Source organism: Parasteatoda tepidariorum, chromosome 6 (genome assembly GCF_043381705.1).
Source record: "Parasteatoda tepidariorum isolate YZ-2023 chromosome 6, CAS_Ptep_4.0, whole genome shotgun sequence".
NCBI classification, from domain to species: Eukaryota; Metazoa; Arthropoda; class Arachnida; order Araneae; family Theridiidae; genus Parasteatoda; species Parasteatoda tepidariorum.
Window position 1 is genome coordinate 8,939,660 of NC_092209.1, and position 61,510 is coordinate 9,001,169.

Consider the following 61,510-nt stretch of genomic DNA (forward strand, 5'->3'; position numbering starts at 1 on the left):
CTGGTCTGTTTGGTCTAACTGGGCTCCTGAGGCCAATAATGGTCCTTTTCCCATTCATCCTGTAATGAGAACTTAAGCAGAAACAATAGACTGATTACATGAAATGCAACAAATGATGGCACATGTTAAGGTAGAGAAAAAAGAATGGCATTTTTCCATGGTAATAAGTAACAAATAAGTGATTGTATAGAAAAGTTCAAGGCATATTTACAAGTGGGGAATCGAAAATTACAAGAAGGAAAAATATTTAAGAAATATGGAAAGAATTAACAAATATTCATAATGAATAACGTTAAGATCATAAAAAACTTTATTAGCCCGACCGTCCTGGTTATAACCACTCGTGACGGGTTACTCTCTACACTATAAATTACTCGAATTAATCTCGTCCTCTTGCTCTTTCACAGGGCTTCGTGTGTTTTTACTCAGTGCATGTTTTTAAGCGTGAGAATAACACAAGAACTCAAAACGTGAGACAATTTCTTTTCAGCATTTGATCCAAGTGTAACTATATAACTTTTTTTTAATTTTGAACTAAGTAGTGACTTAAATAAATCATACTTTCATAACCCAGTCTACAAATAAACAAGTTAGGAAGGTTACAAGTTTAATCTTTTTGCAAAAGGGTTAAGGTGAGGTTAAGAAATTACTTTAAAAATATGATGCCGAACAGAGGTGATGGCAATTGCTTATATAATATTTTTTTAAAAATTTGAAACTTTAGAATATAAGAACTGGAGAATAGAAGAAATAGCTCAAATCTCAGTGTGCTAACGCGAAGCGCCATTAACTGATTCGTTGGATTTTTGAGACATATAATGGAGGAATGTATGAAGTGGGAGTAGATAAGGGGGATAAGGGGTTGCCTAGCATCAAATATGAAAGTCATGAGTGGGAAACATATGATGAAATTAATTGCAAATTAAACGTAATTGAGGTTAAACTAGATTAGAATATAACAATATGTACAGGGGTTGGAATAATATTAACATTTACGCTGTTATAGTAAAATAGAAAATAATAGTGAAAATATTTACAGCAATTTACATATTTATTCGGGATGAAAGAAAAAAAATGTCAACGACAAAGAAAAGGTTACAAAATCAAACCATCTTGATGTTGGTATAGATGTACTTAGACTTAATCAAAGATTCTGGTAGATATGAATACTATAAAATACATTTCTATATATTAGTGTTACTACTATCACTCTGTAAATATTTCCGGACGAGAATCATTAGTTTGTTGGGGCTAAAAAAAATCCCCGATTATTAAAATAAAAATGCTCGTCCCACGATGCTGAAGACATTTATTCGGATGAGCCCTCACTCACGATTTATATCCGAGGATTGCAGGGGCGTCGAATATCGTGACGTCTCCCTCCACTCACCTTTGGACATTAGAGTGAGTCATTTGGTCTGCCCACAGGGAATAGCGCCCCCTCACGCACACCAAATAATCGCCTGGACAGAGTGACGCGTGGGAAATTTTTGGGAAAACATGCACGGACATGTATTTACCAATGGGCGATTCCGTAGTTACAAATTATTACATAATAACAAAGATGCTAACTTTCTCCGCTTTGAAAAATAATATTTTCTAGTGGCAATGAAATTTAACCCTCTCGAAGGCCGTGGGAAGTATACTTACCACCACTTTTAAATTAGGTTTCCATTTGTTAATAACTTCAGCTTTCTTGAAGTGCATTTGAATAAAATTGGAAACCATTTGTTAGTTTAAAAAAACTTATAAAATACATAATTTCTGTTGAAGTTTGTAGCATTTATAAAATTTATTTTATAAATATAGAAAAATAAAAGTCAATAAGCGCCTAATAGGTCTTGTTAAATATTTTTACAACCAAAAAAATGGCATTTTTATAAACTAAATGAGTTTTCTTTTCTTTTACCAATTACTATTCTTAAAACAATTTCAATTCCAAAAATGCTTTAATTTACCTTTACTAAAAATAAATGGCCCATAAAAGGGTTAAAGCAGTTTCTTCCTTAGATATTATTGAGTTGTCTTATTGCCCCTTCAAAAAATAATTTTGTGTTAATATCTGTTTCGATTCTTAGCATTTACCAATTTTTTTAATAAAAGGATAATGCTGGAAATAATGTTTCCTGTTATTTGATGTTATGATGAGCAGATTCGAAAAGTATAAAGAATTTTATTTAATAAACAAGTTGGTATTTAAATAATTAAAAAGTAGCGCTTTACACACCATATATCTGTGTGTGTGTGTTTTACCTATACGTTCTTTACATTTATCTCGTGGATATTCTTTTAAATAGTAAGCGTAATTGTCCTCATTCAACAAGTTTTCATGTTTATACCGCTGCCAAATTATTGAAACTTTTTCAGAAAGGGGAGCAGTTGCTATTTGTGCATATTTAAAAGTACGACAATGTTATGCATTTTGCGTAAAATTTCATTTTTATACTTAAAGTGGTAGTAAAATGTATGCTTTTTTTTGTTTATAAATTTATTATAAATTATTATTCATAGATTTAATGTAAAATATTTTAATCATCATTTTATATAAATAAATATCAAAGCCTATTCTACGATGGTGCGTTTAAGATCTTGAAAGCTAAAAATATATGTCTACATTCAATATTGCTACCACTTATGGGGAATTTCATACCCGAAAAGATTAAATGCTGGCAGGTATGGATTAACATTTTTACATAAAAAAAACCCTGCAAGATTCTGTAAAAAATGTACTTAAAAGTATTAAATCAAGCAATAATGCAGTTATTACGGACTTTAGAATATCAACCGTATTTATTATGAATGAAAACATTCGTTAAATAACTATAACAAGATTAAATAATAATAATTTCTATTTGTCGTTACAGACGAATAGAACTTATACATTTTTCTTTAGGTACTTCTACATTCAAGCGTATTGCTTATAAGAAACAATGCATATTTTACATTGTACAATTGAAATTCAGAAATATTGCATCAAATAACTGGTGCAATAAATGAAAAAAAAAAATAGTTAACACATTGAATGGCACGGTAATTTTACATGGCTTACCCGTCTGGGCTCAACGGTAAATAACTACAAACTAAATTTGTAAATATTTGACAGATTTTGCTAGTTTTTTTTTAAATGGTTTAGCATGACGTAACAGCTTGCTTTCTTTATTTAGAAAAACTGGGCATGTGGGCAGCGCAGCGGCCTCTATCCCTTACATCATGAAAATAAATACATCTAAGTAAGAACATTTTTAACTTAGCAACATTGGGGTAACTATGACGTAACGTAAACAAGTTATGAATTATACAAACCTACTAATTATTTAGAAATAGTGGTAGATAAAAATCTACTAAATTGAATTTATTAAACCAAGAATCACAATTGATAAACTACCACTTGAAAATATTTATTCACTGTCCGGAGCAAATTGGCATCTCTGTGTATATAAATAAAACTATTTATGTGTGTTCCATATTGCACTAATTTCTTCAAACCATTATGTTAATGATAATAATACAGTCAAACCCCGCTATAGTGAGCACGGCTTATAGTGAACTCTCCCGGATGAACGAAATGCTCGGTCCCGTGCCTTGCTATGCACGTATAATGTTATTTTTAGTGGATATAGTGAACCAAAAAAGGGAGGAAGTTGGATATAATGAACTTTTTTCTGTCTTCGACTGATTTCACCCCCCCCCATTTTCTTTGTATTAATTTTGAAATTTCTACTTCAAAATAAATACACATACCGATTTTTAAAACCATCTAAATACGGTTCACTATAGAAACTACTTTTATGTGCTCGAATGGCAGATCAGACATGTTTAAAAAGCGGAATAACAGAAATTCAGGAAAAATTATCTGAGAGTCGGGAAGTGTTTCCATATCTGATGTTGAGGATTGCTCATCAGCTAAAGATTACTAATTTTTATTTGTACGCAAGACGAAGAGTGATGAAAAATAACACGTTTTTTGCTACTACATAATATTTTTCAGTCATTTATATGAATATGTTGTTACATATGGCTTTATTGGAAATATTAATCCATATACAGTGTTCAACTTTAAGTGGACTCAAACAAGGAGTAAAAAGGAACAAAATTACAATAACAAACACAGAAAACACATGACAAACACATATTAATACAAAAAGAACACATAGAAAAAAATTAAAGTAAGAAAAAAAAATATATAAATATAAACAGTGAAGAATGAGGAGTAGTCTTTACAGAGAGTTCATGTGATCTCTGGCATCCCAGTAAAGTTTACACAGATCACCCCGCTCTTGGGATTGTTTGTCCAGTAAAGGGCATACAAGCAAGTGGTCTGAGTTCATGGTTCCCGAATTGCAGATTTGGCACTCGCTAGATGGAAGGATACCTATTCTGTTGAGGTGCTCTGCCAAGCAGTCATGGCCTGTTGAGAGTCTGAAGTTTGCCACAGCCTTCTTACGAGGACTGTGACAAAATTTCTTCCAACTGTTTTGGATGTTAGCCCAGGGTTTTCCAGTGGATTTTACTGCTTGGTTGAGCTTTAGGTTGGTCTTAAGTTTCTCGGAAAATTGGTTTTTGAGGGAGTCTGGTGGACATTTATATGAATATAATGTAATAAAAGGGAGGAGTTTGGAAACCATTAGTGAAGTTGTCTGCGTAACGGATATAGTGAACTGCTGGTTATAGTGAACCGAAATTTCGGTCCCTTGAAGGCTCACTATATAAGTTTGACTGTATAAGAAATTTACTCGAATTATGTGTTTCTAATAATCTTGGCTTCACCGGTCACCGGTGACCCCCATGGCATTCAACGTGTTAGCTTTTTCCTGTCACCGACTTGCATCAGGAAAAACTAAGTATTAAACTACTAATTTTAGTAAAATTATATGGATATGTGTTCCTTCTTAACCCTTTGCTTACGGCGCTAAGTCCCATTCTGCTCCACATGGTACATCAGCCGTAAACAAATGATTAATGAGACTCGGAGAAATAAATTTATTTTTTGTTTTCAATGTTCGTCATCAAAAAGCATCGGTCCCCCGGTAAAAAGTCCTGTTCTTAGGATATAGGAAAAATCTGAATTTTTTCTTTAAAAAAATGCTAAATCGGAATTTTTCTGCAGGATGCTATTTTTCGTGAAATATTTCGATGATATTGAGAAATTGTAATAAAAATAGTGATAGATGATGAAAATATTTTGCGTGGGTTCCATTTTTAAGCGAAAATATTTCGTGAGGGTTCCATTTTTAAGCGAAAATATTTGGTGGGTTCCATTTTTAGCAAAAATATTTGGCGAGGGTTCCATTTTAAGGCGAAAATATTTGGTAAGGTTTCAGGTACTTTTAAGCGAAATTGTATTGTGAAAGGTTCCTTCTTTCAATAAGATATTTTTTAAAGAGCCCGCTCAAGTAATAATATATTAGTTGAAAAATCCATAGACGCAACCAACTTTCATCTGAAATTCTCCCCAAATAAGCATAATTTTCGACCATAATTCAAGTTCAATTTTCTTTTGTATTTCTATCAACAACCCTTAATGTCAATAACAGTGAATTTTTTTTTCTCATTCTCTTTGTTGTTGTTGTTTCCAATACTTCACAATATAGCCTCAGCTGTATCAAATTCATGAACAGGGACCGATCAAGACAAATTCAGGCCCAAGGCCCACCAAATTTTCTGAGCCCCTTCCAAAATGTTCTGAAATTAAATTATTGAAGAGTAGTCTTAATAATAAAAAAAAAGAATCCTTTGAACTGCATAATTCAAGAGAAACATTCTAAGAAATTTTGAAAGCAGACAATTGAAGATTATTTTTCTAAGATAAAGTTTACGTACCTATAAATTAAAACAAAATACAAAACAACAAAACAATGTTATGTCAAACAAAACAAAAATAGTTTGGTGATCACAAACAATTGAAACCAGAGATTTTTGCTAAAAGTCACTGATTAGCTGAATTATTTTTTATTGTAAGCTGGAATTATTTATTACTTTAACCAACACATAGCTAGCCCAACTTTCATTAGACTTTTTACTAATTTTGAGACCCCTCAGAAATTGTGGGCCCTAGGCCCATGCCTATTGGGCCTAGGCTATAATCAGGCCCTGTTCGTGAGCCCTAACTCTCGGCAAAGTCACACACCAAAATTGATTGCAAGAGAATGAAAACTCCAGACTATCGAAGATGTGTCTGGGGAAAGCTGGTTTCAAATGGAAATTTTAAGGGATTTAATGACTGAACTTGGGCCTTTTGACATCTACATACATAAGTTGACCACTTGTGGTGCATTCTTTTAGTGGTCAACAAGACAAGTGGGCAACTTATAGAGGGGGTGGGTCATTGTTTACTTTTTCTTTTCCTTTATCATGTTGCTACAAATTAAAAAATTTTTTTTACTTGACTTAAAAATTTTATTTAGCAAATAGCCAAATGAATATCTTAAGAAATGTGTTTAAACCTGAATGAACTTCAATTTGCTACATATAATTCTAATATTTAACAAACTTTTTTTAAAAAAAATTATTTCGTTAGTTATGCATGTGACTATGCAACTGGAAGAGCAACTTTTCAACTAACACACATGTTTTCAATGAATGAATGAAAGACATAATCAAAAGCTGACCCCCTTACAGTTTCCCCAGATGGTCAACTCACAAAAGAGTTTAGATAAGCTTTTTACACTATTTCACCAAACAAGCGAAATTTTAATATACATTGCAAAATCACAGAAAATTTTCCGATTTTTTTTTCTGGTCAACTCATAAGGGTTTTAGAATAGAATTTCATAGAATAGAATACTCCAAGACAAAATTGACTTATTTCAGTGGTCAACATACAAGATAGACAGGTGGTCAAGTTACATAGGTTTTGCTTCGTTATATTATATAGGAAAAATTCAGTTCTAGATAATTGAGGTCAACTTATGCAGGTGTCCAACTTACAAGGGTGGTCAACTTGGCAGGTTTCACTGTACTTTGATTTAGTAACATATTTTGTTTGAAAGAAGTTTTCTTCAATAGGGAGATTTCGCTAATTTATGTTAGCTTCCGTTACGTTAGCTCCGGTGTGTAAGATTTCAAGTAATTGCGCATGCGCAATTCTAGTGCGCATACGTCAGTTCTGGTGAAATACACTTTCACCCGTGAAAAATTATCAAACTTACATAAGTGAAAATAAAAGATTTTGCAAAAATCCTTAAGTTAAAAACGCTAACTTAGTGGAATAGCATTCTAACTTGGACCACAAAATCAAAACAAACATTTATAATGGATGTAGACTATTTTTTTAAAGCTGTGGCATACGATTCAAAATGCTTTACTCTGTACATAAAACTGCAGATCTGTGAGTGAGCAAAAAAATTTGGTATTTTATAGATTTTGATAAATTTCGCTAAAAAGAATGCAGCTTATTATTATTATTATTAAAAAAAATATTATTGAACTTCTATTAATTATTTAACATTTAAATTATTTAACCTTAGGGCCATTTATTTCCATGTAAAGGAAAGTATTTTTGGAATTGAAATTGTTACAAGAATAGTAATTGATATAAGAAGAAAAAAAAACACTCATTTAGTTTATAAAAATGCCATTTTATACACGACCTATTAGGAACTTATTGACTTTTATTTTTCTTCATTTATAGATTAAATTTTATACATGCTACAGTCTTCCAAAGAAATTATGCATTTTATAACTTTTATACGTTTTCTTAAACTAACAAATGGTTATTCAAATGCACTTGAAGAAAGCTGAAGTTATTAACAAATTGAAAACTAAATTAAAAGTGGTAAAAAAGTTCATCATAGGCTTTAGAAAGGGTTAACTTCTTTTAACTAAATTGTATAGTTAAAATAAATATAATTTTGAAATAGGGAAAATATATCCAGTTTCTTCTGGAACTAGAGCAATTTGATAACCATAAATCAAGCTAACATATCGTAAAGATATCGCGATCTAAATGTAAATGCGATCTAAATGTAAAGATCTAAATTTAAAAAAAACATCTAAAATAAATACGAGCATGCGCAGTTGCTGCAATCTTACTTGCGAGAGTGTGCGGAAACTAACACATAAGTTTCAAATCTCCCTATTATTTCTCCATTATTTTTATTTCCAATTTCGCTCGGATATGGCCATCAAGTACCTAAATAAATGTAAAATTTTATATATTAAATAACTACCACTTTTAATTTAAAATATTTGCTTATATGTAATTCAACCACCACATTATCATATCTCTTGAATCTATCACTTGAATCTATTTAAAGAAATGTAGCAGCCAGTAATAGTGGTTGCTACTATGTGTTCCAATTTAAGTTATTGATTAATGTGATTTTCGCTTATATAATTGAAGTTAAACACATCCTGGAATATTATTTTCAGTGAAAGCTCTAATATGATAAATATTTTTTATACAAGTACATCTTCATATGAAAGTTTCAAATAACTAAGTTTGTTTTCATATTAATCATTTCGGAAAAAAACACACATTATAAAATAGTTAATCACTCATCGCAATCTGACAGCGATTCCAAATACTTCTTCTGGTTCAAAGGTAGGAAAGTTAGCAGGTGTGAACTTATATATAAGTTAAAAGTTCAACTTACAACACTTTAATATACGGCAACAAAAATCCTTACCTACCAATATTTGATATTTTTGTGACATATTTTTCAAACATTTCTCAGAATATAGCCGTTTGTTCATTTGACCCATAAGAAAAAGCAATCAAACATTAACAATTATCTATTATATATAAATTCATGTAATTTTTTATTGTTATTTTTCACTTAAATTATGAGATAAGTTTATTGTTATTTTTTCCCTTTTTTACAGTTTGGGAACAATCGTTTTTTGGTACATTTATTGAAGTACTTGATCTAACATATTTCGGAGGTGGGGATTCAAAATCTGAAATGATATTTTTATTCCGAAAGCTACAAATTTTGTCTCTAAAATAATATCTTTAGTTTATTTTGATTTGAATGTGCAAGTTAATAAAAAAAAACGTAGAGGTTTATATACATACAAGTGTTGGACAAAGTCAGTGAAATACTTCTACACGAACTCTTTAGAAATTCTCTTTTTCTTAACAGCAAATTTTCTGGAAGATTTCCCATGGAAAAACTGTAGTCACAATTAAAAGATCGTATTTAAAGATTTTTGAAATGATATCGTTTTTACCCTTTCAAAATTTGCTCCGAATTAAAGAAACACTACAGACAGGCCTGCGAAAGCTCTTAACTTTAAGAAATAAAACTACAAACAAATTTAAAAACATAAACTTGTCTTTCATTAAAACTTTAAACTCCAAATACCGCAGTGATGTCAAAATATTATGTTGTTGTTTCTAATGCCACTTTTTATATTTTATAACCGTCGTTGAACAGCCGACCGAATTCTTGACTTCTAATTTTCACCTCCGTAACCTTATAGTTTTGAACCCAATCCAGAAGACAAGGGAACTCTTGGATCAAGTATTGGGCGAAATTTATTTAGTGGAGGACTTTTCGACGGAATTAACCCGCATTTGCGTTACATGGAGAGGAAGACCACGATAACCTTCCACGGTTAGCCTGACAACAAAGGGACTCTAACCCATGATCCATCTATCATTGAAAATATTTCACTTTAGCACTGTGGTCGGTGCAAGCCGGATGCGGATTCGTATCGACCAGCCATCGCCGGAATTCGAACCCAGTTCACCTCATTGGAAGGCGAACACTCTATCCCCTGAGCCATCGCGGCTCCTCTTTTATTGCCGCTTGTCATTACTTGGTCGATGAAATGCAGCGAATTTTAGGCAGAGGGTGCGTTTCTTGTTTTCGAGTGGAGCCATCTATGACCAAGAATATGCCTTCAGCCACACACACGTCACTGCCTATTTCTAGGGCAGACCCATTCTTACATTCATCCACAGATCTTAATTTTTGACCTGAACCAAAGAACGATCAATTTCCGATTCAGTATCCTCAGAGGTATGATTAAAATATGATAAATAAAAAACATGATTCTAAAATATGATAAATAAAAAAAATATGGCTCTAAAATATGATAAATAAAAAAATATGATTCTAAAGTATGATAAAAGTGGTTGCTAATAAAAAGAAAATATCCATTAAAAGAGAGACTTAGCAAAACTTTCAAAAAATTTTATAAGGTTAATTACACTCGGGAACAAATTGTTATGTTGTATTTATACAAGTACTTGATCTTATCTATGTCGGGTGCGGGAATTTCAAAGCTGAAATTAGTTTCATTTTGAAAGATGCAGAAATAATATCTTTAGTTTATTCTTGTTTGAATCTACAAGTTTATAAAGAACGTAAAGGCACATATACATACCTGCCAACTCTTCCGGATTTTCCGGAAGATTTTATTTTCATATTTAAAGTGGTAGTAAGTATATACAATTTTTCCTTTTATAAGCTTAATTTTTGGATGATTTTGATCACCACTATTCTTACAAAAATTAAACACTTATATAAATATGCGTTACTATCATGGTTGTCAACTTAAGTTTTCTCAAATGCAACGTATTTGTTTGCTTCAAATTGAAGTTTTAATTCCATTTTAATACCACTGGGAAAAATGATAATGGAAGGGATTAAAAGTTGGCAGGTATGCATATATGTTACCCTGAAAGACTGAAATCAAGAGAATGTCGATATTTGTTATATCCGATTTGATATTAATTTATTAGTTGATATTATTATATTCATTTGATCTTTTAATATCTGCTGGGGATATATTAGGAAAAACATCAGTGTAGTGTATACCGTATCAGTGCAGGGGCACTGAACCTTAAAACACTGATGTAGGGCATACCGGGCAAATGTATACCGGGAAGTGGCATTTAACAAGATCCAGTAAATATTTCGAACATTTACCAAAGCGACTATCTGATTGTCAACATTCGATTGTTATCAAAGTCATGAAACAGTTCTACACGAAGTCTATGCAAATTCTCTTTCTTTTAGCAGCGAATGTTCTGGAAGATTTTTTGCGAAAAAACTATTGGCACATTTTAAACGTTCGTACTTGAAGATTTTATAAATAATATCTTTTTTTCCCATCCAAAATTTGGCCCGATCAAAATTTGAAAACCTAAGTTTATGTTTCTCAAAAACTTTCAATTCAAAACGCCATCGCTGTGATGCCACAATATATGATTAAAGTGGTTGCTAATAAAAAGAAAAATCTAATAAAAGTGACACTTAGCAACACTTTCAAGCGTTTTTTTTTTTTCAATTAATTTCACTGGGATACCAGTTTTGTTTCTTTTATACAAGTACTTAATCTTAACTTATTCGGACATTGGGATTTCAAATCTGGAAATAGTTTTACCTCCTTAATGGTTTTTTTTTTTAAATATTATCTTTAGTTTAGTTTGTTTTCTGTCCCAATGCACAAGTTTATAAAGAACGTATAAGTTTATGTACATTAGATACAGGGGTTGGACAAAATCATGGAACTCTATCTACGCCATCTTTCTTTCAACAGCAAAGATTTCGGAAGATTTTTAATGGCGAAACAGTCGGTAAAATTTTAAAGATCGTACTTGAAGCTTTCAAAATGGGTGTTATTTTTGCCCTTTCAAATTTTACTTCCATTAAAATAAAGACCGAAAGTTAATAAATTTTTTCTAGCTTTAAAACCAGTAATTCTGAAATCATTCTCTAGGATTAAAATATTTATAAAAGAATGCTTTCAGAATTAGAGTGGTATTGAAAAAGGAGAAAAGCTTTAAACTTATCCTACTCTCATTTTGGGTGATACAAATTTTGCATAGGTAGAAAGGACACTGTTTTTAAAAGCATCAAGCATCATCTCTCAAATTGTGCCAACAGTTTTGCCAAGTAAAATCTCCCAAAACATTTGCTGTTAATGTTTACTTAGAGTTACTATAGAAGGGTTTCTATTATTTTGTGCAAAACCTGAATACCGAGCCGAGTTGGCTCGGGGGATAGAACGCTCGCCTCCCAATGAGGAGAGCCGGGTTCGAATTCCGCACCCGACTAGCACCGACCACAGTGTTGACGTAAAATATCATCAGTAGTAGACGGATCATGGGTTAGAGTACCCTTGCCGCCAGGCTAACCGAGGGAGGTTCTTCGTGGTTTTCTTCTCCATGTAACGCAAATGCGGTTAGTTCCATCAAAAAGTCCACCACGAAGGCAGATTTCTCCCGATACTTGATCCAAGAGTTCCCGTGTCTTCTGGATTGGATTCAAATTTTCAATGGTGCGTAGTTGAACATTTGCAGCCGTAAACTGAAAATTTGGTCTGCTCAACGATGGTTATAAAATAAAATAAAATAAAGAACACTGAAAACAGAGTCATGCTGGCTCAGGAGATAAAGCGCTCACCCCCCAATGAGGTGAACCAGATTCGAATCCCAGCGATGTCAGGTCGATACAAACTCTACACCCAGCTCGCACCGACCGCACTGCTGACGTAAAATACCCTCAGTGGTAGATGGATCATGGGTACCCCTTGCCGCCAGGTTAACAGAGGGAGGTTTTTGTGGTTTTCTTCTCAATGTAACGCAAATGAGGGTTAGTTCCATCATAAAAATCCTCCACAAAGGCAAATTTCGTCCAATATTTGATCCAGGAGTTCCCTTGTCTTCTGGATTGGGTTCAAAATTTCAAGGGTGCAGAATCGAGCATTGGTAGTCGTAAATTCATAATTGGGTTCACTGTTCAACGATAGTTATAAAATAAAATAAAATTTTACGACATGAAGAATGTGAAAATTTTAAGTAAGTACTAAACTTAAACTCACTTTGACAAACTGCCAAATAAGAAAAATGAACGTTTACATAATAACAAAATGTGTCGTAACGTTTTATTATTTTTTATTTTTTTATATTGTTTTATCTTCATATTATTTATCTATTTTCAGATATTATTTATCAAATATCAGATATTATTTTAGTATTTATCTATTTTCAGATATGTTTTGTAAAAACATATGTTTATAATAAAATATTTATAATAACTTACAAAAATGTCAAAATTTCTTAAAATTATTTGGCTACTCCAACTGGGGTCACGACCCACAGTTTAAGAAACTCTGCTACAGGTAATTAAACTCGAAAGAATATCGGTGTAATAAAGAAATGGGAATAACTCTCACGCAACGATTCAATTAATTGTGATAAAAAAAAGTGCAAAAATAGGCTATTCCTGTTTTCCTTACTTTTTTTTTTAACGCTTTTAAAAGTATCATTACTTAGAAGCGACTAAAAACATCGAATCATTAAATCATGACAACAAGTTATAAAAATAATATCGACTTCGCAAAAGCCGAAATAGTAATTTATGAGTTGTTCTTATGAGAAGACAGTTAAATTCTAAAGGTGGTCTTTTTCTTTATACCCCCAAGGCTTCTTTCTCTTTGAAACAAGCAGTAATAAAGAAAGTATGACTCATCGTTTTCAGTCCTAAAAGTATATTTAACTTTTCCCCCCATCCCAATTGTTCTTTGGGGGAAGTCTCTTCCCCCTTTTTTTACGCTATCCGATTTTAAAAAATATTTTTATTGAAAGTTATTGCGCATTGTTTTATGTGCAATAAGGAGAAAAAAATTTTAATAATTTTTTCCCTTGTTCTTTCTAGATTTTTAAAAAAATAATAATTAACATTCAGGATTTAGTAAAAACAAACTCAGGACAGTTGCCCTGACTAAACTATAGTTACCATTTTTACCAGATTGCACCTGCCTCCTATATTTTGGGGATCAGACATCCGAATGCATTGAAAAAAAAGATATGTTTATTCAGAGAAAGCGGTTTTATGGGTCTGATTTCGTAACTTAAAACATCATCTGCACTAATTAATTAGCATATTTGAGGTCATTCCTTCGAACCATTAAGATTGAGTCCTAGAACGTGAAGATCCGATCATTAGATCAAAAGTTATTCAAGAGTTCGCTTATTTTTTTGACTACTGTACTTTTTGCATTAGGAATGCAATTTCTGCATTTCTTTCTTCTTTTTATTTTTTTTTTAAAGTTACAAACAACGTAATCGAAATCGTGTATTTCGATATTTATTGATTTTGATTTGGTATTAGCTAAACAGATTTCGGGACCATCACCGAAAAAATTTGGTACCAAATCAAAATCAATAAATATCGAAATACACAATTTCGATTAGGTTGTTTGTAACTTTAAAAAAAAAAAAAAAAAAAAAAAAAAAAAAAAAAAAATTCTTATTCTCTGGTAGTTTTGCGTTGCTATCAGAGCGTCATATTTTTTTTCTTCTTCTCAGGATCTGTTTCGGGAGGACGTACTCCCAGAAATTAATTCTTATAATTATTGCAATAAAAAAAAAGCAGATTATTAAAAACTTAAGAAATATCTTAAACGTATCTCCACGTATTTTAATTTTCTCTCTGCACTAAAAACTCGCAAGCGTCGCCACCGTAAAAACGTATATGGAGTAAGGATTGAATAAAATACTTAACACTCGATAATTATTAAAAAGAGAATACAAAAGACTCGAATGAAAATATAAAATTGGAAACGATTTTATACGGAGAAATAAGAACATTTAGAATTAAACTCCTATGTGAGATAAGATTATAGTTATGTATATAGTTAACAATTAATATTACATCTCATTATTACGCACATTCCGTTTTCCTAAGTTTTGTTCTTTTGCAAGTACATCTGATTATTTCTCAAATCCAAATAATAATTTATTTTGTCATGTATCAACAAAGTGTTTTTACTAATCAAGCGCTTTGTTACGATAAACATATCTCTGTTACGATAACAACAAAATATTTTTACTAATCATTGGCCTTGTCACGATTAACATATCAACAAAGTGTTTTTACTGATCGTTCATTTTGTTACGATTAACATATCAACAAAGTGTTCTTTATTACTCGTTCATTTAGTCACGATTAACATATCAACAAAGTGTTCTTTATAACTCTTTCATTTAGTCACGATTAACATATCAACAAAGTATTCTTACTTATCGTTCATTTTGTTACGATTAATATATCAACAAAGAGTACTTACTTATCGTTCATTTTGTTACGATTAACATATCAACAAAGTGTTCTTTATTACTCTTTCATTTAGTCACGATAAACCTATCAACAAAGTGTTCTTACTTATCGTTCATTTTATTACGATTAACATATCAACAAAGTGTTCTTTATTACTATTTCATTTAGTCACGATTAACATATCAACAAAGTGTTCTTACTTATCGTTCATTTTGTTACGATTAACATATCAACAAAGTGTTCTTACTAATGGTTCATTTTGTTACGATTAATATATCAACAAAGTGTTCTTTATTACTCTTTCATTTAGTCACGATTAACATATCAACAAAGTGTTCTTACTTATCGTTCGTTTTGTTACGATTAACATATCAATAAAGTGTTCTTACTAATCGATCAATTTGTTTCGATCAACATATCAACAAAGTGTTCTTATACTAAACATTCATTTTGTTACGATTAAACTATCAACAAAGTGTTCTTACATAAACTAAGAATTATATATTTTATGAACGAAAATAAAAAACCTTTGAAGGAAAAAAAAATTATGAATGAGAAGCAACCACGTGAAGTAATAAGGGCTGGTGAGTGGAGCGAGCAGAAAGTGGAATTTCCCTGTTTATAGCTCTCTGAAAAGTATTTGAATATATTCTAACCTGTAATCTGCATTTCATCCTATTTTAAGAGCCTTTTCGCAAAGATAATGCGATTCAGAATAATATTATATAAGCAACTTTCTGTTAAAAGGAAAATAAATAAATAAACAAAAGCAAGAAAAACGAAACGAACTTAAAAATGGCGAAGCCTTTCAAAATAGATTTCGAAATATTCCAAAACACTTCAACAGTGCTTATTCACAAAACAAATATAAAATAGGATAATTCTCATCAAACAAAAGCACTCTAAATTACTTTTCTCACTTTAAAGTGCAAAATTTTATGTTATTCTGATTTACATTATTATATTTAGAACACAAATTTTCTCGAGACTGTCTCATTAGAATACAAAAGCACAAAATATTTTGAAAATATGCAGCGGTGCATCCGAATGGAACATTCAATCGTACCTAATTTTAAAACCAGACATTTTCACGAGAGATAGAAACAGGGTAATTGCAGGTTGTAATATGAAGAGAAAATATAAGCAGAAATCAGAACTGTGAAAAGTTATGGGAAGGGAACGACATCAGAGTAGAGAAATTTTGTCATTTAATAAGTTATTTTTTGTTATTCTTGTCAGAAATATCTGCTTCTTAATATAGCCTAAAGTTTTCCACAGTCGAAATATATATTGGATAAATGCTCGCTGATGAGTTTGCTTCGCCTTTTTAAAGATTTTTTGGCACAAGACAATATCGATTTACTTCATAAGAAAACTCCATTCGCTTCAAATATATACAAATTGAATGTAACAGTCGACATTTTTCAAGCGCTCAAAAACAGGCTTCCATTTTCAAGACTTGCCAGACGGGAATGTGAAGAAGCTAAGTTATTTGAATTGTGAAATGTAACGTTGCCAACTAAAAATAAAAGGTGAGAAACAAAACTAGAAAAACCTCAGTAGGCGAGAAAAAATAAAAAGATAAAAAAAAATTAAAAAAAACCACTGAGGCTGAGAGGGGAAAACCAGGGTAAAATGCATGTTCATACGCTACGGGCTTATCCTGATTCGTCCCTCTCGGCCACAGTGGTTTTCCATGTTCTGTTTTTTCCTCCCTTTCTCTACTATGGTTTTTCTAGTTTCGTTTCACGCCTTTATTTTCAATTTTTCGTTGGCAATTTTACGTTCTTTGTTTAAAATATCTTTTGTTTCTTCTCATTCACGTCTCGCAAGTTTTGAAAATGGGAGCCTGTTTTTGAGAGCTTGAAACATGTCGACTGTCAAATCTAATTTGTTGATTTGTATATTTTGAAGCGAATGAAGTTTTTAATCAAAGTAATTAGTACATCTCTTTGTAAGAGTGATCAAAAAGCCCTTTTTATTTTGTAAGGTCTCTCAACGAAATCTCATTGAAAAGCATAGCATGTTCTGCTATTAAATACGTTTATTAGAAATGACAGAATTGGTAACATATTTATCGAAATTTAACTGAAAATGTTCATATTTACACTACTGGTCATTAGAATTGCTACACCAGGAAGGGATGCAAATAACAGAATAATATTTATTGGGCAATTTCATTATATTTTGAAGAACAAGTGGTTAGATTTTCAGGATATTTGGATATATAGATTCTGAGGGGAATCAGTACTCAGAGCAGCCTCCCCTAGTAGCAATAACAGCAGTTATCCTCCTGGGCATCGAGTATAACAGAGATTGAATGGCATGGAAGAGTACAACAGTATGCCACAATTCATCAACCGTAGTGATTGACGAGTGGTGGCGTGACAGTCGTTCGGTAACCGTTGACCACACGTTTTCAATTGGTGAGAGATCAGGAGCACGTGCTGGCGAGAGCAGCAGGTGAACATGTTGTGTGTCAAGGAAGGCACAGTGCGGGCAACAATTGTCCTGCTGAAACGTAGCGTTCTGGAGGTCTCTAAGATAAGGCAGAGCAACTGGTCCTAACACATCAGAAATGTAACGGCTGCTGTTCAATGTGAACAAAAGGTGATCGACACGTGTAGCCATAACCCCAGGTGATGGGCCAGTATGACGATGTCGAATGCAAGCTGCCAATGGGCGTTCTCCATGATGTCATCAAGCACGGATGCGGCCATCGCGATGCTGTAATACAGAACCTGGATTCATCTGAAAAAGCGACGTCATGCCATTCCTGCGTCCAGGTTCGTCGTTGATCACACCATTGGAGGCGCCCCTGCCTGTGATGCGGCGTCAAGGGTAGCCGAAGCCATGGTAACCGCGCTGACATGCAGCTGCAAACGTCGTCGAACTGTTCGAGCAGACACTTGTTGTCTTGCTAATGACCCCATTTGTTGACTCAGGGTTCGCGACGTAGCTGTACGATCCCTTAAGTGCACGTGGATAACAATGTCTGTCTTCTCGGCTGTTAGTGATGGCGTACCATATGACCGTCATGAACCCATTGATTCCATATTCTGCTAACAGTTATGGGATCTCGACCAACGTGAGCGTCCGGTATGATAAACCGCAATCCCTGTAGGTCACAACTTAACCTTCCATACAACGCAGCATTAGAGTAATTTTTTAAATATTAAAAAATCAAACCACAAACCCTTTTCTTTTTCTTAAAACTATAGTTTTTCTCCATATTGACCCATTTTTAGAATTAGAAAAGCGACACTGGATAAACTACTTGACCAAACAGCTATAAGTAACTTACAACTTCACGATAACAGCATATTAACAGCTAAAAAGTATCGTTTCATGCGACAACAGAAGCTTCGAAAAACAACCTTAAGTGATTTGTCCGGTGAAAAGTCCAGAAATTTTTTGACAAGTTGGCATACATAGTTCAAAATTAATGCTGCCTAAAGTATAAAACGCATAAGAGGACGCTATAGCTCGGGAAAAATGCTTCGCGGCAATTCTCTTTCACTTACACAAGTAGCATAAAATGTTAGAAAAAGTGAATAAAGGAAAGCTTAAGAATGAACCATGAAGTTTCAAATGCCGAAATTTTTTCCCCATGATGTTAATAAATTATGGCAGTAGTAGTTATTACTTATAGTAGTAGTTTATACTTTATTTACGTCGAATGGATGAGTTGCACAATGGGCTATCCGCGACAATCTGGGAAACATCCCTGAGGGAAATCTGAAGACATGCCATCACAATTTTGATCCACTGCAAAAAGGATAGCTTCCCCGCTTTGGTAGCCCAACGATATGTGCTCAAGTCGAGCACTCTACGGTAGAACAGTTTAACGAGGACCGATACCGCACACCCTTGGTCCCTCCGCAGACTAATAAAAATAGTAATCCTCCCACACACTGATTGCTTGACTTCAGTGATCACTGGGAAACGAGTCTTAACAATCGGTCCACTGCGGGACCAAAATTACTTTGTGGGAAGCTATCTTGTAATAATTTGTTTGCTTTTTGACATTTTGAGAGAAAAATTTCAGCATTTGAACTCCGTGAGTTACTTTAAGCTTACCAGAACTTTATTTTTCCTGAACTTCCCAATAGAGGAGAAACAGAATTCGCCACGAAATGTTTCTCCAACGATAGCGCGAATTTCCCTTGCGAAGAAATTCGAAAAAAATGTTAAACAAAATATTTGAAACTTAATAAATCAAAAATATATTGCTATTTACAAATCCACACCACAAGCCTTATTTATGTGAGCTTAACTAACCTTAATCATATCACTTATTCAGCTAACTCAGTGTTCAAATCATTACGTATGAAAATTGTTCGTTTTATTATCTATTAGCCAGTCTATTTCTTGTACTTTCTTTTCTGTAGATGAACTTGCGTTAGTCAACTACTCGTTCTTTTTTCATATTAATATCACCTTCTACTAACCCTCCTTCAACAATTACAAATAATACAGCATATTCTCGATATCTCAAAGTTGACGCTAAAAAAATTTCAAGATAGTGAGTTTTCCAGATAGCAAGTTCAGAACTAAATATGTTCTAAAAAATAGAGAAATATACGCTAAAAAGTAGTCATGTGATAGTTTACTATAAGTCTAACTGCTACAATGATAATTTATTTTTAAAAATGAGAAAAAAATAATTATGCATTAAATAGAAAACAATTGCTTACAATCAAGTTACATTGGGATTTTTTCGCAAAAAATTAATTTTCTACTTCGAAAAAAAAATTATTTATAGAACAAGGTTTTGAGAAGAAAGCTTTCAACATAGGAATTCAAATTAACATTAGGTGGATATATAATGCCATGGGGAAAAATATTTTTTTTGACAGAACAAGGTTTTCGAGATATCGAGAGTATACTATATCTAAGAAGAAAGAATCAGAAAAGTTTGTGAAGACCAGAGAATGGTATGCAGTGTTTTATGATTCTTTCATTTGTTTAAATATCTTTCAGAATCCAAATATGAAATTTAAAAGATTTTGTGTTGTAATTGTAGATTATTTGCGACCAAGAAATAAAAATATACCACAAGAGTTAAAAAAAAAAGGAATTGTATTTCAGAACATATAAGCTTACAGAAATTTTGTAAATAATATTTTCTTTTTGCAATGACAAAAAAGCTGCCATTAAATAATATATCATACATTATAACAGAATATATATATATATTTTTTCATGTCATGTGAATTATGTACAACATTTACAACCTGCACATACAGGCACAAAAATGTCATGTTTAAGAACAAAATCAATACATAAAAGGGACCATCACTCATATCTTACATATTTGTAACATAAAGCCACTAATTCAAGTAACTAAAAAAAATAAAGAAAATTTGAAGGGTGTCGTGGAGCAATATTTTTTATGACTTCAAACAGAGAATTTCTGGTGAAAGCTACAAAGAAAGATATTCCTGTGTATTGTGCATAGCAAATCTTCCCCAAAACTATTCAAGTATCTACTTGGAAACAATACTATGGACCAGTTTGATGTGTAAAAAGAAAAACCACTTTCAGGAAAAGTGTGGTAAGTAAAAGATTAAAATGAAGGCTTTTTATTGCTTTTGGAAACAAGTCAAAATCAATAGTTTGCAAAGTTAGACACAAGTATTAAAAAAAAAAACTTCTATATAAACTAGATTTTTTTCCCCATTGAAGTGTCCTACTGACCTTTACATTATGTGATCAAAAATACTTATAATAATTTAATAATTCTTATACATATATAAGAATCCTTATAAAAATGCGAGGAAGTATGCAAAATGGGGGTGCAAATTAATACTTAAGAGTGTACAAAACATCAAAAGCTAATTAACAGCAGGATGAAAATTGTAATCATTACTAGTAAACCATCTTCCAAGCTCCTCTTTGCTACTGATTTTGGTAACCTGTACAATCAGATTTCAACTGTTTCTTCTTTACTTTTATACTAATTTGCAACCCCAAATTCATATACTTCTTTCTTACCATCTTCCATCAATATCAGAAAAATATATATTAAGGGCAGATTTTATGGAACATCTTGTACAGTTTTAAACGTCTTAACAATACACAGCGAACATAGAAATTCAAATCTTGACACAAAAACGCATACAGGGCGATTCAACACAGCTGTTGAAAACTTGGTGGTGAGGTCAGGCACATCATAGGATTGAAAATTGCACAGCAATTCATGTCACAAACAGCAACCTGAATCGAAAAAGTAATCACTTGCCACTATACTCCTTCGAATTAGAATAAGCTACTCAAGGTTACACAATTCTCCCCACTCTACATTTTTCTTCTTCCTAGGTTACGGCAAATATTCCCCCCCCCCAACAACACTACATTTCAATAATTAGCTGGAATAAACTGATGTGCTGAAAAAGCAAAAGACACTGAAACCATGGTAACGGAGATGGGGAGAGTGGGAAAATCATGTAACCTTGAGATGACTATTTTATTCACTAAGAGTACAGAGGAGTACAAAGAGAACTCTCCTATTGTGTACTGGCTCTCAATGCATATCTGAACTGGTTGTTTCATTCATCAAGAACTGGTTGTTTCATTCATGTTGTGTTAATTTCATGTTTTCTATTCATTACTGTCAAAATTTGCTATTCAAAAACTTGCAAAGTAAGCTGTCTAATCACAGATTATTGATTTGGAAATTGAAGAGCCTGCTGATTTCGTCACAAAATAAAACAGTTACTCTTGTGCACTTATTTGTATCCAATTTTTGGCAATGATTATTAGAAAACAGAAATTTATAAAAATAAAGGTAATTCAAATAAATAAAAGTACCAGTTCAAATGAGCATGAACAGCCAGTTCATTAAAAGGAAGTACCCCTGATGGCATATGAATAAATTTCCTGGTCTGGATGGCTATGCAATTTCTAATCCTTATAATATGCCCTATCTCCTCACTATATTTTTAACCGCTCTGATGAAAGTATCCTGTATAGTATCACATAATTCAAGAATTAGTGGCTTAAAAAGAATACCATATCACAATCTACACTAGTCACAATTAAAACATCAAAATAAGTTTTTTTTTAAAAATTACAATACAACCATTAACTAGATAAAACTAAAATGTCTACACTGCACAGTTTTGCAGGGAAATTTTAAGATAATTGTGCAGTGTCGGACATCACAGAGTAAAATATCAATTATTTAACAAAAATAAAGAATTGAAAATAAATAATAAGCTCATATAATAAAAAGTTTTGTGTCTAATTTGATACTGTAGTTTAAATAAAATTGCTTTAAGGGGAAAACATATCTGTGATTGCTATAAAACAAGCTTATTTATCACAGTTTAATAAATACTACATATACATAAGGTTTCTTTTTTAAGATAACTGAAAATGGCATATTTAATAATTTTGTTAATTTCATCTGTATTACTTCAAAAATTTAACAGCTTCGATACTAAAGAGGTAGTTTTTATTGCAAATTTTTTTTCTTTTATCGAAATAAGGCATACTGAACAAAGACTGCTTTATATAATTTAAATAAATAAAAATTACTAATAATACAAAAAAATTCTAAGATGATGGTCATATATGGTGTTCAATTAAGTAGGAAAGATTAAAGGTAGCGAATTTGTGAGTCTGAAAATTACTGTTTGAAGTTTATGAAGGGTTATTTACGTCATACATTTCGACAAAATGCGCTACATCTTTTCCAACTTTCAGCTTATGGTTCTAGAAGAATGTTCAGGAACATGTATATATTAGAATAGTGAAAAAATTATTGATTTTTAAGAAAATGTCACAGTTGTTCCTGAATGAGCACTGAAAAATAAGAGAATTAACTCGTTGTAAACTGTCTCACTAATATTTACACTGTGATAGATCTACGATTCTTTCTCCAAAGGATCATAGAGCAAGAATGATAGATCCCACAATTTTTCAAAATAATAATTTTAGTAAAAAAAAAAGTTTAAATTCTTGACAATTTCATTAATAAGAATACTTTAAAGCAGTTCCTAATAATTGAAAATTTATTGTACCTCTTAAAAGAAATGCTTTCTTTTTTAAATATTACAGATGTTAATGTATACAAAACGAATAAATATAGATAACTTTTAAGCATTAAATAAAAGTAAGTAAAAAATTATAATGCTTTTTATCCAGCTTAAAGAAAAATATTTATAAAATGCTTCTACAGTATTGCTTCCAATAGTTTTTTCTTCTTCTTTTTGTGTTTTACAAAACTACGACTTAAAAAACTATTTTTATTCATAAAACATACTATTTGTAGTTTATCTCAATGAATTTAAAACACAAAAGTCATCAAAAAATAAATCTAACGATATTTTTCATTTTAAATTACCAAATAAAATTACCTGTCTGCAGTTACTTCCTTATAAATAATAGTTATAAAACACTATTTTGAATCAAAAAACTTATGAAATAGTGACTAACAATTCTGGACACCTTATCCTAGAGGTGAAATAGCAAGATAATTCATTATAATATTTATTAGCTCTTTCAGAAAATTCTTTTAAGTCACCTAAAAATTTTAATATTTTTCAAGATAATAAATCTTTGCTATAGATATTTAGATTTAAAAAAAATGTCCTTACACAAACCAAGTGATTATAAAAGAATACAAAATAGTGGCAAGAAATATTTGCATAGATTATGGATGAGACTTGACAGATCACAGATGTGTAGTTGAACAGTTAGGGTACATATTTAGGGTACACACATGGGGTACATATACATATTTCTTTAAAAGGTATTTTAAATATTTTTAGGTATTATTTTTTTACTAGTTAAGTCCATGATTTTTTTTTTGAGAAATGTTAAATACACTAGAAAATCATTAAAATGCAAATCTTGAAACATAAATCTTTGCATTGGTCACATATCATTAAGCTTACCTATTAAACATCAAAATATTTTTCTAGAACAGTTCAATATTTAAATGTTTTAAAGTAATTCTTAGACGTAAAATACTTTAAAACACAAAAACTTGGACTTTAATTTTTATTTACAGAAAAGAAACCACTGAAATTTTCAAAAGCATTAGAATTAACAACAACAAAAAATTGGTTAATTTTTATTTGCTTTTGAGATGGATACCTCTTAGCAAAATTTATTTATTTATTGCAGCCTGTGAACAGTTAATAGTTCTAGCTCAATTTCAGAAAATCCTAATAAGAGTTTCCTTATTTACATTGGAAATGTCAAGGCGGTTTGTGGAAAACTGTGGTTTAGATAATTAGGTTACATAAATTCTCTACTGTATATCTTAAGGAAGATTATTAAAATAATTAAATATCAAGGTAATAAATAAAACTGATTAAATAAATTATACCAGTGATAAAAAAAAACTAGACTTATTGTATTATTTTAAAACTAAGAAAAACAAATTTATTTATATTTGTGCAACATTTTCAATTATTTTTAGGTTTACTAAAAACTTATCATTTCTTAAATACATATTTAAAATTGAATAAAACTATATTTTAATTCTGCTTCATTTTTTCCCACAAAGTAATTAAATTATTGAATTTCAAATGACTTAAGTTCTACTGTATATGAAATTCATTAAGAATTTTGTAGATAACATTACAAGTAATGTTAAGGTACTCAACATATAAACCTTTGTCATACCAACTTAAATGTAAAATCCTTTTTTTTTAATATAAACACATAATGGTTAATATAAGTAAGCAATAAAGAAACAATTCTTAAGTGAATAAAACATTAAAAAATGGTTGAACACAGTGAATAAATGCAGATTTAATTTAAAAGAGTGGGAACAAAACATTAAGAATTCTAAATTGAAAGGTAAAATTGTTTTTTTTAAATAAATACTTCATTAAAAAACGACCAATTTTCAAAATAATAAAAAATTAAACCAATTTAAAAATGTCAGCAATCCATAGCTTAGACACTTTTAAGTTTAATCATTCTATAAAAAGTTTTTCATCATTCATTTAGGAAAATAGAACAAAATAGGATCTTTAGTTTCATAATATCTTAAGTTTGTCATTCCAATATCTTTCTTTTCTTTAATCAAAGGAACAATATGAAATATCATTTTATTATTTTTATTTTAAAATGTAGTAGAACCTCGATAATCCTGTTTGGTTTTCTCCAAAAAATCAGATAATTCTAATTGTACTTTGTGTTTCATGGAACTGTTGTAAACGTAATCAAAAGTAGAGTAGTGTCTTATGTCATAACAGAATTTTGGCAAAAATGTATTAAATGCTGAATGAAATCTATGCATTAAAATTTATTGTTTAGAACGCTATATGATTTTGAATATGGAAGTAAATTGTGTTATTAGCTTATTACTTTCTGGTGTTATATCCCAGTCACATGATAAGCAACATAAATTACAAACGCACACGTGAGTCATGATTTTCATGATACTTTATAATGATTTTTATTCTCACAAATGAATATGAATCACAAATTTGAATGATTGCATTTTCAATACTATCCTCAGTGTTTCCACGTAAACTACATTACACTTTATACGATTACTAAAGAATTTAACTGTAGTAAGAGAAGGGATTATGTGATTTTATTTTATCGTCCCATTTTGCACGGTCTTTAAATTATGAAGTTTTATAATTTGTTTTCCTATCGTATGATTCACTAAGTGGTTCTTTTTTTTCACAGTTATTTTATGAATATTTTTACTAAGAGTTTTCTCTTTTTAATTTTTGAGAAATAATATTGGTTTGTATTTTCTGGAATTTTGGATTAACAGGGTTCTACAGAAGCTTTTTTTCAACAAATATTAATAGAAATCATTAACTGTGTTTGGAATGACTCCTTAAATATAAACCATACTTTTAGAATCACTCAAGTATTTGTGAATGAAGAAATCTAGGGAGATTAACTAAGTTTTCTTAGCTATAGCACTAAATTCTTCAACATCAGAGTCACTTCCATCTTCACATTCACCATCACTCTCTTCGAGGGAGACTCGATCAAAGCCCTTGTGGGGGTTCAGCAGGCTACCCAAATTAAATTTGTCCTGCGAGTGGGGAGTCTTGTACCCACCCCACCAACCTTTCAGATTTCCAAAGTAAGTTTGCTGAAGTTTACCTAAAATGTAAAAAATATATACATTAAAAGTTGTCTGCAATAATTAGATATGAGAGGTTTGTAAGGTAAAATCTTGGTTTAACCCCATCTTTAACGGCTTTTTGAAAGTTGCCAATTTGGTGCACATTTGGGAAGTGTTCCAGAGAGTAAATACCCTCTGTGTTAATGATGATGAATGTGTTATGATGTGTAAAAAAGACAATGAAAGGATTACAGAATAATACCCCTAAATTATGGATAAAGAAGTAATTTTCAGGTAAACAATACCTTTGTAGCTGTTAAACTGCAATTCACTGCCATCTTTATTTTTCTTTATGCATGAAAACTGGATAATATATCATACGATATTTGGATTATTAAGAATACATAACAGAGAAAAATTGTTTTATGCCATTATACACCGAAGAGCCATTACATTATGACCACCCTCCATCTATAACAATGGGCTCGCCCAGGTTTTCATGGTTTCTCGCCCAGGAACAATGTTTTCATGGGGCACATTAGGACCCATAATCCTCATAGAACAATCCCTGACGTCTGTAAGCTACTTGAACATAGTTGCAGACCAGGTTCACCCATTCATGGCAACAGTTTTTCCTGCGGGGGATGGTGTTTACCAACAGGATAATGCACCATGTCATAAGGGTCGAATCGTCATGGATTGGTTCGAGGAACATTCCAGTGACTTTCAAGTCATGTCTTGGCCCCCAAATTCACCTGACCTTAATCCAATAGAGCATTTGTGGTCCTACTTGGAAAACCAAATTCGTGCTGCCACGCTACCCCCTCGCAGGACCAGTTGGTGAGCGCTTGGTACCAGATACCTCAGACTGCCTATTAGCACCTTGTGGAATCAATGCCACGGCAGGTGCTAGCAGTTTTGAGGGCCAAAAGTGGTCCTACATGTTATTAGCAGGGTGGTCATAATGTAATGGCTCTTCGGTGTATATAGAGATTACATGGCCCCATTAACATTAGATAACACCCCTTACATTACATAGTACCTCTTACATTACATAGTGCCCCATAAAGAAAAACTCCCACCATTTCTTTTCACCCTGCCTTTTAAGACATCATCAGTAAAATGACATCCAAAATGTACTAAAATTTAGAAGAAAAATAACTTGTCATACCATTTCAATTATTTTCTAAATTCTATTTCTAATGCAAATTAATAATAGCAAATTATGGGATCCGTTTAAATGTGGTGCACTATCCCACTTAGCATGAAACACTTTTTATTTAATATGAATGTTTGGATAAATTGCATGATGTTATGTTTTGAATAAGTCACATTGTTAAAAATTGCATACAAATTCCAGTATTAGCGACATTTAACAAACACATTGTTGACCAGCAATTTTACACAAGAACTACGTCAAGTCTACGGCCATTACTTTGTAATTGAATATAGAAATAAAAAGCAAAAGATTCTATAGAGCGATGTCCTGCCAAAATGCAGTTGTTGAATGATGGCAAGATTCTCGACATTGCAAGTGCAGTAATGAGTTAAGTCATCATACACCAACACTGTTTGGGCATGATAAGATTAGTTAACACATCATTGGTCAACAATGTGCTAATATTTAAATTTTAGCATCCAATTACATCATGAGTTATATAAAAAGTATACACAACCAGACATAGTTAATGTTAATAAGGCCAATCACATTCGGTGGCTGGGACACCTTTATAGATCTGAAGACCAACACCCTGAAAAAAAGTAACTTTTTTTTTAACCAAAAGGTACAAGAAAAGGAGTCCACAGACTAGGAGGCTGGACGCAGATGAAAGGGACCTAAAGATAATAGGAATAACTGGAAGGCCATGACACAGAATAGATCAAGATGGAAAAAACTTATTGGGACGGTCTTGGCCTGTCATAGGCTGTGGTGCCCAAGAAGAAGAAGAAACATCCAATTACAGCTCCAATACATACTTAAAACTGTTGAAATTAAACTTTTATAGTTTTTTTATTTATCTGATCCTAATTTGAAACTTCTATTTTGCCAAAAACTTGATATTTAGCAATATTATCAATTAGGTTAGTTACCCTGATAATAACAAAATATCCAAATGGAATTTTTTCAGTTTTTCTATTTCTAACTTCATGGGAAGTGTGAGAATTAGTGATAAATGAATAAAGGATTTGCCTTCTATATATATATACATATATATATATACATATATATATACATACATACACAGATTCTTCATAACATTAAGATTCTGTAAATATATCTAAAAACCAATAAATTAAATAAAAAATTTTTTTATTTAGATATTTTGAAATTATGCGTGCTATAAAGGGTCAGATCATATTCGTTCTCATTCCCTTATACCTGTAAATAGAGAAAATGTTTAAAGACAGCAAAAAGAACAAATTATTGAAAAGACTCCTGATATTCATCTTCCCAGCTCTCACACTATCCCTTTCCATATGATATTCGAGGATGATGAGGATAAATTTGAGAGAATTCTTTGCTTGTCAACAAGGGATAGAAAAGACAAATATAGTAAACCAGAAACGATTATGCAATAAAGATGATGGGAACAGTCAATCACATAGGAGCATTTGATTAAAAAGCAACAAACGTTTTAATAAACAATTATATTCAGGGTATCTGCTACATTTTAGAATTTCAAATCTATGACTAATTCCAAAAATTTTTCATGACTTAAGAAAGTTACTATTTTCTGCGACAAAAACACAACAATAAATTAAAAAAAGCATTATACTAACATTAATTGAAATGATAAGTATAACCAAAACTGTTATACTCTGCATTTTCATATTTATAGACTTTAAATTTAAAAAACAAAGTAAAGAAAGTGCTGCAGCCATAAAATAGCTGAAAAAAATACAAAAGCAAATAATTTATTTTCTTTTTTTCTGCAGAGCAAGAAAAGTATTCTAAAGATACTTTTCTTGCTTTGAAAGGAAAGAAATACTCCTGATTTTCTGTTGTCATTTTGGAATTTAAAAAAAATTCGCCAATGACTGATTTGCTTCAGCTAGAATTTTAAATTGATAAAAATAATTAAAAAAATTCTGAAACCACAGTTTAAAAGACTATTAGCTCTAGAAATGTTTTATTTCATTTTTTGAAAAAACACCATAATTTTTAAAAAACGTGATAAAAAAAATTTTATTTTTATAAAATATGACTGTGAGTAGGGATTTTGTTAGAAATTTAGATATTTGGAAATTGGGGGAGGGGGGTTCCATTTTAAAAATTAGACCAATTCAGCAACCTAAACCCATGATTTTTTTGAAAAAAATTGTTTTTTTTAAAAATTTTTTTATTTCCAATGGCAAAGCAAAAATAAAAGAACAGGAACAGAAGTAAAGATGACACAACAATAAATGGAAGAAAAAAAAGTTAAAATAATGATTTTTCATGACTAATTTTGTTCCATACCGAAATTCATGACTTTCCAGGAGTGCGGATACCCTGTATATTGCATTAAAATATTCCTTGAAAAATTATAATAAAATACCTCTTCTGCGAAGTCTAACTATGACCGTGACTAAAACTAGGCAAATAATTGGAATTGCCAGAAGAGCAAGTACAATTAGAGACGTCTCAAAACTAGTCGAGTCTTCATCCTCCGAAAGAGTTTTGTTTCCGAAGGCTTTGTCCTGCATGCCTGATAGTGGTACGTGGCTGTGGGGGGAGATTTTTGCATGAGTTGTTTTTGGATCTGTTTCAGGTACATCAAGGACTTTTTTAGACGACTTGTGATAAGCTGAAATGAAAAATAAAATAATTTAAACAAAATTAAAATTTGAAATTGTATTGAACAAAAATACCTGAAGATCAAAGAGAAAGAACGGTTTTGGTTCAAGAAAACTGATTCTGACAAAACATGAGTTTCAAGGCAGACAAGAAGGTTTTTTTTCCACAATATGGTCCTATTTCACTTTGTAACAATTCTTGAGTAAAATTGGTTTTCTACTTAATAGATTCATTCCTCAGAATTTAAGAATCCCCGAAATACACCACATGGTTACCTTATCGTCATTTTGTGAAAAATGAAGATAAACCTTTCTTCTTTCCTTTTAATAAACAAAAAATAAAAAAATCTTTTTACAAAATTTTTAATTAACTTTAATTTTTCAAAAAATTTAATAAACATTAATTAAATGTTTAAACCTCAATAGATCAATGAAGTCGCATAGCACTTTTACTTACTAGGTCAAATACTGAGCAAATGATGGTTAAAATAATTTTATCATTTTATTACACCTCTTGTCTTTGTCCTTGCAATTAGTTCACTTATAATTAATTAACCATTATAATTAATCACAACAATAACACCTGTTGGGAAGTAAATTTGAAATATTTTTGTGCAGTTAAGTGTTAATAATGTGAACACATTGGAAAAAATAATTTCTTCCATGCAGAGAAAACCAAAACTATTATTGTTTAAATAGTATAAAGGGTATAAAGCATGAGTAAAAGCTCAAAAGTTTAATTCAATTTTAAAAAATTATTATTAAAAACAATTTTTAAATTACATAAAACATTCTAAAATAATGTTAAGGTTACACTAAAAACTGCTGATAAGATATAAGAACATAGAAAAATTAAAAAAAAAGTTAAAGTTCAAATACCTCGAATAAATTTCCACACAAGATTTGGACCAATCTCACAAACAAATGCTTCATCTCCATTAGGTAAAATAGCTAAATCATGAGGCCTTGTAAACGTCTAAAGAAATTTTTTACAAGAATATAACGATAAAGAAAAATTATAAAACTTCTTATTCTAAGATGTTGCATAAATATCTAAATGGCATATATTAACTAATTTGAACAACCTGCTTTCCTCAAATGCAGAGAATTAATTTAACTTTTATAAAGAAAAATTATATAAGTTTCCTAATCACACAAAACAAGATCACTTAAGAATTCCAGAAGACATAATTGAAAAAAGCTTAGATGAAAAAGTTAAAAAAAAAATATATATATATACTATCACAAAACTCTGGCGTAAAGATATCATTTTACAGATATATATATATATATATATAAGTAATATCATTTTATATCTATAGATGGTGGATGGTTATGTTTAATCAAGTTGGATTAGAAATAAGTAAGGCGAGAGATTGTATGGGATTCGATACAACTAGTTCAGCAATCGAACACTCTCAAAAATTTGTACCATGTGCTTATTTGTGAATAAAAATATGTTGCATAAATATCTAATTTATGGCATATATTAACTAATTTGAATAACCTGCTTTCCTCAAACGCAGAGAATACAAAATTATATAAAATAAATTATTCTATTATTTTTAAAACCCACTTTTTTTGAAATCATCTGGAAATGTTTCACAAGAATTTCAAATTGAACATTAAAAAAAAATTATAATTTCAACTAATTTTGTCTTTGTTCAATGTTTAAACTATTAATTTTATTGAAAAGCCAATAAAAATTTAGTATAACGTTTAAATAAAATAAAAGTTGCATAAAGAAGGTATACAAAACTTTTTCACAAAAATAATTCAGAAAAAAATACAAATAGTTTCCGACATTTCCAAATACCCGTACAATTTCCTAATAGAAAAAATACAAATAGCTTCTGTAACTCAATACCATGACCTAAAGTTTCAGTCAAAATAATTTGAAAGCATATTTAATAACCAAGAAGTTCTTAATTTTGTGTGGATCATTGTTTATGTTTAAATTTACTAAAAATGGTAAGTAGAACAATTATATAATTTAATTTCAGTCTTAATTAAAATTAAGGCCTTTTAAAGGTTTTATTAGAAAAATAAAGTCTTTTTAGGTACCCTTAAAAGCATATTTAAAGGAATCTTTAGATAATAAATGTATAATTTAATTTCAGTATTAAATAAAATTAAGGCCTTGTAAAGATTTCATCAGAAAAATAAAACCTTTATAGGACCCCTAAAAGCATATTTAAAGGAATCTTAAGAAACTTTTTAAGCTAGTCAAAGCTGTTCATGAATGAATTTAAAAAAATTATTTATGCTGACTTATCCTAAATAAGCTCAAAAGATATTTTTTTTTTATCAAAAAATAATTTGAAAAGGTAAAAAATAAAATTAAAGATTGATTTTCCCCTTCAAAAATACTTTGTTGGAAATAAAAGTTAAATTTATTAATCAATAGGTGTGTTATTTAAGTAGTAAAATCTATTTATTTGAAGACAATTTAATTAGATTAATTTCTGTGTTCTATGGCCTCTTATTGAATAAAAATTTCATTTTCCCTTTTAAACTAATCACAATTTTTTATTTCTGAAAGGGAAAAGTCTCCTTTACATTTTACAATATAAATTATGTTATTGACTCAATTAATATAACATACATATACTGGGACATTTCTTATCACATACTCTTTCTTTATTACTTAATAAATAATTTCACCTTTTTCTAGTTTCATTTGTTAAATTTAAAGTGTGACATATAATTTATCTATGTAAAGAACTCCCCCAGCCATTCACCTGGAGTAGTGACTATGGTTACGAGGTTTAACTATTTCAAGTCATTTTTAAAGACACGTTTTGGCTAGGGCCGGCAAGAGAAAGGGAATCAGGGGGGAAAGATGCTCCCCTTTTTGAAATGAGCTATTTCTTGTTTCCATAGCAGCAGACAACCTTAGACTTCGTGGCGAGGGAAGTTTTTTCTATAGACAAACTATGGCTAGGAAAAAAATGCACCTTAGAAACAATAAATAGAAGGTATTACATAACCCCCACCCAGAGTTAATATTTCTAGAATCCTAGTTAAAATCTAAAGTACATGTTAGGGGTAAGAAATTAATATGCGTGTGGAAAAAAAGGAACACTGAAGTCGATTGAATTCCTAATGAAGAAAACAAGACTAAAAATCTGTTCGTTCTCTGTTTGATTGAGGAGGAAAACAAACTATCACTTCACCACGTGATGTTGAAGATGCAGTGATTTGAGATATTTAGATGTCTTTCTTTTTCTTTGATTAAACACTAATTCCTCCCCCGTATTTGATTCCAATTTCGTATCTTTTTTTCACATAAATACTACAAGCATATATTTATTAAGAGCAGTGATAACAGAATTTCCGGCATTTACAAACTTACTCCAGATCTGGGTGCAAACACATTCAATAACTTTTGATCCGTTACATTGAATACAAAAGCTCTCACTAAGTGATCTTTGTAAACAGCTTCTCCGCACACTGCTACTAGTAATCCTGAAATGAAATAATTTGCTCCTAAGCATATTAAAAACTTGTTTTTGAAATATATGTCTTTATTTAAGAATACATTACAGTCAAACCCACTTAATTGAATATCAGATTTTTGAAAAATCTGCTAGTACAAAAAAAAGAAATAATGGAACTAATGTTTTACATAAACAAATGTGAAACTTTCTCATTATATTTATTTTTGCCGTGCTTAATTGCATAAAAAATTAATATTGCTTTAAAACTAAACTCAGTGGCACGACAGCCCATAGAGGGCCAAAGTCTACTGTTCTCATCTCAGTTTTCTTGACCTTGAGCTCTGGGGTGCAGGAGCAGATGTGCCGGTCAGGAGGTCAGCTAAACACAGAACTCTCAGTGTTTAGTTCTCAAGCATGCTCGGTACTCATTTATCGACCCACTGAAGGGATCAAAGGCTGAGTCAACCTTGCCCGACCCGAGAATTGAACCCAAAAGTGCTACCACTCAGCTACCGGGCATTATTGTTTTAAAGGACTGTTTAATCAGCTACAAAGTTTCAGCTTTCAATTAAGAAAATGAGAATACAATATGTGGTCACTTCAATAGGAACTTTCCAGCGAATATGCCATTTCCTGCTAAATATGCCCCCCTCCCTAAGAAAAAGACATAATTTAAAAATAAATTAAATCTTGTTAGCAGTTATGTAGAAAACAAAAGGGATTTTTGCATTTTTTGACGCACTTCACTCACAATTTATAATATTTAAAATGACGGAAATAGGACAAATGTTCAATTAAATGTGTGGGAAAAGAGTCTTTAATTACTTTTTTTAAATGAAACAAATAGTATGATACTTTTCATTACCTTTAATATATTTATACATAAATTTAAATGTTATTTATGTGTATGATACAGCTCCAATTATAATTGTTTATTCATTTAAAGTGGGTTACCTTCAAATAATTCGATAAATAATATACAATTCATTATACCATACAATTTCATAATAAATTTTGCAAAAACATAGCATTTCAGATTGAGTAACGTACTCAATCTGAAATACTATGCTTGCTTATAACTGAATAACCTGCTTATTTTAGAGCAGTTGGCTGGAACCAATGATATTTCTTTAAGGGAGGCTGACTGCATTATATGAATAGCGTTTATAAAACTTTAATAGCATTAGATAAATATTTTAGTTAAAATAAAACATTTGTTTAAAATTAAATTTATAAAATATAAATTTTAAAAAATAGTGTAAAATATTTTCAATTAAAAAAATATTTTACAGAGTTAAATTTACACAAATAAATATGTATTTTAATAGAATTAAACTTACACAAATAAATAAATACAATAAAATCTCAATTGTCTGAACCTCTTTTGTCTGAATACTTCTTAAAATGAATTTTATTTTGAGAGTTTCTTCTCCTTTGTCAAGTGCACTTTCGATTTTTTATATTTATCTTCTTTTTCACTTATATGCAGTCTAAATTTTAACTCTACAAAAAAAATTTTTTTAAGAGATTTAAATGCAATGCACACAAGATGCAATACTGATACATTGCTTTATTTGCAATCTCATAAGTTCCACACCCCAGGATCGGGGGCTTAAACAAGGAAATGGTGAGAAACTCTAAAAAAATAATAATAATGTGGACCACAAGTAACCTCTTGGTCTTATTTAAATGCAAGAGAAGCAGGTTTTCATATTTTCAGAATTGAAAAAATAAAACAATGCCTTTTACTTCTATGCACCAAATATTTTCATTATTTGAAATGGGTCTTTTAAGTACATAATCAAAAGCATTACTGTATTTATATTACTGTATTTTCCATTTAGAGTTCGGAAGAATTTACTTACGTACACAGTTAATAAACCATGCAGTTTCCTTCACTTACAATTACTAATTTGCGAGGTACAAGTATATATTTTTATTTTAAAAAATGATTGTAAACTAAATTTTAAACTGCTTCCTTCAATCTGCAAAACATAGTTCAAGAATTTAAGCTTTTTTATATTATAAACAAAATATTGATAAAGCTTTAAATGCTTTATAAGATATTTATGATAAAAATCATACAAATATTACGTCACCTTTTTCAGCAGAATATGCTATGGAGTAAAGAGTACCACCAAACTCTTCTCTCTGAATCTGGAACCTAAATCTTCCCGTAACCATGGTGAAGCATTGAATCCTGCCGTTTTCTCTATCAGCTACACAGGTCAGGTCTCTATCTTCCAAGAGGATTACTTTGTGAGGAATCCTGAAGCTACCAACGGGAGGATTTCCTGTTAGGCGGGAAAAAAGCTCTAAGAAAAAGTATTCAAACATTAATTTGAGATAAAAATATGTCACAGTGCTCTTATATACTGAGTGCTCTATTATACTGACTTAAACAGGAATAAAACTACCCCGTTTAAGTCAACATGGCTTTCTGGTACATGGATGTCAATAGCACTTGGTACACACATTGCATGTATCATAAGAGAAAGAAAAATGCAATAAAAAAAATTCACATTTTGAATTTGGGATGGTGCTTTGTATTCTTGCACCATGCCGTTACAAAAGAATGAACTGAAAGAAATGATTGCAAAATTCAAGGAAATTAAGGATGAGGCGAGTTTTACAGAGGGCTAAGAAAGCGGCTTAAATGAAATTAGAACTGAAAGCAAGCTATTTCTGCAACAGAGCCAGAAGCCCTTCATGCCACATTTTAACCACATATTACATGTTTTGAACATGTGTTAGACAAAAACGGAATGATCATTGAATATAAACTATGATTAAATGAGGTGTTCTGTTTCCAATTTATTCTTTATTTTTAGCCTTTTTCTCAGCAGGATCTACATACGTTAATATTTAAACTAAGTTTTTTTTTATTCCATATTTTTTCAACATTGTTCACATTATATATATATACACACCAAGTTTCATTGACATTCCTCATTTTGAAATTCTAAATAGGATGTGCAAAACAAACAAATATTAGAAAGAAAAAAATACTAAATGCAAAACTTGACTAAAAACTAAAAAAAAGGAAAAAAAAGAAATTTTTTACACATAGATTTATTTAATTTTTTTTTTACCCAGCTCATTTTTCTAGAAATTAATATGGCATTACGAAGGACATGTTACTTTTGCACGTAACCTGTGACATTATTCCACAAAGAGTAATTCATGCTGATTAATTATGAATATGTCAAAGATTTTAAAATAAGTTAAGCTTCTGCAATAGATATAAAAAGCTATAAGATCTACATATATTTTCCTAGAAGAAGCTTAACAAAAATTTCAAATATTCTATATATATTAAGCACATCTGTGGCGATTTTAAGAAGATTTAATCTAAAATTAAGATAGGTACATAGAGTTAACGAAATATTTGGAAATTCTACTATTTATGCATGTCTTATTCGCAGTCTTTAAAAGCACATAACTCAATTGAAGAAAAAAACAAGCAGTTCTAATCATTTTTCTAAAATGACTTTTGATATCATAATCTTTATTCCAAAATTCATTAAATTTCAGAAATTTTTTTATAAATTAGTTAGTTTTTATGGAAGTAAAACAATAAGTTCATGCATGTAAAAGCAGTTTTTACCTTTTAAAATTTTTGAAACCAATCAAAAATGTTACAAATTAAATTACAATAAAGATTATTTTAACAAAAATTGTTAAAAATGAAAGTAAATATATACAAGAAGAGTAATTTTAACAAAAAATATTAAAACTTCTTGATTTTTTAAAAAAAAAATTATGTGTTTTAAAATAATAAAAAAATGTGCTTTTAATTAATATCAACTCAGAAAATATACTTGTAAATGGTGGAATTGTTCGTTAGTTTTCAACAAATCACACATTGCGAGCAAATTGATAATTAAGGAACTGCTAATAAAGATACTGCTGAGTAAATATCTGTCATGTGCCTCAAATTATATTTAAGAATTTTCTCTCATAATCTATTCTCATCTAACAGTTGGGGCTTTTTTAGGGGAAAAAAATTAAACTTTTGAAATACTTTTTTTAACTCACTTAATCATTTAAATCAAAAATTCACTTAATCATTTAAATCAAACTAGAAAAGCCTTTTGAGAGAACTATTTTCTTCATATTTAAATTTTTACTTGAAATTAAAACCAAATTATTAAGGTTCTAATGCAATTTTTTAACATGATTTTTATGAAATTTATTATCCGTTACAACTTTAATGCCATGCATACTATGCATATTTAAAATAGTATAAGAATGTAAGGAAAACAAAATTGATAAACAGAATATATATCCGAACGAAAAATAAGTGATCGAAGAAAAATTAGTACTATATCATACGAAAAAATAATAATTTATGAAAATAAAAGATGTCTATGAAAAAAAAGAAAAATATGTTCTGAAAAAAAATTAGAAATTAAACTCACTTTCAAAGACATTATCTTGTTTTCCCCACTGACTTGAGTATTTACCATCTGCAGAAAATCTCACTATTCTAGAATTGCAATACCTACGTAAAATAGTAATTACAAATTATTATTAAATATTTGCACAACCAAACAACTAATTTTGTATAAATATTCAGAACAGTAAGAATTTAGTTTATGGAGCAGTTAAAAATTCTAATATAGTTGTTTCTTTAATAACATGACTGACAATATGCTATTATAAAGCATTGTTTTCCATGGGTATTAGGCATTTGAACTTATTTTTGAATGATATATGTCACAAGATACATAATACAGTTATCTAACATTTTTAAATACAACTCTCCTTCAACATTAGAGTTTACAATTTATTCGAGTAATCCCTGACATAAACAATTTTTTTAAAATTATTTAAAATGTTATAAAAATGACCGTATTAGATATCTCAACTTACACGCTCAAAAATAGTCATTATAAGATATGCCATTATTCATATTAGGATATAATTTAATTTTGAATTTACGCAATATACATAATATGGTTAACAAACACTTTTAGATGCAACACTCCCCAGACATAAGAGTTTGCTATTTATTCAAGTATTCCCTGACAAAAATCAGTTTTTTTTAATTGCTTTAAATATTACAAAAAAGGTCACATTAGATATCTCAACTTACAATCTCAAAAATGATGATATTATCACAAACGGGTTGGTCGCTATGGCCTCCGGCCCCGCGCCAACCAACCAAAATCCCCATAGTGATATTTTTCCTTCACTTGTTGCTGAGGGTGGCAACGGGTGAAGGAGAGGGGGCCATGTGTTTTAAAATGTAACCAAGTAGTGTGTTTTTTTAGAAGGGAGAAACTATCTCCTATAATTGTACGATATATAAATTGTGTTTTAACATTTTTAATTAAGTCTTATAACTGAAGCTATTAAAAGTGTTATAATATTAGATATCTTATTATTCCTATTAGACATAACTTAATTTTGAATGATTTATTGCGTGAATATATATAATACAGTTAACAAATATTTTTAGATACAACACTTTCCAGACATTAGAGTTTGTTATTTATTCAAGTACTTCTGATCAAAGAAAAGTTTTTTTAATTGCTTAAAATACTCTTTTAGGGACTTTAAATGTGCATTTTAGCAAATTTCTCGAGTAAATTCCCTCGTAAATAAAATAGACTTAAATAAATAAACTAGACTATGGATTAAAAAATTATGAATTGAGATATATTAAATAAATTTAAAGGTAAGAATTTGCTATAAAGATTATATGTAACTAGTAATAAAAATATTAAGTAATATTAACTACGTAATAATACATTAATCTATTTTTTAAACATAAAATCTAAGTAAGTGTGACCACAAAGACTCCTCTCTAATTTTTGTAACCAGTGTAAAATTTTTAAAATTTTTTTTGCTACTGTTACTATATGATTACTTTTCAAATTATCTATTTTTCAAAATTAGTAAAAGTATTAAGACAATCAATAGATAATGTACTGCAGCTCTTTATCAAATCAATAAAATAAATATTTTGGATTAAACACTACAAATTATTTTTTGGTTAGAATGTTAAACCTATTATTGTAAGACAAAGATAAGTTGAAATCTAAAAGGAATGCTATATAGTCTCATTTATAAATAAATATTTTAAATTGATTTACTATTTTTTAAGTAAAAAATTATAATAAAGATTTTGTATAAAAACCACAAAACTCCAGGCCCAAATTTTGTAACCCTCTAAAATAGGCTTTTTAAAAAAAAATTATGCTAAGCATACTTATTTACTTACCCGTCAGCTACATAAATATCTCCATTTTTGCTTACAGCAACACTAGCAGGTTTGCAGAAATGGTCTTTGTCATCCCCAGGTATAAACCTTTCACCTAAAGTAAGTACTGGCTTTTTAAGATCATCAGCAGAAAAATGGAAAACCTAAATAAATAAAACAATCTTTTTTATTAAATGTAAAGAAAATTTGCAAGATTTATTTCCATTTTCTTATGCAAAAAATATTCTGAAATAAAATACTTTACACATCAAAACTGACAAGGAATAAAATATTTATTAAATATTAAACTTCAGTTACAAAATTTTTTTCTGGAACCAGATTATTTGAAAATTAATCCTAAAATGTTAGGCACTGTAAAGATAACAAATCCAATTTTGCTGAAGTTGCTAAATCTAAGTTAATATTGGTAATGAACAACGAGAAAAATATAAAATCTCATTTACTTATTACTAAATATCACTTCATTATTAAGTAAAAATTTTTCTTGAGTTGCATATCAAAAAAAGAAGCTTTAAATTTTGAAACTTTTAGCCTTCCTAATGTAACTCAAACATGCTCTTTCAATTCGTATCTTTCATAACCCTTTGATTGATATATGATTGTAGGTGGCTTCTGCAACTCAATTGTAACATTAGGTTGCTATCGAAGTTAAAGGGCTGACCATCAAAAAAGCTTTTCCATTTCAGCAGGTTATAAGGGCTATATTCCATTTTAGCCAATGGAAAAATATGTGTTTCCTTAACTATTTGTCGAAGGAGAATTTTTAAGACAGACTTTCTAATTACAAATACCTCCTAAAAATTCATAATTAATCAAACAATGTCATTCATTTTTAGAAAAAGATAAATAAACAAACATGAATTAAAAGTGACTAATAATAAAATTCAATTTATAGTTATGAATTTCCATCCTGAAATATTTTTAAAATGTAAATAAGAAATTCAAAACATTTGCATCTCTTTTAAACTAGTATCATAAAAATTGTCAGACTGCTTAAAGACAAAATTTTAACCAAATTTTTATCCACCTATCCCCTGACTTCTTTTCGGCAGAATGTCAACCACCATCATTTAAATGAGTACATACATCTGCTTTGGGATTCGCCAGAAACAGTTAAATCGAACTTAGCCATTGAAGTTAAACATTCCTACTGGTCACATAACTAATAGTTTGATCAAAAATTTCCCCCCTTCCCTTGCATAAGAGCCTAAATTAATTTATATGTAGAAGTCAGTACACATAAAACTTTTACATAGACGTAGTATTATAAAGATCAAAGAGAAACTAAAGTACTGAACAAGGTAATAGAATACAAAATCTCACTTGATGCAAAGCAACATCTGTCAACCAAAAACTTCCATCAGAATGTATATAAAGACCATGGGGCATGTAAAATCTGAACACAAAGTAAAACAATGAACATCTTAATAATAACAAATCAAAAGGATAAGTAATTAAATAAAAAAAGGGCAACATACAACTCATTTCCCCATTCCTTAAGTAACAATCCAGTGGCAGATTCGATGTGAACAATGGTGGGTGTTTTGATAGGACCATCTTGAATTGGTCTATAATTGTGATACACGTCAAATGATCTGAAAATAAATTGAGTTGGGATGAAATCCAAAATATAATATATTTTACTTAATAACTTGAATAAGTGATCATTTCGACAACAATAAAAAAATAACTGGATAATTTAAAAAGGTCATCCAGTGATATTAAAAAAGGTTAGATTAGTTAGTTAAGGTTAGTTAGTTAAAAAAGTTAAAAATTTGTTTTCATTTGCATTCTATTACAGAAAACCTACAAAACTTTAACCTCATTTTGACATATGAAGATTTAAGTTATATTTTAGCACTAATTGCAAAATAACAGCTTTGTAGAATTTAGCTACCTGTGATCTGAACCAGTTCCCATTCTGTACAATATTCCAGTTTTGGTATACAATAAAACATTGATTGAACATTTCTTGTGGAACCATTGATTGAGAACAATAGATACAAGAAAACAATGTGAGTCAACATATAATATCAAATAAATTTTTGATAATGCATGAAAAATAATACAAAATAATTGATTTCTGATTTACAAAATAATAAATTTGAAATAAGTATAAAAAAATCTCTCTACAAAATTTCTTATTGCAAAAATATTTACGATGCAAAAGAAAAATGGTTAAACAATTTTTAAATATTTGATTGTGTTTTGCCATTGTTGTAAATAACAATTTACGTTTCTTTAACTTCTCCAATCATTCCTTGAACCAACAACTTGACAAATTTCAATTTTTTTCAACAACTGATGCATAAATATCAAATTTGATGTTTGAGGTGTTTTTCCCCAAATTTTTACAAATCCTCAGTTACTTCTTCGTCATAAAATATTTTTCTTCTCAAAACAAAATAACCAATTTTTTTTAATATATTGGTAGAAGTTCTGAATCCTAAGTGTGGGAATCTGCTAGTTTCAAAAAATGATCCAGAGGGTTATTATTAATATTATAAGAGTAGCATTTGTGACGGGACTGTCAAAACAAGACAATACATTGGGGAAAATGGAAGATGAAAGAATGATGGATTAGGGTTAGACTGTATTACATTTAAACAACATCACTAGCAAAGTTCTTGGATGCAAGAGATTTTTTAAGATATTAAAACAAAAATTGATAGAGCCATATCTGGACCATAAAAAGGGAGACAGAATAGTTCTCATAAAAATGAATTTCACAATTAAGAATATTTCTCGTTAAAATTGTGATAATAGGTCTTATTTCACAGCTTGTAGGCCAATCAACACTTTCAAATATTGAATTCAAACATTAATCTAGTCAAACAAAGTAACGGCTAAGCTAATGTGCTACCTTTGTGTTGTCAGAAGAGAAGTTGTTATTGTACAAACAGTTTCTCCATCAGCTTAATACAATGCACATTTTATTTATAAAAATTAATCAACTTTGCGATTTCTCTTTCATTTTACAGCGATTTTTCCATAACATGAACAACATTAAATATACAGTCAGCAAAATAAAATAAAAAAAATACTTTAAATCACTTTTTCATGAAATGTTTGAAAAGCTTTTTCAAATTATTATGTAACCCAAATATGATTCAGTGGAAAAAATAATTTGCTATAATCATATATCTTTTTACGTTAAAATATTTATGTTTTGGAATGATTATAAAATTTAAAACTATGTAAATTTTAAATGACAAAACCCAAATTACGAATGTAATTTGAGGAATAGTTTTTGAGAAACAATAGTTCAATGAAAACGGATTTAATTGAAAAATACTCCATGTTTTTAGTTTGAAAACATGCGAAAATAAAGGATATTATTTTATTTTTACAACTTTAAGTTCAGCATCTTATAGTATTTCTTTAAAAAAATTAATCTACCCTGTCCTAAACCAGTTTTAGACAGGTAAATCCAAAATTTTACTGGAGACAAATACTTACAATTCGTTCCAGACATGACTTCCACGATGGAAGATGGCCACATTACCATTATGGTCAACTGTCACAGCAGCCACCTGACCAAACTTCAAATTTTTTGCAGGCCAGCCATATACTTCTTTGTACACTATAAAATATAAAATAATAAACATAAAGAAAAAGACTTTGATAACTGAAAAGACTGAGATGCACAACATATGGTAGTTGGACTTGTACCCTGATCCGACACTAACAAGATACCATAAATCTTACAACCCAGCACTACAGATTATCACATCTGCAGATAAACTGCACAAATTGACATTTTGTTTAAATAAAAAAAAATGGAAAAAATTTGTTAGCTAAAAAAATTGATAAGTACAAATTAAAGATATGTCAAATAAAAGTTTTCTTTTACTATCTTTATTACGTAAAATAAGGAATAGTTTTCATTTTTTAAAAAATTTGATACAGGAAAAAAATGCTAACCTATTGCTGTGCATTTTTGTGGTTATTGTTTTATTTACATGCAAAGTACCTATGATGGTAGAGTAATGAATTTTATTTGAGAGAAGAGCATTTCTAAAATTACCATCACATTAAACAGATATTGTATTGCATTAGAAACAAATTTTGTTTTCTGAATAACAGTGAATACAATCTTTTGGAAAATTTTAAAATTGTTAATTTTCAGTATTTTGGTATAGAAATAAGGGGTTGCAATTAATGGTGGTCCCTTTATTCCAGATCTCTAAAATTTGACTCGGACCAGTATAAAACAATTTTTGGACTAGCGATTGACATAATATAGATATATTTTAATTTTGCGTTATAAATTCAGTTGCGGTCACAAAATGGCACATTTCATCATAACTGGAATAATTGCACAATTTTTGTATTGTAATTTTTCTTTAACATTTTTTACATTGACTTTATTAACTTCTTTTCAAAATGAAAATCTAATCGATACAAACATATCAGAGAAAATCTCAACAAACTAGTAATATTTTCTAGTTACTGGTATTTGGAGCAGTGACTAAATTTTCTTAATTTCTACAACTGCACGTAGTATAAATTTTTTGTGTACATAATAATATACTTAGTAATATTTTAACTATATCTGTTATGTTTGTAGTAAATAGTTTTTTGAGTTAACTTCTATTTTTATTGTCCTTAGTCTACAGCCTTGAGAATGAGAATTTAAAAAAGTCTGAAAATACAACACAAATCATAAAAAAAAAGTTTGTGAAATTACTTTACTCAAAATAAAAACATTTAAATCATTTGCAGTGAAATCATGATTAAAGAGAATAAAGTGAAATAATGTGGAAATATTTAGAAAACCACAGCATTTCATAAATTTAACACAGCATTTTCTTTTATTATTTTCTCATCAAAAAATTTTATTGCAATTTCTAATACAATAAATATTATAATGATAATTATAATATTTACAAATAATTTAATTAACACTCTTCTAATCAACAATTTGGCAAAATTATTTCACTTAGATTAAAGAGCTAACATTGATTAACTTTAAACTCAGAAATTCCACCAAAAGTCGATGAATCTCATACTTAACTCTAATAAAAAATATATTTATACGTGTGCAAGTCATCCACATTCTTTTTAAATAGAATCTAATTATCTACCTATTAGTTTTTTAGTTCTGTTGTCACGAAATGAGTTTGGGCTTGCTTTAGGAAATCTGAGCTTGATATATACTTCGGATTAAAGCCAAAATTTGTGGTCTTAACACTCAGCATTTAATGATTTGAAAAGAAAATTAGTCATTATAACCTTTTTATCATTATAACCTTTTACCTCATTATAACCTTATTAAAAAGTCAAGAGAAAAATCTAGAACTTAATGTGAAGGAAAAATGTCTTATAGGAATTGTCCACATCAGAAAACTTTAAAGTTTGTTTTTATCACTTGTAAGATTCCCAATCACAAACCCTATTTCTAAACCGTTAAGTTTAAAAACTTTATTTCACTCTGCTTCATCTACTGCATAATGTAAGAATGTCAAAGTAAAGTAGTAAAAACGTTTAATAGAAAGTAGTAAAATTGTAGTAACGGTTGATTATGAGTCAAAGTTTATCTGGGCTCAAAACTTTTTTTTTTTAGTAATTGACCCTAAGCATGTTTCATCTCTATTGTGTTTTCCCAGTTAAGTACCATAAAGAACGGCTCCAACTTACTGTATTCGTTATTCAGTTGTAAATCAGCTGGTTTAGGAACAAGATGATTCGCACTGTTCCCTAGAACATACTCAGGATTATAGGAAGAGGAAGATGCCAATTTATCATCTTCAATACTGTAAGAGATAGGTTGGTGATGACTGTGTCCATATGCTTGCTGTTCCATTTCTGGGTTCGAAGGAAGGGGCACGTCATTACCGGGTGGCAATCTCTCGACCAGTTCCCCGATTTGGACACCAATACATGGAGGTGATTGCCCAGCCTGAGCATTTCTATATTCAGTGTAGTACATTATATAAAGATTGCACATTTCATCAGTGGATGATGACCTACAAAAAAGAAATATATATTTTTACATTTTTTTTCTTTATTTTTTCAGAAGGGTTGGCATGATTTAAATCACTTTATGTTTTTAAGAAAATGGTTTATTTAAATAAACTGATTTTTTTTCCATTGATCTTAGGCAAACAATATTTTTGATTTAGGATAATTTAAAAATTTAGTAGATCCCCAATTATCCTTGAGTTCTGAGAAGACATAAAAAATTATATTGCATGTGATCAATCATTGATTTCCACGAACCAAGCGTATTGTATAATTGTATAAGTATGATTTTTTTATTATTCATAATTCGTTGTTTCAGTGATTTAGACATAGAAACAAGATTTCTGGCTGTCTGTTTAAAAAACCACAACATCAAAAATTTTAGAATTATTTTTAGTGCTTCCACGTTACTTGTTGTATTTTTTTTTAATTAACCAATATTTTTGTTATCAGAGCTACCCTTACCATCCAATTGTGCAGATAATCGAGGCTCCTCTGTGTATTCCTAAGATTGCGGATTTTTTTTAAAAGTCTGATTTCACATATATTTAAAGTTTAATCTAGAGAAATTATGAGAGCGAAATTATGTACGTAAATTATATTTAATGTTAATTGAATAAAAAAAATAGCTACAATAAATTAACTTTCATAAATTAAAAAAAAAAGATCAAATATGGATTAAAAATATGTGGAGCTTTAAAATTTTAACTTTCTATTAGAGGTAGTTAAAATAATTTGCTATGTAATAAAAATATTTCAATTATGCCAATTTAGTTTTATGTTGGTTTAAATGCAAATACTTATTAAACTTATAACAGAGAAGGACCTTTCTGCCCCAAATAAATTAGAATTGATTTCTTCTGATCTACTTTAATTTACACTTCATTGATTATCTGACAAATTTATTCTTTATTTTTATTAGTTTATGCAAGTTTTAGGCTTCAGAAAAAAAAGACAACTACAAATTTTTCTATTTAGTGATTATTTGTAACAAAATTGCTTTAACATTTTTAATTAGAACTTTGATTACATTACAATATTAAGAACTTTGGGTATAATAATGTTTTTAAATGTCATTAACTATCTGACAATTTATTCTATTTCTTTATTAATTTATGGAAATATTTAAGCTTCAATAAGGACTAAAGATTTTTCTTTTCAGTAATTATTTGTAACATAATTCCATAATTACTTTAACTGTAATTAAATACAATAATAACTTTAAGTATAATACTGTTTTTAAATAATGTTAAACATTATTAAGATACAATACTAATTAGTATCAGAAAAATAAAAAAAATCCTAAGTAAATAAAAACAAATCCAGTTTAATTAAGAAATAAAAAAAAATCAAGATTTTTGCAAATCCTGTCTATCAGTTACAACTTCGAAAAGCTATATACTAGTAACCTTTTTGGAATATTGCAGCAATAAAAATGTGAAGTTTTTTGCTGCTGCACAAACACTTTATACTCCATTTTTAATAACTAACCTTGTTTCTAACAAGATTTACAAAAATAAAATATAAAAAAGCTGAAGTGTAGATTTTAAAGTTTAAAAACCAAATATGAAATATGACCTATTAACAAATAATAATGAACTGCTAGTATATGTTTATATAATATGATTGACATGTGACAACGGGATATGATGAAATTCGACTGTTTGTGACAAAAGGCGGAGGGAACAAAAGTGTTGGATCTTTTATCCAACACTTTTGTCAGACCAACATAAGGTCTGACATTTACAGACACAGGGAGATAGAATAAAAGATTTCAATTACAAAAATTATTTGTAGAAATAAACAGTTACTAACCCTAATTTTACTGGCACATTCATCTCTGAGGAATCATATGTACATCGTGCAGCCTTTTAAATAACAAAAGCAGAGTTAGTTCCAATACACAAATATGGATCACATTGAACAAAATGCTGTTCGGCATAATTACTTACCAAAATATCATCACTTGTTATTGTGTGTGTCCTTTCCAATGGATAGAATGCCTAAAAAGTAAAATGCATAAGTTTGAATTCGTATGAAACAAAAATAAATGTTTTATCGCCTGCTTTAGATTTGGCTCAATATGTATTTTTTTTGTGTAATGTCATTTAAGATACATAATATAAATGTTATGTTGAATAATCATATCTGTTTCACAAAGCCACAACAAATTCCAACTTCACTTTACATTCATAGCCTGAGAATTATACTGATAACCAGAGAATTATTCTTCGGCCCAATAATAATAATCTCTATGTGTGCACTGAGTTCAAAATAAAAAAACAGACCACACAGAATAACTTTCGATCTAACAACCCTATCTTCTTTTAGAACTCAATCTTAAAGATTTAAAGGGGGGACTTCAAACAGTTTAATTATTTAGTGCATAACAATATTTTAAGTTAAAATCAGACACAAAAATTTAATTTATCTGGAAGAAACACACCTTTTTTTTGGCAGATTCCGAAACATAGGAAGTAGCAACAATCAGAGAAATATGGTGCCAATAGTTTGGTCAAAGCAGTAGTCCGTAGCAGCAGTAGCAGTAGTAGTAGTTTGGAACTCTTAATGTAAATTTTATTTTTTGACAAAGTCATAATTTAAAATTTAATTTCTTAAGAATTATTCGACTGATTTCACTCAAATTTTGTATTTTACCTTTTAAAATTGCATTCTTTAAAATGGTGCAAAAAATTGTATGCCATGCAATTCAAAAGTTTTTTTGATTATTTTTAAATGAATTGAATCTTTGAATAAAAAAATTTTTCAATTCTGTACGAATTTTTTTTAATTTACTTAAGTTCTTGAGATATGGCATATTCAAAAATAACATTAAGGGGTCCAAATCTTCGAACACTCTCCTGACCAAATTATTGGTACTATATTTCGAAGATTGCGGCTGCCTCCTATATCTAGGGGATCAGAAGTCTGAATTCGTTAAAAAAATTTCATGTTTATTAAAAGAAAGTAAGTTTTTAAGGCTCATTTCAGAACTTAAAATATAGTTTGTATTAATTAATTAGTATACTTAAAGTAAAACCTGTGAACCATTAGGATTGTGTCATAAATGCAGATACAATCATTACATTAAAAGTTACTTAGGGTGGTACATTTTTTATTTAAATAATTAAATACTTATTTTAATTGCTAAAAAAATACAAGACTAACCCTACAAAATGCTTATTAAATTAAATATAATCAGTAAAGTGAACTGTGATCCTACTACATTATGTAAATTTTTCACTAGCTACCACACACACACGTCAGATAATAAACTTTCAATTAAGTCTCTTGGTTCAACTTTAGAGGATTTCAAGGTGTAATTTTATTTCCTCTAATCACTAATTAATGAGGACTCCAATATGTAGTGAGAATAAGGATGACGATTTAAAACTTAATATAATTTTATTAAAACGTAACAAATAACAAGTTTGTGTGCGACCGCTCGCTGAGGGGATACTCACTGGAATGGTCTGGATATCCTTAATCCCGGCCTCTCAGGGTAGGCTGAAGAGGCACAATTTGGGGGTTTGGTCTAAAAATAGATTTCCCAGAAGGGAATCGCTACAGAGTATCCCCCCAGTGACTTTGTCACGATACAAGAAATATGCATTTCTACAATTTATATGCTATATATAACATGTTTTGAGTTTTATGACATTTTGATAATGGAAATACATGTATAAATATATACAAATGANGTTAAAATCAGACACAAAAATTTAATTTATCTGGAAGAAACACACCTTTTTTTTGGCAGATTCCGAAACATAGGAAGTAGCAACAATCAGAGAAATATGGTGCCAATAGTTTGGTCAAAGCAGTAGTCCGTAGCAGCAGTAGCAGTAGTAGTAGTTTGGAACTCTTAATGTAAATTTTATTTTTTGACAAAGTCATAATTTAAAATTTAATTTCTTAAGAATTATTCGACTGATTTCACTCAAATTTTGTATTTTACCTTTTAAAATTGCATTCTTTAAAATGATGCAAAAAATTGTATACCATGCAATTCAAAAGTTTTTTTTTTTTGACTATTTTTAAATGAGTCGAATCTTTGAATAAACGAATTTTAAAATTCTGTACGAAATTTTTTTAATTTACTTAAGTTCTTCAGATATGGCATATTAAAAAATAACATTAAGGGGTCCAAATCTTCGAACACTCTGCTGACCAAATTATTGGTACTATATTTCCAAGATTGCGGCTGCTTCCTATATCTAGGGGATCAGAAGTCTGAATTCGTCAAAAAAATTGCATGTTTATTAAAAGAATAAGTTTTTAAGGCTCATTTCAGAACTTAAAATATAGTTTGTATTAATTAATTAGTATACTTAAAGTAAAACCTGTGAACCGTTAGGATTGTGTCATAAATGCAGATACAATCATTACATTAAAAGTTATTTAGGGTGGTACATTTTTTATTTAAATAATTAAGTACTTATTTTAATAGCTAAAAAATACAAGACTAAGCCTACAAAATGCTTATTAAATTAAATATAATCAGTAAAGTGAACTGTGATCCATTTTTCACTAGCTACCACACACACACGTCAGATAATAAACTTTCAATTAAGTCTTTTGGTTCAACTAAAAAACAAGCCTCTTATAGCTACCAATTTTCAAATTTTTTGCAGATATTTCTCCTAGGTACAAGAAATTTTAAAAGTCTCCTTATTCTTTTTTTTATTAATTTCTGCTAATATTTTAAAAATTAATTTAAAGATATCTGATCTAGAATAAAATTATAAGTCATGCTGAATTTTTTTTAAATACCAATTAAACAAAATATTAAACTGTAATTTTATTTCATTGGGTGAAATTCTATAAAAAAGTTAGGGCACTTATGCACAATTCAAATTTATTAAAATAAAATTTAAACAAATGTTGTCCTCAAAAACTTATTTATTTATGCTAAACAGTAAAATTCTGGACATTTGGCAAAAGTTTAATTTAATTTTATGCAATTTAGGTTTATATTACTTAGACAATCTCTAGGAGAATTTTGTTTGGGCACATGAGTACTCTGATCAATTAATCTTAGTTTGAAACAACAAGATTTGAACACTGATAAGTTTAAAGCAACAAGGTATTGACCAGATAACAAGTTTAAAAACAACAAGATTTGAACATTGACAACAAATTTAAAGCAACAAGATTTGAACATTAAGAAGATAACAATTTTAAAACAAAATTGGAACACTGACAACAAACTTAAAGCAACAAGATTTGAACTTTGACTATAGGATAACAAGTTTAAAATGACAAGATTTGAACATTGAAAGATTAAATGACATAAATTCGCTATATCGCTTAAATTTGAGCTGATTCATTAAATTAAAGCTAATGAAAATATGATAACTTCAAACTTACTTGTGGCCATTGTGGATTTCCTTTTGCTAAAAAAGTCCACGACTTATTATGCGTATTAAAATAGTATCCAGATACAACCACTCCAAGTTTATGAGTATGAACACGATAGGCGAATGGGTGAATGATATAATTTTCGTCAAATTTGCAGTTCACATCAATATGATAATCTAAAAAAAGAAAGAAAATATGTTTCATTAAAAAATTAATAAAAATTATAAATAATTTGAAAACATGGAAGCTTTTTGAATAATAAATATTTAAAGCAGATAGTAAAATTAAGGTAAAGCTAAAAATATTTAAATTTTACTTTTTCTAGAACAGACATGATCAACAAGTAAAAGGTCACCATAACTAGCAAACACTTTAAGTATATGAAAATTAGAAAATAAAGTTTAAAAATAATTTATCCAAATATCTGTTGTAACATAATTTTTAACAATTATTTATTTATATAATTATTTATTATAATAAGGGTCAAAAATTTGGAATTTTAAGATAAACACATTTTTTAATCTTTTTATACTACATAATTTCAAGGGACAAAATTCAAAATTTGAAAGAAATAAGTAACATAGTTCTTGAAATAAAAATTTTAAAATTCAACTGTTTTTTAAATATCAAAATAATTGGACAAGTCATTATATTTAGAGAGAGAAAAATATTGAGAGCACTTTATTTTAACAATGATAATTAATTAGTTCAAATTATCCTCATTGGAATTTTTTATTGCTCTCTATGTCAAAATTTTAACCCTAAAATGTTTTTAATTTTTCTGAAATAGATGCTGAGGAAAAAATTTTTTTTTTATTAAATTGGGATTATTATTTTTTGACAGAGATAGAAGTTAAAAAAAGGTTTCAGAATCGAAATATGAAAACTATCAGGAGGCGTTAAAAGAAGAATGATGGTGTTCTCTCTTAACAAAATTATTAGTTCATTTCATTCAAAGCAGGGATAAGCTATCAGAATCTTCTAGACCAATTTCTGTTAAGTAGTTTAAATTCAGTTCATATTTTCAGAAGTGTCCGTAGAGTTGCAAATAACCCCAACATAACTTTTGATTAAATAATCAGATTTTCCGGTAGTAAAATGCAATTTGAGAGCTAGATCTAAATATTAATTAACAAGTAATTATGATAAAAAAGATATATTACGATTTAATATATAAAAAATCAAATGCAAGAACACTACTTTCTATAAATAATACCTTTCTTTACAACAAATTTGGACTTTAGATCTGGAAAATACAGTCCCAAATTGCTCAGTCAGAAAAATAATGAAAAGTTTTAAGCCCCTTATTGTAAATTGTAGTTTTTTTGATGAACTATTTAAACAAACCAAGAATTTTTGCACTCAATTATTGACTCAAATTATAAAATCTTAAACTATTTACAACTTTAAAAAAACCTCATAAAAGTTTATAGGATACATAATATATAATCCATGAATATAAAAACCTAACCTACTTGGGGCATGAGGTGGTATTTGAGCATAATCTGCCAACAACAAACGTATTCCAGTAACGTATCGTTGCCTGCAAAAGAAAGACATATTTAGTTCACACACTTAAAAACATTCATTTCAATTACAATAGTTACTATAAATCTTAAATCGCCATTGCAAATATAAACCTTAACGCCTTAAAACCATTGCAAATACTATAAATCTTAAATCGCTCTTTTTAGGAAAATTTGTACATATGATAAATTGCTATTGCATTGCAAAGAGAAGAACTGGTTTACTGTGCGAAAAAGCAACTTTACCCGAATTTGATTTAATTCCAAATTGAATTATAAGTCACAGTTAACCTCAAGTATTGGGCCCTTGGGGAAAAATTGTAACGAAATTTCTTTGCTAATCACCACTCTTCCATTGAATAACATGGGAGAAACTGACTTTAAAAGGCGGGAAAGCTTAGAGCTACAAGTTTGGAAAAAGTCGAGACTACCGCTCAGAGGTTTAAAGGATTATTTTTTAAGTATAGTAGAAATTTGATTGATTTTCATGGGACAAAAGACAAATCTGGGTTAATATAAAATATCAATTAATGACTTGAAAATGTATGAAAAGTAATAAAGAAGTATAATTCTTTAATGCAAAAGAAGGATTAATAAACACTTTTATTTATTTGAAAATTCCTGTTTGAACTCTCTCTTTTTCTTCTCACCACAAACAGTAAACAGATTAATGTTAATTTTCAGTTAGTTTGAGTGAAAATAGAAAGTTTCTGATTGTTTCAGAGGCTTTGAGGTCTTTCTCAAATCTTAACTTCTTGTATTTTTATTTCACTCTCTTCAGAATCACTTTGAAATCCTTGAGTTTGTGCAACCATTTCTTAAACAGACAACACCAGTTGTCTGCTAAAGTTTCAACATTTACAAATACTGATGCATAAATATCAAACCTCCTTAACTTTGGGGAGACAAATTTTAATTTTCTTCTTGTTCATTAATATTAGTTTTTCCTTCCAAAATGAAAAAAAAAAATCAATATTTTCTCATTATATGTTAGATGATTTTCTGAACCATAGGTGGGAGCTAGTTTCAGAAACTATCTAATCAGGTTTTGTTAACTATACATAAGGGGAAAGGAATGATGGATCGAGCTTCGACTATATAGTGCGTAAAAAAGAAAAGGACAACTCAGAATACCTTTTGATCTAATGATCAGATCTTCATGCTCTATGACTTAATCTTAATGATTTGAGGGAGTGACCTTAAATACGCTAATTAATTGGAGAGGAGGATATTTTAAACTGAGAACTCTGACACTAAAGCAAACTTTCTCTGAATAAACATGCCTTTTTTTCTCATTGGCTTCGGATTTTTGACTTCCCAAATATAGCCGCAATCTGGGAAATATGATCCCCATAGTTTGATCAGGAGAGTGATCCAAAGTTTGGAGGCGCTAATATAAATTTTATTTTTTTGGGCATTTCAATCTCGAGAACTTTTTAAGCGAATTGAAAACTTTGTGCACACAATTATAAAATTCGTTAATCCAAAGATAAATCCATGTAAAAAATTCATTTCAATTAATATTTATAAATTTTTATTTAGTAATAGTCGAAAAATTTGAATAGTAAGGTGTACAATTTTTTACATAATTTTGAAGTATCTAATTTTGCATAGTAAAATACAAAATTTGTGCGAATTTGGCTGAATAGTTCCTGAGAAATCAAATTTTAAACATATGACTTTTAAAAAATTTAATTTCTCAGGAACCATTCAACCGATTTTGCTCAAATTTTGTATTTTGCCATACATTAAAATTATTTAAGAATTTATAAACCTTACAATTCAAAAGTTTTACGACTTTTATTAAATGAGATATTAAAAAATATTAAACATTTACCAAAATTTATTTTTTTCATGGAATTACCTTTGGATCAACAAATTTTATAATTGTGTGCAACATTTGTCAATTCGCTTAAAAAGTTCTCAAGATATAGTGAAATACGCAAAAAAAAAATTTAACATTACGGAGTCCAAACTTTGGATCGCTCTCTGACCAAACTATGGGGACCCTATTTCCCAGATTGCGGCTACCCTTTATATTTTTGGAGGTCAGAAATCCGTCAAAAAAGATGTGTTTGTGTCAGATTTCATAACTTAAAATATCCTCTTTACTCATCAATTAGCATATTTGAGGCCACTCCCTTGAATCATTAAGATATAGAACATGAAGATTCCATTATTCCATCAAAAGTTATTCAGGGTGGCCTTTTTTTTTAGGCGCACTGTACATTGAATAGTATAGAGAAGAACTGGCTTGCTGCATGAGAAAGCAACTAGACTTTGTCCCTAATTAAATTCAGAGTTTTGAGGGATTATTTATTAACTTCATAGATAAATAAACAGGATAGTTTACCTTTGAGTAGTTAAATGGAGTTTTAACCCACTGTTGTCTGTAGTTCCTTCTACAAATAGAAAATAATGATGAGGATCAGGAAATTTTAAGATCACCATTGATACATAAATAAGAACAGTAAAAGGTTATACCTGGTAAAGAATTTGCATAATGTATTTGTAGTACTAGATATTGGATTGAGCTGTTTCCTCCAATCAGAAAACCTACATCTAAAAAAAATATCTATTTGATATACTAATACATAAAAAAATTCACAAAAAAAACTTTTATATTACATAAGAAAGTTATAATTAATTAAAAGAATTAAAAATAATTTTTAAATTTTGCAATTAAGATTATTTATATTAACTAATTAAAAATGGCTTATTGCATACAGAACATTAACTCTTGGTTTGATTCAATTCCATGACAAAGATGAAACTACTTAATTCAATTGTGGACTTTATTGCTAAAGCTAAAAAAAAAACTCATTTTCATTTCTTTTATAAGAATTATGCTCTTTGAATAAAACTACAAATTTCTATGGTTTCTAAACTACTCTTATAAAAAAATCTAAAAAACACATTAATATAGCTTAGTTAATTAAAATTTATTTAACAATAAGAAAAAAAAGTAGATATAAGATGCAGAACTCTGTCAAAAACTATTTAATTATAACATATATATATCTCCCTCCATATTTCAACATATACATCGTTTTTCATTTGGTTTAAATTATTGTATCTGTAGAAGCATCCAAACTATCTTAATTTATATAACCTTATAGTTTTCAGAATATTAAGTTCTCTTAATTTAGTGTTAAAGTGTCTTATTATAAGGGCTTTTCTAGACATTTTCTCTGACAGCAACAAATATTTATCTTAGCATTTCTTGCTCAAATATAACTTATTTTCCGCAACTTTATTCAATATTGGAAAATTCAATAAGTTTAATTTTCCTTAATCATAGTCCATTCAATTATAAACCAGGATGAATTGATACGATAGCTCAATCAGCTTTGTACAATTTGTGGAAGATATCCGTGCCAAACATTTGTACTTCTAGAATCATAAGCTAAACCTTATTTTCTTGAATTAAAAAAAAAAAAAAAACTAAGAAAAACTAATAATACCGTGAAACCTTTTAAGAGCGACCGATATCTGCTCCACAGTAAAATGGCCGTTAATGGAGGTTGGTCCTTCATAGGGGTTACATCCATTGACTTCAAAATGCCATCAAATGTACATGATTTTTTGCAAGCAATTTTAATTTTATTTCGTGTCATTTTCTAGGTGCAGAAAAACCACTTTGCTGGAGTCATGAAAACCGGATGTAGGAATAAAATTTTGTGATAAATTACCCCTACTGATAAAATTATGTGCAAAAGCGAATTAATCAATTATGAATTATAGAACTATTTTAAATAAATAAACAATTATGATTTTGCTTAAGTTTGCATTCAATTTCATATCATGAATATTAGTTTGCTTGTTTAAGATGCTAAATTTTTTTTCTAAAATAACCTTTTTTTTTAATAATTTATCTTTTAACTTCAAAAATAAATCAGTGAAAGCATTATCTTTAGTGCAAACAGACTGCAACATGAAGGTGCCAATCTCTTTCAGAAATCGTCAAAAAGAAGCTCTCTCAAAAGACTCACTCGCAAGTAATTTGAATCTACTTATTTGCTATGTTTATATTTTTTGTTTTCATATTTTTATGTTTTCCTTAATAGACTTTTTCTGCATTTGGTGTGGAGGTTTGACTCGTCTCACAGAAAGGTTTTCTTCAACACCAAGCCAATGGAAAAAATTCTGTGCCTTCCAAAATTGGTGGTAAATAGAGGAGGTCACTATACAGAGGTGGTCTTTAATAGAGGTTTCACTGTACAACATAATTCTGTGAAGTTTTTGATTGTTAGCAATTTTAAATAAAAATTAGAAATTTTGCATATTTTTCACAACAGAGTGAAATTTAACTCATTACACAATCTTGAAGTTGTTTTGGAAAGGAAATGTTTATTTTCACTGCATTGGAAATTAGTCATGATAATTTTATAAAATCATTTACAAACCTGCAGGTAGTTCTATGGAAGGAGCATTCTTTGCCCAGCCATACATGATAGTTATTTGATCACAAAGGTCACTATGGGCACAGTTCCTAAAAAGATACAAAATAAATTACAAAGCTGAAAAACATAAAAGTTGACATTGTTTTTAAAACTTTCCTGTTGAAAACAAATTTAAACTCATGGTATGGACTATAAATTGAAAACAAAAGCTAACATTATTATAAAAATGAATTGTAATAAAGTGTTACACACCTATGATTAATTAAACAAATTTAGATACCTATCAATCAAAAAATAAAATAGAACAATACAATGAAAAAATATAAAATTGATATAGAAAGATATACAGTGGTGGCCAAAAGTGTGGACACTTTTTGAAAGCTTCATGTTTTTCAACTTTGTGTGCTTGTAGAACATAGTAATTTTCACTTGAATACAAAAGTTTATATATCAAATTGAAGATAATTTAATGTGAAATTTAATAACAGAAACAGAATTAAAATATCTGTATTACAAAAAAAGTTATGCCTATTTTAGTAGAACAAACATGAATCGTTTTGAATAAAGACGTGTTTTGTAATAAAAGCGTACTAGCCAATCACAAAACACTGTTCTTAGGACCAATCAAATGTCTGTAACTATAGTTTTATGTTATTTGGATGGCAAAAGAGTTATTGTTGTGGAAATGTTTTGCGGAATGATGCATACTAGTACAATTAAATAGAGTATTGCTGTTTTTTAATTTTAAAGTCCTTTCTTTTAATTAAACTGATTTTAAACAATGTCATCAACAAGAAAAACTAATTGGACATCTACAAAAAGAAGCCGAATTGTCATATTGAGAGAAAATGGCCTCTCTTTTGCTGAAATTGCAAGACAAGTTAGTGGTTCAGTGACTTGTTCTGGTGTACGAAAGTTCTGTTTACATTATGAAAAAACGAAATCAGTGGGAAATGAAGCCAAATCAGGCCGAAAAAAATGCACAAGTGCTATCGCCGATAGAAAATCGCCGTCCATCCAATAAAAGACAACTTATTGAAGCTATAATTGATTCTTGGCACCATGTGATTACAAAAGATGAACTTCAAAGTCGTTCACTCAATGAAAAGAAGCTGGGAAGCTGTCTTAAAAAATAAGGGTACTAATCCTACTAAGTATTGATTGTGTATGTATCACTTTAAAAAAATGCAAATCTAAGATAGATCTTACTATTAGTTGCATAACTTTTTTGTAATACAGATATTGTAATACTGTATTCATTATTAAATTCTACATTAAATTACCTTCAATTTGATACATAAACTTTTGTATTTAAGTGAAAATTAATATATTCTACAAGCACACAAATTTGAAAGACATGAAACTTTCAAAAAGTGTCCACACTTTTGGCCACCACTGTAGATATACAGTATACTCTCGATATCTTGAAAACCTTGTTTAGACAAAAAAATATTTCCTCCCATGGCATTACATATCCACATGAATGTTAAATGGAATTCCTATGTCGAAGAGTTTCTTATCAAAATCTTGTATGTCGAATATTTTACGAAATAAAAAATTTATTTCAAAAATTTACAATGTCAGTTTATTGTAAACCTATTATTTTCTATTTAAATGCATAGTCATTTTTGCCTCACTTTTAAAAATAAAATTATTATTACTGTATTTAGACTTGTAGTCAACTATCATTAAATGCATGTTTATTAGTAGTTATTTTTATGTTTCACGACTCTACTTTTTAGAGTACTATCTTCCAATATATTTTTTCTATTTTTTAGAACATATTTAGTTCTGAACTTGTTACCTCCAAAACATGCTATCTCGAATTTTTTTTAGCACTCCTTCACCTTTGAGATAAAGAGAGTATACTGTAATTCTTAAAATTAAGTGAAAAATCATGAAATGGAATAAGATCTTCATGACTGACTTATTTAAAGCAGTATTATTATTTCAGAATGGTCTTAAAAACTGTGCATTAAAAAATATTTAAATAAAAACTAACTTAGTGTAATGAAAGTTCCGTCGTTATCTTAATCCTCAAAATTATAAATTCTGATATAGAAAAATGAGCGAAAATTAACTGCAAAAATGTTCTCCCAACAGTTTTATACTGGGAAGAATATATATTTGAACTTTCTAAACATTTTATAATTTTCTGATTTAAAAAAACTATTTTATAATAATTTACCAATGTGCAGGATATAAGTGGTTTTGATTCTTTAAATCTTTGCAGCCAAACAACAGCATATGATGTGCAGTTTTAGCATTAACATCTGGATCATATTTTACTGAAATAAAAGGGAATCACATGAAAGAAATCATTGATAAATAACCAAACATCAGACTAAATATGGAAACCAGAGTTTTTATTTTCTCAATTTATTTAAAAAACTAAATCTCCAATTTGATTGATTACACAGTATGATACACACTCATATTTTTGTGAATTGAATAGATCTAGTATCTTTTGGGATTAACTTATACCGAAATTGATATCAAATGAGAAACTGAATGCACTCTGCATTTTGATAATAAAATTAGCTAAAATAATACTTTTTCATTGCATACTTAAAAAGCTTTCTTTTTTAAGTTAGATACAATTTCGGATGATTTTTAAAAAAAAAAAAAAAAATTATTACCTAACACAAAAAAAAAAACCACCTTAACATATGATTTACGTTACGTAAAAAAGATTCAATGTTACCAAAAACCACAATATATAATTTAGCTACAGTAAAGGAAGTCTTAGGTCCACTAAAAGAAAAATATTAAACAGCTTGAAAAAACGAAGTATCTCTTATTATTACTTTTTAAAAAATAATAATAAAAATACTAATATAAGCAAAGAATTATCTCAAAAATACTAAACCTTATGGATTTTCTAAGCACTTCTAAAATTACTAATCAGCAAAATTCATTTATTTTCTTGATAAACATTAATGCAGTACCACTAGATTGTTATACTGTTAAATCTCATTACCTTCCTGATATAACAGGTGTAAGCACATAGAAGCTTGCCAGAAAAAAAATCCACTTTAAACTAGCAATACAACAAGAAATTTGCTGATTTGCTTTGAAAAGAAGATCTCTGACCGGCAAAAGTAAATCAATCTATCTGCGATCTCAGTTTTGATCACAGTAAGTAAGATAGAGGTCAAGAAATTATTTTAAAATTATAAGCTAGTACCTATTTTTATTAAATTTTCATTTTTATATTTCTATTAATGATAGTTTAGATTATATTTATAATTGTTCATAATTACTGATTGGTCACTTTGGTCATAACATACATACCAATTTATGTCCAAAATTATGGAATGCAAGAGTAAGGAAAAATAAAAACTATTATTTTGTTATTATACATTATTTTTTTACTTTTCTTCTTTATTAATGCAGTTCAAAGGTATCAAACATAATTCTTTGATTAATCTTCATGATTGAATTGCACCCATTAAATTTGAAAAATTAACAGGTTTGAAGCTTGCTTTACTTAACTTTAAAAGTAGTTGTGGAGAATCCTAACTACTGTTCTTTTATATCATACTACTCACTACACGTTCGTTTTCTTAAAAAAAAGAAGAAGCAGCGATTACAAAAATTTCACAACTTAAAAGACATTAATCCCAACCACTGATTCTAAATATGAAACATGCCCCATGATATCAAATATTAATATGCATTTTTTTAAGAATTATAAATTTTTCAATCATTACAATATTGATTAAAACTAGTGAAAATTGGAAGTTAAGCACAAAAACTATTAAGATGCTAAAAATTTTTTTATGCAACCCAACATGTACATCATATTTATATAAAATAAGAAGTATGGAGTGTAATACTTACTAATATAGGATTCGTGAGGATCCAATTTACGAGCTGTGCAAACATAGGAATCCGGCTGGAATTAAAAAGCAATAAACAATATTGAAAAATCATATCAGAAATATGTCAATCTTATTCAAAATCAAAGATGGCAAGTTTTTACCATAATCATTAATCTGATAATTACTTCATTTCACAGTTGTTTTTTATTTTAATTTTATATCCATGGCTGAACAGCCGACCCAATTTTGAGTTTACGACTACCAATGTTCAACCTTGTAATTTTGAACCAATCCAGAAGATAAGGAAACTCATGTATCAGTACCACCAGAGGTATTGATTTGTTATGGGAACAAGGAGGACTTCACGACTTGACAGGTTCAACGTACATCTGTCACCATTTACAACATGGGGAGTCTTCGGCCGGCAGGGATCGTGCCCACGAACTCTTGGACATGGGCCTAGTGCCTTACCAACCAGGCTATCCCACCCTTCCTTCATTTTAGAAATGAGTCTTTAAATATTTACTATATTTTGAAAAATGCTTTATAAAGTTTCTTTTGCTTAAATGTTTAATTTTTTAAAAGTGGTCAGACATTTTAAAGTGGCCACTGTTAAGAAATGCTACAACTGGCCAACGGCCAGAAGCAAAATTTCCCAATTTTGCTCCATAGTATACAGATTTAAAAGTTCTATAAGTACTATAAAAAAAATATGAAATTAGCAATTTTTTAAAAAAAGTAAAACATTTTAAACTTTCTGAATAAATTTAAGCTGTTTTAATCTACAATCATCTCCTAAACTATCCTATCAATTGTTTTTAGTTCCTTCCATTTTGTCTGGAGGTTTTTTTCCAGCATTTTTAAAAAAATAAGTTTCTTCAGGGCAAAATGGCCAACCTGTTCAAAATACAGTCAATTA

At 29.4% G+C, this 61,510-nt stretch overlaps 1 protein-coding gene across 1 annotated transcript; it reads right to left on the reverse strand.

The window, feature by feature from the left end:
• Window positions 1–23,252: 23,252 nt before the first annotated feature.
• LOC107454309 (peptidyl-glycine alpha-amidating monooxygenase B) lies at window positions 23,253–60,665 on the reverse strand (the record flags this gene model as incomplete). Its single annotated transcript, XM_043051229.2, is given in 20 exon segments — window positions 23,253–26,105; window positions 29,607–29,855; window positions 30,724–30,820; window positions 33,200–33,312; window positions 35,384–35,578; window positions 37,706–37,788; window positions 39,514–39,656; window positions 40,837–40,909; window positions 40,992–41,108; window positions 42,973–43,096; window positions 45,154–45,482; window positions 47,293–47,345; window positions 47,430–47,480; window positions 50,848–51,014; window positions 52,314–52,381; window positions 54,718–54,766; window positions 54,849–54,926; window positions 56,771–56,856; window positions 58,956–59,055; window positions 60,611–60,665. Coding segments are annotated over 20 exon segments (2,439 nt in total), but the record flags the coding sequence as incomplete, so codon positions are not given.
• Window positions 60,666–61,510: the final 845 nt, after the last annotated feature.